General features: G+C 31.4%; 1 protein-coding gene across 1 annotated transcript; it reads right to left on the bottom strand.

Moving 5' to 3' along the window:
- Positions 1 to 31,515: 31,515 nt before the first annotated feature.
- LOC139504326 (uncharacterized) lies at positions 31,516 to 71,558 on the bottom strand. Its single transcript, XM_071294395.1, has 17 exons — positions 71,532 to 71,558; positions 70,905 to 71,003; positions 66,987 to 67,091; positions 62,941 to 63,033; positions 52,462 to 52,537; positions 49,764 to 50,012; positions 46,793 to 47,104; positions 44,558 to 44,920; positions 43,766 to 43,875; positions 40,435 to 41,652; positions 38,340 to 38,379; positions 37,073 to 37,353; positions 35,806 to 35,833; positions 34,610 to 34,912; positions 33,729 to 34,004; positions 32,599 to 32,940; positions 31,516 to 31,639 (listed from the first exon to the last, which is right to left on the bottom strand). Exons 1-16 carry the CDS (start codon positions 71,556 to 71,558, stop codon positions 32,606 to 32,608), a joined length of 3,915 nt encoding a protein of 1,304 aa, XP_071150496.1. The 3' UTR covers positions 31,516 to 31,639; positions 32,599 to 32,605.
- Between the last annotated feature and the right edge of the window lie 531 nt (positions 71,559 to 72,089).

Genomic DNA, 72,089 nt, shown 5'->3' with positions numbered 1-72,089 from the left:
AATATAATCATCGGTCATGCCTGACATATTTCATAAAAACGGCGCGTGCCGATGAAAACTCAAATAACTTCTTAAATATTAAATTGATTTTATCGAAACAGAAACTAGAAGATGAAGAATTAAATTATCTATCGAATGCATACCTTCACCACCCACTAAAACATATGTTTCATGTCGTGAGTGCACTTTGTATGTCCTGAGTGCACTCAGGAGGTCCTGAGCGGTGTTTAGACGTACTGTCTTTTTACCGTTCACTTGGTTTTATAAGAAATAAAGAATCTAAATTAAATAATACAATTAATTTTATTTAGTTTTTCGGATTTAATTACCTTAAATTAAAGGATGCGAACAGATATATTAATGTAACTTTTTCAAAGTTCAAGTTGATCAATTATTGATTTAAGTGAATAAATGAAATTTATTTTCTCGAGGAATAAATCAAATGAGGAACATATATATTGTTAGATATACTGTTCCCAGATTGAATAGTATACACATCCTAGTTCTTATATTATAGTAATAATTATTCATCGGCGAAAAGGATAGTATATTTCTTGTGTTGGAAGAATCGTAAAAGTGTTTTATTTTCTAAATTCTATTTATTTACACGGACATCGTAGAGTTTAAAATTCTTTTTTTTTTACCATATTGGACTTCATATTGTGTATTGAATTGAAACACGAACGCGGACCTCGATGAGAACACCTGGATTGAAAGTTTGCAAATATTTCGACCAATGAAATTCATTTTGATATGTAACGCGAACTTCTACGAAAGCACCTAGATGAAATATTGGATATTGAATTGAAACATGAACGCGGACCTCGATGAGAACACCTGGATTGAAAGTTTGCGAACGTTTCGACCAATGAAATTCATTTTGATATGTAACGCGAACTTCTACGAAAGCACCTAGATGAAATACTTTATGTATACCACAATCAGTTTTTATTAAGACATTACCGCTCAGATATAGTTAATGAAAATTATATCGGAGCAACAATGCATAATTGTTTCTTTTCCATTCTTGTTTATTTTAATAATGTTTATGTTGATTTTAATTTGGTAGGTAGACTTTTATTAAATGCCCTAAACGTAAATATACGGGTTTTTTTTAAATGCATTAGACGTAAGATAATGTCGACTTAGAGCAAGTCAAGGTCGTAAAACTTAAATCAACCAACCCATCGTTATTGCAGACTAAAATTTATCTCATATAAACAGAATATATGTTCATTTATAGCAAGACTTTTTGTACGTCACGGTGCATGACAGCATAATAATCCCTTTACAGAATCGGAACCACAATTCACAATTTTCGTATTGTGCTGTTTTTCCACAATAAACGCCCGTTTCGCGTCAGTGACCGATATTACAATTTGAAACATAGTTTTAAAAGTTTATTGAGCTGTTCCTTCATTTACAAAGTTGTGCAAGACTTAACTGTTTATTAAATTCAACAAATGTCAACATTATCTTCATTAATTTTATTATTTAACACAACACTGCTTTTCTTACAAGCTATTTCATATATCAATATACAGCTAGGGGATATTTGTTGTTGACCGAAAATATAAGATACATCGATTTGAACTTTGTGAAAAATAAATAATTTTTGTAAGTAACTTTAATTTCCGTGTCTATATTTAATTTACGAGTACACTATAGTAAGACAGAAAAAGAGAAACGGAAATATACAGGAATAACTAAAGTTTCGTAAGTCATTGCAATGGACCATACATTACTGACATGTCATAAGTTTTAATAGCACTTAGCAAGTTTTGAAACGAATATGTGAGATAAAGATCTACTGCATTTGGGCAAATTAAAAATATGTTAAACATCTAACTATTTTATTTTTAACAGATTCACAAGTTTTAAATTTTTTAAACCGTGCATCAATATTTTATTTTTTTATTTAAATTCCTTATATGTTACGTGTATTGATCATTCATTTGTTTAAATTGTGCAGTATATGACTTTAATAAGAATACACGCATTTATATATATAAGTCGATAAAGTTTGAAACAAATAAACGAAAGATACATCGATGTTGTTTTGCTTGAGTGATTTACCTGTTAAAAGCTCGGGTCTCAACACGGTTTAACACGAATTAATACCAGTTTGAAATAGTTTAACGGGTATGTGGCCTATTTGTTTGACGTAACTTACCGCCAACTTGAATTAAATTGAACGACTGCAAGCGAATCTATTTGACTGGCATTAAAATGATTTGATATGCATTGAAATAAATTAAAAATGATTTTTAATTTTTGTCAATCTTTATCAAATGACGATTAATCTCATTTAAACAGCGTTAATGCGTTTTTGTCCGCTCAAGTTAAATTCGGGTTACTAGTGTATATACAGAAATGCAACCTATATTGAGTGAAAAAAATGACATCTAGAATATACCACATCCGGTAAAATGTAATTGACTCAAATATAAAGATATATAAATATTTCATGAAGATTAAGACATGATGAGCCTTTACTATGATGACTCAGCATGAATTTACAGTTTACAATATGCATAGTTTACCAACAGCCCTGTGAATCTTTTTGCAAAAAATCTAACGATTAAAATTGAACGTAGGTTATACTGTAATGTTTGACTTACGAGTGTGTTTAAACCTAAAATATTTTGTAAAAAGAACAGCTGTATACAACGTTTATTCATAATATATGCTCATTTGCAATTAAAATTGTTTAGCAGTACTTATTTTACCCTATCGCAGTTATGAAGACTCATAGATTCTTAATGAATATTTTTTTTTTGTCCTGTAAAAAATCCAAGTATAACCTAGTATATCTGAATGTGGTTTTTGTGACCGGGGCATAACTATACAAGCCAGAGATACAAACAAATCCCAATAAAGCTAACAGTGGTGTGTTATCATTACCACCAAAAATTGACTAGATGTGCCACACTCAGAGAACCAGTAAAATTATTTTGCAATTTTGAGGCCCCAGGAGCAAAAAACAAAAGAAACTTCCCTCACCCATGGGTAATAAAACAGATAAGTTAGCATTAAAGGATATTCGTTTATTATTATAGCGGTATTCTGTATAAAAAACAATAATTGTGCTTTGAATGTATACAAAACACAGATTCCAGCAGTCAACACAGTACAACCTTTAGTTCATTCATATATCGGACTAGTAACTACATTCATACATTTTTTTCTGCAATTATGGCTTTGCTTAAAGACTTTCAGTCATAGATTACCTAAATTATATTAGATATATAGTAAGAGATAATATTATTGTTACAAGAATTTGTCACTGATTATTTGAGGCAGACATTGCGAACTTTTAAGGAAAACTAGGTTTACAGTAAGATCTGAACTGGAGACATAGACAGGATTTAATAATTAAATAATGTAGAATGTTGTTAGGATATTCAAACCATTAGACTTCGCAAATATAGTATTCTGAAATGCATTTCAATTTGTTATCAGAATAGTTTACTACATTTACATGTTTTATGCATTTAATGTCAGAAAACATGCATTGTCCAAAGTCAGGAGCCTGTGACTCAGAGGCTGTCGTTTGTTGATGTGTTACATATTTATTTTTCGTTCATATTTTGTACATAAATTTGCCCGTTATCTCGTTTCAATTGTTTTACATGAATTATTTTGGGGCCTTTTGTATCTGACTATGCCGTATGGACTTTGCTCATTATTGAAGGCAATACGGTGACCTATAGTTGCTAATCTTCGTGTCATTTGGTCTGTTGTGCAGAGTTGTCTCATTGGCAATCATACCATATCTTCTCTTTTTATATATACATAGGATAATCTAACATTAATTTGAGTCTTTAACAAATTGAAACAAATTTTTAAAAATATACTGTAAAACAAAAGGTAAAGCAAATGTTGGGATTTCATTTAGGCTATGATTCTGATAAATGACTATTGTTGTCAAAAAGCGTTTTACGCGGAATCTGATTGGCTAGATCGAAAAAGCAACGTCAAGGTTCAGCTTGCACATCATGTCATAATTCGTGATCACCAGCTGAACGGACACCTCGTCATGAATGTCTCATCACGTTTAAACATGTTTTAAAAATGAATATTTCCTTTATTGTAAGGTTAATTTGTTTAAATTATTATATTATTTTTCTGCCTAAGACCGTTTATTTCAATTCATTGAAGAATGAAAAGACATCTAGATAAAACTGTATATTTTCTTTAAAAAGGGGACTAAATATTGATAACTTTGTTCTTGCTAATTCAAAACGACAGGGACAAAGGGAGTGTTGATAGAAAATGAAAATCGTATGTTTAATTTAACTGTTGTTAATAAATCCACAATGCCAGTTGGACATGTACACCTTACAGTCCTTCCATACACTGAATATACTAGCCCTATTGCTTATAGTATCTGAGATATGGACTTGACCACCAAAACTTAACCTTGTTCACTGATCCATGAAATGAGGTCGAGGTCAAGTGAAAATGTCTTATCAGTGTGTATAAAAGAAAAGTGAGCCGAAAAATTAAAAAAAAGTAGTGTTTAGTTTTAGATGCATGATTTGTACAATGCTGTATTATTAGTTGCATGGTGTTTTAGTGACTTAATACGATTTATATGGCGTCAGTAAATTCCATATGGGGTGAGAGCGTATTAGGTCACTAGCACAGTATTATACGCCTTTATCTTACCGACTATCTTAACGTCTGGTTTTTAAACTAGTGGCCTTTAAAAGTGATCAAGTTTTCAACACCGTTAGTATTAGTAACTTACTTCCATTGGTATAAACAAAAACAAATTTCATCAATGACTATGTGTTATCTTTAAATGTGTTTTATGAACTTTTATTCAGTCCGAACGTCGTAACTACAATCCCCTTCCCGTCACCAGATTCGTTATCACATAAGCATCACGACGGGTGCACCATGTGGAGTAGGATCTGCTTATCCTTCCGGAGCACCTGCGATCACCCCTTGTTTTTGGTGGGGTTCGTGTTGCTTATTCTTTAGTTTTCTATGTTGTGTCATGTGTGCTGTTGTTTGTCTGTTTGTCCATTTCAATGTTAGCCATGGCGTTGTCAGTTTGTTTTCGATTTACGAGTTTGACTGTCCCTCTGGTATCTTTTGTCCCACTTTTATCGTCTGTTGAAACCTTTTAGATCCCCCTTCATCGTGTTGTTTGTATCAAGGAACATTACACAACTAATGCCCGTGTATTGAAATAAGCCCCGCCTACTAACTTACTACGAATCCATACTTACATATATGACATATGGAAAATACACGGCCTCCACGTGGTTGCTGTTACATGTAACTAAACTCTGTCTTAGAAATGTATAGTAGGTACGATATTAGTTCTTATTAGTTTTTAAGTAGTTATCATAAGATGTAACCACCCACAGATCTATATGCGTGTATTTTGTTTTATTGTGAAGGATGTATAAAGAACCTGCCACGTCCGGTTCGTGTTTGTGCTTTACAGAATTATTTGTCTAAACTTGATATGTATATTATTAGTTACATGATAGTAGACATGTTACGAAAAGGTATATTCTCGACGCTGAGGTTGACAAATTAGACTTTAAATTTGGGGACGGTGTCAAAACACTGATTATAGATTTAAACATGTAAAATTTAAATCCTGTGCGTCTTGGTTAATTCAAATCACATCATTTAGAACATCATCATTTAACATCCTATATGACAATTGCTTTTGTGATATCATTACTGGCTCTCATAAGACATGAAAGGTGTACGCGTGCAGGAGTGCAGGGTGGGCTAGAAAAAGGAGGGCTGAGAGTCGATTCTTTATTGATAATATATATAATACATAGTAAGCCAGTTAGATATTAGTTTTATTGTTGTATTACAGTTCCTGAAAAAGTTCAATCTGTCGCTCCACTAATCCCACACAAAGCTCTAAAGTCTGGTTGTTTTTTCTCTCGGGTGTCTCCGTAATCTTCCAATGACTCTGAAAGTTTTAAGGGCCTTATATGTTCGACATATACCCGACACTCTAATATACTCAAATTCCTTTTTTTAACATTTTCTTCTTTCTGCCCGTGGTTTAGCTCTTAGCTGATGGTGTCTGCAATGGGTAACGACGGGCGATCGACATAGATAAATTTTATCCGCTAAGATGATAAATTCTAGGGGAAATCTAACTCCAATTAAGAGCAATAGATTATACTGTTGGACATCATTTTGGTGTCCTAGGAAACCACTTCGAATGAATCTTATATGATTTATGTTGTCATCAATCACCTGTGTATGAATGCAATGTCTGTGTCTGTGTCCGGAGTCACATTGCTCTTGAGGCTCAGTCTGTGGTCTGTAAATGGCATGAGAGGTTTCGTCGATAGCAGCTAACGCTATGGGTAATGTATGCTACCCACCGCGTAGTTGGCGCCAATTTTCTACGGTTGGCCAAAAAATATTGAGGGCATATATTTCCCAAAGAATTGGAATCAAGGCATTTATTTATAAAAAGAGAAAACGCGCATAACGCACAACTCTTGATCTTACTAAAGAAAATCAATTGCTGCATTACAAGTTTATTAGAAAAACTATCCCGAAAGTCCTTAAAGACTTGGGAATGACTCTGGACTCTTCTGATAGTAAAAGCAGTTAAATGAAAGCGTGGTTTCATATTTTCCCCCGTAGTTTACAAAAATAATAAGATGTGGTATCAGTGACAATGAAACATCTATCCATCTATCTATTAGCAATCATAAGGTCTTTGACAATGAGAAAAACCTATACCGTATACTAGTTGTCGACTATAAAAGATCCCGAAAAAGTGAATTAATTTAAAACAAAACCATTTACGAGGAACACATATGACAGACAGTAGCCAACGACAACCACTGAACTACAGGCCCTTGACTTAGGACAGGCAACTAAAAAATGTACTGCGGGCTTAAACATGTTTGTTATATATTTTCTGCCTTTTTATCGCCCTATTCTGTCCGGACTTTTTTTTATTAATTTATCCTGCTTTTGTTTTACATAAATTGTCATCTTGCCTTTTTTTTTTTTGGCTCATTCTGCTCTTTTTTTTAACTCAAAACTCGTGTCCTGCCGTTTTCAAATTTAGTTCAATTTCAAAAAAACGTTTCAGGAATTACTAAAATACAAAATATCTGCATAACGTTGTGTTTAAATGCAAAGTAATTATGCAATGTTTTTGAAACTCTTCATGGGTTGTTCAATCGATCAGTAGTGACTCATATTTTACACAAACCTCTTATCGTTCTGAACATATATGAAATATTTGTCACTGGACGTTAATCAACCAACAATCAATCAATCACAAGCACCTTATAACGAAAATACAAATTGAGCTGAAACTGTTTAAATTACGACAAAGTTGGTAGGAACTAAAGGAAGAAAATACATGCCTTCGAAGCTATATGACCGTGAGTAAGTTTTCTTAAACTATAATGCAACATATTTCAAGTTGAAATTGTATAAAAATCGTGTTTTAGGTGTTTTAAAACAGACCCCGTTAGATTAAAATTTAGGTGGCAAACAACTGGGTAAAAATACATACACTTCCTTGTTTGCTTTTCATAACTATAATTATAAACATGACCGTTTCATATATATTCACTAGTAGGTATAAAACAGATTATAATACCTAAGATCATTTGCATGGTCTATTAAGGGCTCGCCGAAGAATTCACATACGTATGTACCCCGTGTCTCCGTTGCCCCGCACATCTACTGCATTTACATGACTGTTCCCCTTTATTTTTTTGCATTAGAGTTTCTTAAAAATATTATGGAATTGATTAATATCTATTTCTTATATGTCTTATGGTACAAATGTTATTTGATAGTCGTTCCATACGGAATTGCCTCCAAAAGGATCAATGCAGTTTTTAAATAAAATTCAATGTAAACACAGGTAATCTCTTTTGTGTTTTGACACAGTCCCCACATTTAAAGTGTAATTTGTCAACCTCAGCGTCGTGAATATACCTTTCGTAACATGTCTAGTAACACATTTCTCTTACCGACTGTCATAAAGGAGAAACCATTTAACTTCAAGAGGGTGTTCTTGTCTTTTTTCTGAGTCAGAATTTTATTTTCGCGAACGTTTTTATTCAGTTTATTTCGACGATATCAATCAAATTATTTTCTTCAATATTTGAAACGTGTATAAGGTATTGGGAAAATGTGGATTTAGAATATCTTTTTTGTCGTCTGCTTGATCGGAATAAAACATTATATCAGAGAAGAGATTCAAATATTGTTTAAAGAAACAACAATACCTCTTTCCGTCTCCCTCTATCTCTATTGAAGTCAAATGGTCGTTCTCCAACTGCTAGAAAAGTTGTCCGTGAAATTTGAATTCGATTCTATGTAATGAGCATTTAAAGGTCATATAGTTTACAACTGTGAAAAAAATCTTTTTTACAGGTAATTTAACAAAGTGTATAGATGTGAACAAATTGAATATGAAACCAATGTGTACATAACGTTAAAGTAATTGTAAACATGTTTACTGTACATGGCGTTTGGTGTGAACACGGCCTAAATCCAGTAACACGTAATGGTACATACAATAAGGGTTACAATTAATAACTTCACATAACCAAAAAAAAAGCAAGAAAGAGTTTCATTATGAAATATTAACCTTCAGATAAGCTTAAGACTCCTATCCTCTACAGCGTAAAGTAACGATTATACCAAAGTAAGAAAAAAATACTCCGGCTTACAGTTTTGAATTAATTAATGTGACAAATACTATAGTTTCTCACGACCGAAATATCATAATCAAGGTAAATTGTAAAATGAATGAGATAACAAAGTTCAAACTTGTTTGTTTAAGATAAAGTCGTGCCTGCATACTTCGTTGATAGATTAAAGAAATGTGTATTTAAGCAATAAAACCTAACGTTTATACAATGTATTACCATTTAAGATTTATTAAATTGTTTACTTACTTAAAATCAATGAAATAAAAGTCAGGCCATTGATTTTTTTTAAAATATATCACATTTAATTATAACGAGGATCTTTATATCTGACTATATGAAACAGTAGTTATCATCTTTATATTATAAATCACACAGTGTACAATAGTCCATGATTATATGAGAACTTTTCGGTTCAATACAATTCATATCGGGTTAGACGCGATGAATTCCGTATTAGGACAATTGCACATTTATGTATTATTATTCAATTTTTAGAACACTATCAACCACATATATTTAAATAGTTATCTAAAACTGAAATAACTGAGAGAAAACATATAAGAACTATAAAGCAACTGAACTATAAGTTCTAAGGGAGGTAATTCCTAGTGACGTAATCAAACATTGTACTGCAATGTATTAGGGCAATATCAGCCAATCAATTTGCGAGAAATGACTCTAAATTCGAATAAAAGTGTTGTTTTCCTAGCCGGGATATGAATGCATGCTACTAAGATATTATGGCATCAAATCACCTTGCACTATTTCTGACGCGCTTGACCACTATAAAAAATAGGTTGTCATAATAGAAAATCAATTTGGTCCCACAAAAAGCTGTTTAAGAATGCAACTGTACTTCAACGGAAGAATTTCTCTATCAGTTTAGAAAAACATTAATTCCGTGTATTGATATGATATAGAAAGTCTAAATATCATCAACTAAATTAAAATGAAAGATCAACGAAATATCAGAAAGCAATAGTTGACAGGCGATACACTGAAGCATTCAGGTTTATTATTCATTTTATTAAAAAATAAAAATAAAAATACTGCAAAGTCATGTACAACTACAATAGTCCGCTATAATAGGTCTCAAAGTATCAGATGTAAAATAGTTCAATCGAGTGAATTAATTCACAAAACAATGAACGAAAAACAAATATGATATACAGTAACAAACGGTAACCAATGAAATACAAGCGCCCGACTTTGGACATACACATACAGAATCTGAATTTATATTAAATGATAATCAAACACAAATATGCATTATTTCTAATGGACCCATTGTTTCTAAAACAATCAGTCGACGATTTTTTGCCAGTAGTCGCAGGACATGATTCGGAAAGCTAAAGGTGATCGTGTGTTAATGAGTGTAAGAGGGGATTTTTATTTATTGTATAATCATTCGATTTAGATATACATTTTGTATATAAACAACATTTGCAATATGTAACGTAGTATCTTCAATACATGAGTAAAATAATTAAAAGTTACAGTTCAGTTCAACAAAAACAAAAAATGTCTCACCTTATATATCAATTTTAGAATACAGGACGACATTAGATACTGTACATCTCGAAAGATCTATCATAAACACCAATACATAATATCTGAATGTTGTTAAACAATATAAGTGACAAACACTTCAGTGTCTTACGATCGAAAACCCACCTCACAAAAATTGAACTTTAGAACGAGATAAGAGATTTGAATGTATGTGTTGATAACTAAGGTGGGGTTTTCAACCTGAATTTTTTCATTGATTTTAAATTTTAAAATAGCTAATTATAATATGTGTGTTAGTCTTCTATCATCGAACATTAAGATTGAACATTTAAAAGAACATAAAAAAACTGAATAACTATAAAAATGTAGATTAAAGGCCACAGTAGAAAACCACTGCTCAAATATTCACAATTCTATTAAAACCGAGGGAAACACATTAAATTTAACTTTAAGAGAAAATCAACTGAACAACAGAAACATCTATCTACACAAAACCAGACGCCAATATCTATAGAAACGAACTGTCCAATAACAACTGCTCTATACTAGGAAAAAATGCAACATATCAGTATCTAGTTCAAATAAAACTTGCTGGTGATTCTTTATGTAGAATTTATAAAACATATAACGAGTATATGGAGCATCTCTTTTACAATTGCATCTCTATACAACATCTCATACGGCATATTGATACTTGGTTGCTTTCTGGTGAGATGACTTTCTTGTACTAAAAACTAAAATTTATTTTTGAAACTTATCCAAGATATTTTCTTACGACCCGTACATTTTTTTCTTTATATTAAAAACAATTATGTATAATTATAGGTGCTTCAAGATATAATAGCACCAATTAATAGTACGTCACATCCTATTGCATACGAAAAAGGGTCGAAAAAAGTTTCCTTTGATATTTGAGATTTGTAGGAAATTAATCCTACTTTTCATTGCAGTAAAAAATATTTGTGACATAAACATTTATAGCTTGAGTGCAATCAATGGGGTCGCAATAAACGTTGTGTTAGCCTCGAACCATGGAATTAATATTTCAGTATTACTTCCATGCTCGAACGTAGGAGCTGTTGATAAAGAAATAATTTATGGGTGCTTGAATATATTGGAATTTACCACGGGTTTGGCCCTTTTTATCAAATATCATAACATGACGTTCTTAAAGTGCTTTGAGTAAAACACCGTGGTAAAATATGAATTTATTGACTGTGCTGTTCCCATCGTACTCCCACGTCATATGCTTTTTAACGAATGAGCTTCACGACGTCATTGAACAATGACGTAAATATATAAGCATTTTATGGGAAAATACACGCTTGTGAAACCAGAAACTATCACACAACAAGGAAACGTAAACAAACGATGCTGTAGTGTGTTATTGGCCATATTTTTTTTTATACATTTAAGACATATAAGTAAATTATCATTTAAATTCATCTTAAACTATATCATGGCGTTTGAAGGACTTCATGTTAGAATATCTAATCTAAACTATTTTCAGCTATTCACATTGAGGGACACAGATGTCTATAGTTAAATTTATACAATCTTGTCATTATTTTTGTATCTGTCTTTCAATTAAAAGACCGTAGATTAAACAGTTAATTGTTTTTCTTCAATGGGTCTCAAATGTAACGGGTAATATGTCGTGACGTCACATATCGAACTACGTCATTGTTTGGCATGTAACGTCACAGACGTCGAGCTGTCGTATTGTATGGCACATGAAATGCAACCATGAAAAACGATCGGCAGCAAGAAGGTAAATAATTAAATCAAATACATATAAGTAGCTAGAAGCCAGAATATTACCAAAGATACGCTTCAACTCAGTGTGCTGGTGTTGTAAAAGCTGAATAAATTCATACAATATAAACATACTACATAAACCTTATTTTCAATCTGCATATGCAAGTGATAGTTGCTGCTGCATATTATGTTCTATCTTGTAACATTATCCTGGCTGCAAGCTACTAATATTTGATTTGACTCTTAAATTCAGTGTGCCTGGCGTGTAGCAGTGTAAAATATATATCAACAACATCCTACTTTCGAGGCTTACACAACCTTCATTGCGACACCATGGTTTTGGTATTCCGTCCGTTCCAATACTTAGAACTTATATCAAGGATAAAACGAAATATATGGAAAAAAAACACGTAATCAACTTCAGAAGAACTAAACAATCTAAAGTTAAAATAATATAAAGGTGTACCTGATAATAGACACAACAAATGGAGCATATTCGAGTAGCTAGATCTTGTCTTATACCGATAGATTTGATAGCCAGAACAACCATGAAACAGCCGACCAAATCTTGTCTTATAAAGTATACCGTGATCAAGGATGACATAGAAGAGACATAATACGTAAGCTTGATCAAATCACAAAAGATATTGACATAAATACGTAAAAAACAAAATGGGAGTGTCTAAACACCACCTAGGCCGCCTTGGTGCACTAAGCGCGTGAAACTGCACTAAGCCCATGATTGGATGGTGCTATGAATGAAAAAAACATACCATCGGACGTAGTTTTTCGTGAAGATAACGTATCTGAATTTTTTAGTCATTAAAAATTGTAGTTAAGTCGTAATTTGATTCTTTCTTTTTTTTTTTTTTTTTTTTTTTTTTTTTTTTTTTTTTAATGTTATAATATTTTATTTGAATTTTACATTTGTTAGAGATACAAGAAGTACCGGTACCTTATCCCGGCCTCGTTAACATTAGTATATAGCATTTTATTGATAAGTTAGTACTTGTTAGTGCACAATATGTATATATAGTAATAATGACATGTATGTAACTGAATAGAAATATGATAACATGATGTATAATAAATTCTAATTTATGAAATTAATTTAATTTTTGCTGCAACCAGATTATGGAATTTTTCGTATTTGCCTTCTTTATTTATCAATATTTCATGATATTGAAGAAATTCTTTTTTCAAAATTTCAAACATATTAATTTGTTTTGTTTTTTGTTCGGATATATAGTATCCTTTGTATACAGTAAAAAGAATAATTGTAATTAAATCATTAATACTGTAGTAACTTGTATCGTTTATTTTGTATCCGTACAAAAGTGATTTAATTGATATGATGTGATGTCCTATTTTAAGTTTATCAAGTAAAAGTTTTATTTGATTCCAAAATGATTTCAGAAATTTGCATGTTAAAAAGTAGTGCTCATAATCTTCGATGACATCACAAATATTACATAGCGGAGTTTTAGTTATTTTCCAAGAGAAAAGTAATTGTTTGGTTGGTAAAATGTAGTGCAGAAATTTCCATCTTAACATTTTGAATTTATTATCTTGTATATAGTAAAAGATATGATTTAGCATTTGTTGTCTTTTGTTTGTGTTGTTTTCCAAGATAAATATGTTGTCCCATTTTTGAAATCCTATTGGTTTTTCATAATATCTATTCAAGAGGGAGATGTATATGTCTTTGGAGGAAATGTTTTTAAGTGATACCATTTTCCCTTTTTTATCTTTAAATTTATATTCGGAGTCAATGGTGACTTTTGTTTTTAATGATTCTTCTTTAGTTAGCTCTTGTAACAACTGTTTTGGTATTGCTTTCATTAATTAAGAATATTCTGAAAACCAGTTAGCATGACAGGAAAGTTTATCTAAGATCATGTTTTGATTAAATTTTCCTTTATTATCAATAATGTCATTTAAAAAAAGAATTTTGCTGTTTATCCAGTTTTTGAAGATGAGACATTTACCGTTTAATTTGATATTTTTATTGCCCCATATAAGCTGCTGTCTTATTTGTTTATATGATAGATGATCCAATTCCTTTTCAGATTTTGTATTTATCCATGATTTGATTATTCTTAAGTAAAATTGTGGAATTAGTTCTTTCAGTTTATAGACCAAATTAATATTGGTAAAATTCATTTTAAATATAAGGAATTCTTGTCCAAATTTATCAAAATAAAATCTTGGTAATACTTTCCAATTGGGTGATAGATCTTCGTTGTCGATGAGTTTTTTTACCCAACTAATATTTATCGCTTCTAGATATTTATCTATGTTTATCATTTTAAGCCCGCCAGCATGGTAATTTTTACTTATTATATCCCTTTTAACCTTTTCAGATTTATTATTCCATGTAAAACTGTATATTAATTTTTTAAATTTTGCTAGGTATTCGTTATCAATTTCGGTTACAGATGCAACATAAGTAATATTCGGTAAGATTAATGATTTAACAAGAGTTATCTTACCTAACATACATTGTAGTTAAATTTCTTTTATTCCAATCTTTAATTATTTTTTTCAGATTTTTCGTATTGTCGTTGCAAGTTTAATTTTTACACTCATTTTTATTAAGTCCAAAGTATATTCCCAAAACTTTTATAGATTTTTGTGTAAAATTAATGTTTTCAACTTTATCTTTGCAGGACTTTAAATTGCCGAGCCATATTCCTTCTGTTTTATTTCGGTTAAGCTTGAGGCCTGAAAGTGATCCAAAAATTTCTATAATATTCAGAGTTAATGACACTTCTTGTTTTGAATTTAAAAATAAAGTGGTGTCGTCTGCAAGCTGGCTTAATTTTAATGTATGGGTTTTATTATCTAGTGTTTAATTTGAAAACCTTTAAAATTTTTATTTTGTCTTAATCTACTAGCTAAAATTTCAACAGCAATTACGAAAATTATAGAACTCGCGGGACACCCTTGACGGATTCCGCGCTCAATGTTGAAGGGTCTTGAAATCCAACCATTATTTAATATGCAACCCTTTATATCTGTGTATAACGTATTTATCCACCTCAAAAGAGATTCCTGGAAGCCAAATTTCTTTAAAGAACAATACATAAATTCCCATTCTAGCGAGTCAAATGCCTTTGTGAAGTCTAAAAATAGGATAGCTCCATCTACATTGAATTTTTCCGAATAATCTATAATATCTTGGATTTGTCTAATATTAAATCCTATATATCTGTTTTTTACATAACCGTTTTGATCACTATGAATGATTTTATGCAATATTGGTTTCAGTCTTTGTGCAAGAGAGTATGCTATAATTTTGGTATCTACATTTAGTAAGGTAATTGGTCTATAATTATCTAAATTTAATGGGTCGTTTTTCTTGTATATAACATGTATAAGGGTAATTAATCCAAGTTTCTGAGAATTTGTTAATTCTTTTTTTTCATAGCAATTATTAAAAACATCTACAGCAAAGTTTTGTAAGTTTGACCAGAAAGCTCTATAAAATTCAGTTGAGAGACCATCGATACCTGGTGTTTTATTAAGTTTCATTTTAAAAACAGATTGTGTACATTCCTCTATTGTCAGGTTGCCGTCAATTTCATTGCCTTCTTTTGTACTTAATTTGTAATTTATTTTAGTTTTTTCAATATAATTTTCAATTTCTGTTAGATCAGGGTTAGTTGACTTATATAAATTGACATAATAATTTCTCCCCGTATCTAATATTTTGCCTTGATCTTCTGTTATTTCTCCTTTACTGTCCCTTATAGCAGTAATGTTTTTCCTTGTTTGTCTTGATTTTTCTGATCCCAAGAAATATTTTGTATTTTTTTCGCCCTCTTTTATCCATTTAACCCGTGATCTTATTTGTGCCCCTTTTATTTTATCTGAATATAGAGTTTGTAGCGTTTCTTCTGTTTTATTTATTGAATCTATTATATTTGGCAAATTATTTTTTCCATCCAGGTTGTTATCATGAATTTCATTCAAAAGTTTAAGTTCTTGTTCTAGTTTTGTAATTTCATCTCTTTTATGTTTAGCTTTTAATTTACAATGTTCTATAGTTTTCTCTCTTACTTCTATTTCAAAAAGATCCCACACGATTGCTAGACTTTTTTTATTTCTTAATTTTTTATATTTATCTATCAAAGTATTTATTTTTATTTTGTATGATTCGTCGTTAAGAATATTGTTGTTTAATTTGAAGTATCCCTTTCCTTTGTTCCCTTACTAATGATTAGTTTTAAGTGAAATCGCTAAGTGATCTGTATATTGAATTGTTGCAGGTCGTATATCAGTGCTGAGTACTCTTGGTCTCACATCTTCACTTACTAGAAAATAATCAATTCTACTAGCTACTTCATTATTTTTCCTTTTCCAGGTATATTGCGTTTTATTTGGATTTATAGCTCTCCATATATCTATAACTTTTAGTTTTTTTATCAGAGTTTTTAGCCCATTTGTCTTATTTTTTATTTTTTGTTGATCTTTTTTTTTTACTTTTTCTATCTTTTATATTAAGCGTTTCATTCATATCACCGCCTATGATAATTATACCAAGACTATATTTTTCAATGACACTTAAAGCTTTTTTAAAGAATATATTTCTATCTTTACATGTGTTTGGGGCATAAAGGTTTACAAAGGTAAATATATTTTTATCGATTTCTATGTTGATTAAAACAATTCTTCCGTCTTGATCTACATATATTTATCTATGATTTCATACTTAATTTTTTGGTTGATATAAATCGAAACACCTCTTGATTGCGTGCTTCCAAAACTATGATATAAATCGCCCGTAAATTCTTTATCTATTGAATTGTTCGAAAAATGTGTTTTTTGTAAAAAATATTATGTTGCATTTTTGTTGTTTTATCCATTCTTTTAGTCTAATTCTTTTTTCATATTTTCCTAACCCCTGACAATTTAAAGAATATATATGCAATGGATTAGTTGACATCTTGATTTTGTTTTTAAAAAAGTATTTGATACATGTATTTTAAGTATAAAAAGCAGAATATACATACAAATATATACAGAATTTAGAGATAAAAATACAATCATATGTGCATCTCTAATGACAGTTTTAGCTTTGACTGTGTGAGTTGCTAGACTAAATATATTTGATTTTTTCTGTCATCAAAAGTTTTTGTCCAACGGCACGTGCCAGTAATTAACCAGGTAATAAAATCACTGATCCATTAAGAAATAAAGAAACATAACAATTACACGGCTTATATATAATTACACCTTTTTGTTTGTCGTGTAATATATTTTGTTTATGAGTGCATTTTGTTTTTGTAGGATTTAAAACAAAACTTTGTATTTCTTCCTTTTTTTGTGTGTATTTTTTGATAGGTTATTTTGACTTTTAAATAAGTAGTGTGCACTTATGTCTATCCAAATAAGAAGTACCGAATGGAGGAAATCGTGTGACATCACATCTGTCCAGTTTGTAAGCTGTCTTTTATTATACGACAGAACGAGACGGTGGTGTCAAACAATGATGTTTTAACTAAACATAAATATACAGAAATTACCTAGAGCATTTTATGACAATTTTTCTTTAAAAGATTCAGATTCAGATTCATTAAAGTCTCTCCACTTGTAACATGTGTAATATAATCATTATAATATAAACATTGAATAAAACAGCAATTTTATGAATTAAAATGCAAGTGCCATCCTTTAAAAAATTATGAGAGCCTATAGAAATTAAACTAAATTATTACTATATATAATTATCATGTCTCTAAAAAATTTCCGTTCTGTAAAACCATATAACTACTTAACCTAAAATATTTCAGTTCTGTAAAAACATAACTACTAATCGAGCATATAAAAAAACTATTTCTTCTACTATTTTACTTTGATTTAAACTTTTTGGCTAAATCTGAAAAATAAAGTTGACTAAACGGTATGCGTTTTCTCATCGTTTAAGGTTGTATTACGCGACCTTTATTTGCTTTTATCTTCTGTCTCTGGACAGTGGTGGATAGTTGTCTCATTGGCAATCATACCATAACTATCTATTTATATGAAATATAAATTTAATAATAATTACCTCTTGCAGAATTTCAAGCGGTCTGTCATACTTGTTGAAAATGGGTTGCATTCAGGGGCGGATCCAGCCATATTAAAAAGGGGATTCCCAACCCAGAGTTAAGGGGGGGTCCAACCATATGCTCCCATTCAAATGCATTGATCGTCAAAAAAAGAGGGGTTCCAATCCCCGGACATCCCCCCCTCCCAATGGATCCGCCACTGGCATTGAACCCCAAGAACGCCACATTTTAACTCTTATATTTGAAATAAGTCTGTATTATAATTTGTAGCTATTTGTGCAAATATTGAAACAGTAAATATGGAAGAAGAAAAAAAGAAAGAAATAGACTACAATATCGTCCGCTTTGAGTAAAAGCCAATTTTTATTGTTTTTACTATTATTTCCGCAAATCTTTTATTTCGAAAAGCGCAAACAAACACTTTTTCAAATTATTTTTTTCTAACAAAGCATCAAAGAAAAGATCAACAGCCCTTTGATCATTACTAATTAGGAACAAAGAAAATAATTTACTAGTTAAAAGATAATCCCTCAGAATTGATTGGATCAATTAACAAGGTAATCAGACATTACACAAGTAGAGCGCGTGTCGCGTTAAAAATCTTAATGACTTTTAAATCTCATCGAACCATCTTTTAACATATTTTTTTAAAATAATGATTTATCTTGATTAATGATCTTGGTGCATATTTAACCTTTGCTTCATATCCTTAGTGCAGTATTTATAAATTCGTCAAGCTTCATTGGATTCAATCCGGCAACGATATGACAACTGGACACATTACACAAAATCGGCGCGTGCAATATAAAATGTTAATCACTCTTTTATTTCTGAATATATTTACTCCAAAATTTAAATATATGCTCTTTATTCAAATCTGAATCGTACTGAATGACCTTGGTGCTTATGTGACTGGTCCATCATGAGCTTAGTGCACTTCCTGCAGCTTAGTGCACCAAGGCGGCCTAGGTGGTGTTTAGACGTACCGTAACAAAATATGATAGAATAAAGTGATATAATAGATATAACAATTTGAAAATACACAATGAGCTCTATATAGTCAAAAAAAAGTATACAAGGGATACACATATCAGAGTAAGGTTGATGTAGCGTTATAGTGGAGGACTTGATAACCAATACAACAAATGCAATTTATCCAAATTAGCTTGATGTATACTTAGAAAGGATGATTTTTAAAAAGTTTCAAGTTGAACATATTATAATGAGCTAGATCTAACATGATTTGATAGTTTATAAAAACAATATAAACACCCAGTTTTTGGTTGGGTTGTGTTATTTAGTCTTTATATTTCTATGTTATGTCTTGTGAACTATTTGTCTGTTTATCTTTTTCTTTGTTAGCTACGCATTGCGTTGTCAGTCGATTTTCGAGCTATGAGTTTGGCTCTGGTATCTTTCGCTCCTCTTTTGGTTAAATCTAGTCTATAAAATACTAATTAATAGAAGTCGGGCATTTAATAAAATACTTTCTCTAATTCTATGGAAATTTATACATTTCCGAACCCATTGTATAAAGCAATTTAATCAACGTGTGGTTGCTGGTAAATTAAATCTCAAAAGATCATTAGATGATTTTAAGGGTCATAACCTTTTTAGCTAACTGGATGAATCAAAATATGCTAACAGATGTTAAATAAATTGACAACTTTGTGCAATGTGAAAGGCACTCGAAGGCTCGGACTTTAGAATTGATAATTTAACTATCTCGATTGGATAAATCCGATAATCCATTGGTATCAATGTTAGAATCTATATGTATCCGTGTCTAATACATAGACGTACCGGAACGTTTTACATTTTTAAAAAGTACATGTATATGGTTTTTATCTAAGTTAGATATCTTTCGGTCATTAATACATTAATAACACTTTTTATGACATGCTAGTTTTTAATTTATATACAATCGTTTATATCTAAACAATTACTATTTAAACCATCATCATTTTTCAGGTGTGAATTAAAAAAAATAATGCAGATGTAGTTAATGATTTTTTTGAAAAAGTATTACATTCAAATTTACAAAATATATTGTTCACGTTAAGATGTATGACCCAGTAGTTCCTGTGTAGTTCAAAATGTCCAAGGTGAAATATGATCTGCCATTTCGTTTATACACCAAAATAAAACTTCATTCAAAAAAGTAGTATTCATGTTTCATTGCTTTTTATAAAAAATTGTGATTTTTTGGCATATGAAGTAAATATTTTTGCAGAAAATCTACATACTTCTCATAGATTCTCGTTATAAAATTATAAACATAGATTACTTTATTGTCTGTTTAGGATGTACTTGCATTAAATTTTGACAAAAAGTCATGAACAACCTTTACATTCCTAATATCCTCTTGCTGAGTCACTTATGTCGCACGCGCACTCTAGAAGTTGTACTTGAATTTGTCCATATTTATTTTTGTCTTTACCGATATCTTTATTGATAGACTTTTTGTTAAAGAATTCATCGCTAGCAGTACATGAAATAATTCTTTATCTAAAACGAATCGCTTTATTAAGTGTCAAAGGACAAGGGAAAGGCTGTGGATTTTCAATGAAATGTTTATGTTTAGCATTGGAACGACAAAAGGTACACAATTCTTAACTGTATTTGTTTTATGATTCAACTGTATGCCTGGTTAGTTACTTTGATCATTCAAATATCGATATAGTATATAGATTGACACGAAAATGACGTGATTAAATGTGTGAAAATGTTAGCTTCTGATGTCGTTCATAATTGTATTATAGTTACTGTAAATATGTATCTTAGATGCATTACTTTAAGGGCAATAAATTAAGTAAGGATTTTGACATACAAGGAGCCTTGACATGTTCCTCTCCTAATGATACAGCACGTAGAACTTAATCGAATAAGCTAGATGTAATCTTTGGAAAACAGTAGTCAATTATGAAAACAACAAATACAGCATATCCAAGTAAGTTAGAACAAGTCATATGCAGAAGGATTTGATAACGAAACAATACATGGATCATATTCAATTGCGCTAAATCTATTATGACGAGGCCGAATTTATATCAAATACAAAATTATTCAACAAGCTAGGTCGAGTCTTATCAATGGCGATTTGACGATGCATACAACCAATACAATATAATCGAGCACAATGATTTTATCATATGAGGGACACAACAACTGAAACATATTCGATTTAGCTGAATAAAGTCTAACACTGTTGTGGTTTTTTTTTTTATAGGTACACCAATGAAACATATCCGAGTAGCAAGATCGAGTCTCATAAGATTAAAAAAAATATCAAACATATCCAAGTCACCTAGATCTGCATATAGTCATATAACAATTACATGTATATCAAGGTTATAGTTTTAGTTACCGATAAAAACGGTATTATACCATTTTTTTTAGTTTTGGTAATACGTGTATCAGTCAGTGGTACCTTTTGGTAGGCATTATTCGTGTGTTTCTCTGTCCTATATGTTCTCCCATTTATTTGCGTTATAGTTCTGTCATGTAATGTTGTCATTGTATTGTTATAATTAATATTGCCATAAAAGCAGAAGGTTTGGCTTGCCATTAAACCATGTTCAACTTACCATTATTTTCTTGAAATGTCCTGTACCAAGTCAGAAAATGGACATTGTTTCATTATAGTTCGGTTCTGTGTGTGTTAAATTTTAGTGTTGTGTTTCTGTTGTTTCGTAGTTCTCCTCTTACATTTAATGTGTTTCCCTCAGTTTTAGTTTGTAACCCAGATTTGTTTTTTTTTCTCAATCGATTTATGAATTTCGATAAGCGGTATACTACACTTCGAGATTAAAACTCGCAAGTCGAAGTAAAACTGACAAGTATATGGCAGATGCTGAAATAAGATTAACAAGACCAAACCAAGCTGCAAAGCAAACTAAACATTTTATGAAGAGCAAAATACGGTAGTGGTTTTCGCATGTTTAGGGATCAACCTTGTTTTACAATAGTTACTTTGGTCATATTCAGAGGAAAGAATATTGTAGATTTTTCAGAAAGCTGCCAGTTCATTTGAACTACATTTTTATTGGTGATATACTTTTAGCGTGGCTCGATATTTATGGATTCCGCAATTGTTTTAATATATGTGCGATGGTAATTTGTGTACTGTTGTCGTTCTTTTAGTTCGTGTAATTTGTCTAAAGATTGTTTATATGCAGTTTATATCTTTTATAGTGGTTCAAATTATAACAGACAGTTGACTGCTTTATACTATCTTTTAAAATATATTTACCTTGTAAGTCTGTTTTATTACCTCCAAAATTGTTGTCAAAATAATGGAGTTATATGCGCCTTTCATACAAGTGAGAGGTTGTTCATGTTTAATAAGTTGTCTTAACAAAGAAAGTGACTGGACCAAATCTGACATATGACGGTTATTTTCAAATCATTTGATGTTTATTAGCTTTTAATCTTGCCACTGTATGAAGAAATTTCCGTTTTAAACTTTCATTGGAGTTTGTCATAATTGTTATTTGACATTTGTTGTTGTAGAATTGCAACAAATGTTCTTGTAAATAGTTTAAATCCAAATGTTGTACTCGTCTGTAATTTTCGATAGCATTTTAGAATAACTTTTGAAAATTTTTTACTTATACAATGCCAATAAATGCATTCAAACTTGAAAGTACAACACTGACTGAAAAGAGATTGAGCAATACATTACAAAATTATAAATTTCAGAGCCTTATTTATATAGTGGATTAAAAAAACTATGTGCAAAAACATATTCTCAATCTATCTCGACATAAAAATGAAAAAATATATTTTCTGATTTTATTCGACATATTTACTATATCACTTAATCTCAAATGATAAAAAGCAAATCATTTTAATCTTAAACAAACATGTCTAATGCACTGTTTAAAATAGTCCACTTTAATTAAAAGAAACTTATACATGTATAATACACTTACATTACAGAATATCTCAGAAATTAATCTCTGACTTAAACAAATATTTTCATCTGTAAATAGGTCTATGCATAATTAAGATACTCTCATCAAGAGACCGAAAGCACAAAATTAAACAACAATAGGTCACCATGTAGCCTTTACAATGAGCAAATTTAATTAGGCATAATCAGCTGTAAAATGTACTGAAATTACCAAATTGAATGTTTAAGAATATAAACGAGAAAACTAACGGCCGGCTATATATACAAAACGATGAACTAAAATGAAATACGATATACAGTACCAAACGACAATCACAGAATTACAGGATATGGAGTAGGCACATACAGAATGTATTGGAGTTAAACTAGTTGGCTGATGCCAAAACCTCGCCATAACCCGGGACAGTACAACAAAAGAGCAAACTGAAAAGGGCTTAAGAGATCAAATCGATACGTTGCAAAACGATCTCTAACAAAACTGTGGCAGGGTATGTATACATCCTCACAACTAGAAAGGGACTAAGTTGTGATCAGGGAGTACTCGCAGTTACTGACAGCTACTATGTCATCAATGCCGTCACTAACTAATTTCTATAAATGTTAACAGCAATAGTATTACCCTTTTTTCTTATCCTACCCTCAAAATTCAATCAGATTGTATCCAGTATAAACTACTGAACTGAAATGTAATATGCATAAAGCTCTGTAAAATAAATGCATTGAAATAAGACATTGCCAGAAATGATATCTAAAAAATAATCTATTTTTTGTTTTCATTTAATAAATTTGATCTATCAATAAACAAGGCGTTATTTTTTTAGTAGAATACAGCCCCAGTATAACAAAAAAAAAACAGTTAAAAAAAGAAAATCCATCATCAAAAACATACTCTGCAACACATCCCCAATGTGACTACCTCCAAACAGAATTATCCAAACAGAATTAGAATAACAAGATCACTTCAAGAACCACTTGAATTGTAAAACTGTACCATTGCCTTGACCTAAACAAAAATTGAAACAAAAATTATTAAACTCTATGCCTGGAATCTGCAGCGGAAACCCTTTTATCTCAAAATCAGGTTCGTTTGGAGGACGTGATTTTCAACAGACTGTCGACATTCTAGTGGGAACCCATTGTTTCCCTCTTCTTGTCTACTTGTTTCTTTATTATTATGAGGCTGACTTCATACAGGAACTTCTTTTGAAACAAATATCAAAAGTTAGCCATATACTTTAACTTTACTTTCCGCTTTATAGATTATGTTCTCTCACTAAATAATTTTAAATTTGGTGACTATGTTATAGGAATCTATCCAATCGAACTAGAAATAAAAGATACTACAGTTAAGTCTGCATCATATCTCGACTTACATTTAGAAATTGACAATGAGTGTCGGATGAGAAAAAAATTATACGACAAATATTGTAGCAGCGTCTGCATACGGAGTATAGATCTGCCAATTGAAACGATATTCCCGGGCTTGTATTTCCTATCATAATGTCCTTGGGAGAGGTTTGTCATATGCTTACATGTAAAACTGGCTTTTTTAATTATCATACAACTTTGACCTGTTGACAAAAATATGCAAATTTCAAGAAATTGTAACCAAACAACGTATAGAAATAAATTATTGGATATCTTACAGTTTTACAAATGCTAATTTTGATTTCTCTTTACTATAAGAGTCATAAGAGTGATAAACATAATGCTGGTCTGAATTTTGAAGAACTAATTCCATTAGGTGTTCTGTACCACTGAAGCCACAGTTAATATTTTAAGATTACATAGTAGTAGTGTAGTCACTAGTGTTACAAGTGAACAATTTACATTTTTTTTTGTAGTTTATCATATTAAATGACGTACTTATAATTTAGATATCATTGTATCATTCGATTGTCTATTTATTAATAATTAATACTTTTAACTCTAATTTCATATCCCTTGTATTTGCCTAAAATTACAAATATATTTGAGCAGAACTATTTTAAATTTACTAGGTTACTTATCATTCTATTTGAGAAATAATTTCCACTTTAACTTAAACCCCCTCCTCCCCCCCAACGTGTATAATGCCCTCAAACATGTCCACATCGACGTCAATGAACTGCAAAACATATCTTGTTGTAAAACATTGCCAATGCATGTTATCTGTATAAACGCCCAAACGTGTCCATTTTTTTAATAAACACCCAAATGTGTCCTATCCCCCAAATGTGTCCATATGTTTTTTTTTCTTTTACTGGTAATGTCATTCGTGTCAATATAATAAGCATGTACTAGTTTATTTGGTTATTTCTTTTTCAGTAACGTATACTCATTTTGCTATTTCATTAAAAAGTAGAAAATAACTTTAGTGTTTTTCTTTACTAATCCGGCAGAATAACCTGGGTTAAAGTGGGGGCGTTCGTTAAGATATGTTGAATGTAAATGTAAGCAGCCATGCTCAGTTAAATTGTAGATATAAAATCAGATACCTCGTGTAGGGAGAATGCCCAATTCACTGGGCAATTCTAACTTATCGTTTAATTCTCCCTTTAGATTAAAATCCTATAACTAGTGTTGATCCCGAATAACCGTAAAATTTGAGGTCCAATCCTCAATTCCCGGTATGATAATAGAACCTATCTACGGTATGAAAAAGAAGATGTGGTATGATTACCAATGAAACAACTCTCCATTAAAACCACATGACACAGAAATTAACAACTATAGGTTACAGTACGGCTTTCAACAATGAGTAAAGTACATACCGCATAAATAGCAATAAAAGGCCCCGAAAGGATAAATGTATTTTTGCTAACATTATATCGTTCAAATAATGCATGAAATATTTGACACTGGACGTTTTGTCTCTTATTCATGTGTCTTTAGTGATGCTTGTAAGGTAAGATTTATTTTTAAAAAAAACTGATAACAATTTTATAATTTGAAGAGCTTTTTAAATAACAGACTGAGAATTGAAAAATGTCAATTTTGCTGACATCGCCGTGCAATATTCGGATTGATATAAAAACTTCATCGGAGTTTATTATTACAGAATACACAGTAAACGATAAATTCAACTGAACAAGACTTATTTGTATTTTCGCTCAAAATGAGTATGAAATACTTGCAACTGGCCAATATGCAAATACAGTGTAGAGTTAATTTTATCTTGCATATTGAACTTATGATTATGATAATAATTAACAACCGGCATTGAACAAACTAATGCTAATAAATGACTACAATATCAACTGTGTCCCCCATCATAGAATAGCCGTTAAACGTTATTGATTTCATTTAGGACATACACTTATTAGCGGTAAAAGACGTGCGATTTTCTTTCTTGTGATAGTGGACACGTTTTGGCGAATAACAATTATCGGACACGTTTGGGGGTTATGAAATTGGACACGTTTGGGCAATATTGAATAGTAAGGACACGTTTGGGGAGAATAGACACGTTTGGGGAAATCGGACACGTTTGGGAGTGTTGCATATACATACACAGTCATTATGACACAACTAGTAGGAACACTTGTAATTCATATACGATAAAAAAAAAAACACCTTTAGACTATGTATATATAAAGTTTATTATAACACAAATGGTAGAGAAAAAAAATAAACAAGGTAATTCATATATGATAAAAACAATATTTATTTACAAAATTCACTATTATAACACAACTTGTAGAAAACAGTTCTTTACAATGGTAGTCATTTATAATTCTTATAAGAAGCAGGTGCACTCGTATAAAGAAATAAAAAAAGACACCGAAATGAGCCTGCATAGTTCATATATGGTATATAATTTAGTATATCAATCAATGTACCGGTAAAATTAAAAGAAAGGAAGAACAGAAAATAAAAGAGAGGCGAAAGGTACCAGAGGCACAGTCTAACTCATAGATCGAAAATGAACTTAACATTGACTACTGAACCATGCAAATGAGACCAATGTAAAATAAACCATGACAGACTAACAAGTACATCTTTCAATCAATTTGTGCATTAAATGTAGTTGACATATTGCTTACAGAAACTAAAAAACCATGACACCTTAACAGTGATCAATGAATCATGAAAACGAGGTCACGGTAAGATGTTACAAGCCAGACAGGAATATACACCTGATACTTTTACATGTTATAATCATTTTATACACCTAATATAGTTGACGTTTGCCTATATTTAAGACCAGAACACAAAAACTTAACCACTGAACAATGAAAATAAGGTCAAGGTCAGATGACACCTGCCGGTAGAACATGTACACACTATTATTCCACACACAAATTATAGTATGCATATCACTAATAGTACATTTTTGTACATGATGGACTTGACCACGAAAACTGAAACCATAAAATGAGGTCGAGGTTAAAGGGAAACTGTCTGACAGGCATGATGAAATACGATTATTACCATAACAAAAAATCTGAACTTTTTTTCAAGTTTTCACGTAGACCATGTAATGAGGTCAAGGGCAATTTACATTTGTCAGACGGAAACTTCATAACATAAGCAATATAAATACAAAGGATGATGTATCCATATTTTTTAATTTCTTAGATATGAAGCATTTAAATACTGTAAATTCAGAAATTAATGCGAGGTTTTTTATTATTGCGAAAAATGCGACAGAGTTGTAAACGCAATAGTTTAAACTTGCATTTTGAAATTTGATATGAGTTTTCAAAAATTCAAATCGCATTTAAGTTTAAAATGACAAAACTGCAATAATAAATGCACGAAATAATTTCTGAATTCACCTTAGTTAGTAATCACTATCCCTATGTCGCGCTTTCGGCAACAGAATCGTGGGCGTGAATAAACGTGTCTTCGGTGGTTATAGCCATCATATATTAGAACTAAAGATTGCCCTTAATAGTCCGGTTGTCCATCACTAAGTATTAATAAATGTCTCAGGTGGTTGCCGTCATCATTTATAAGAATTAATGAATGCCTCTGGTGGTCAAAATCTTAATATGAAGGAAAAACATATTTCCTCTAATTTACCCTTTTCAATTATAATTTAGATATGCCTCTGGTGATTGCGTTCTTCGTCTGTTTATACAAAAAATTGTCTCTGATGTTCGTGTTCTGCAACTGGTCAGAACCAAATGATTATCATATCTATAGAAACTTCACATAACATCATTCCTGCCAAGATTGTTGAAATTGTTAAAGACGTTCTAGGATATAATAGGAAATGCCTGCCCCCAATGTTGTCATGTTTTCGATCCAATACTTATCATGCACATTTACAAAGAGTCTTTAAATGATAAATTTCCAGCTATTTTTTGCATGTAGATGACAAAAATAAATAAGTTGTCTAACTATAAAAAGATAACCGAAGCTATATGAAAACATAAGCTGTTATTTTTGTATGAGAAAAATAGGATGCAGTCAAATTAAATAAAATTTCATTAGATGGTGTCTTCTTCCGCCACACTATATGCACCTTTGTGTATTTCTAACTTTTGTTTTGATTGAGGGTCTTCTTACTTTACCAGGCATAGATTACCTTAGCCGTATTTGGAACAACTTTTTTTAAATTTGGATCCTCAATGCTTTTCAAATTTGTACTTGTTTGGCTTTATAAATATTTTGATATGAGCGTCACTGATAAGTCTTAGGTAGACGCGCGTCTGGCGTACTAAATTATATTCCTGGTAGCACCTTTGATAACTGTTTATACTACTGGGCCGATGCCACTGCTGGTGGACGTTTTGTCCCCGAAAGTATCACCAGCTCAGTAGTCATTAGTTCGGTGTTGACATGAATATCAATAATGTGGTCATTTATATAAATTTCCTGTTTACAAAACTTTGAATTTTACGAAAAACTAAGGATGTTCTTATCCCAGCCAGCATAGATTAACGAATCCGTATTTGGCACAAATTTTTGGAATTTTGGATCATCAATGAATGCTCTTCAGCTTTGTACTTGTTTGGCTTTATAAATATTTTTATATGAGCGTCACTGATGAGTCTTATGAAGACGAAACGTGCGTCTGGCGTACTAAATTATAATTCCTGGTACCTTGAGAACTAAATGCAACAGACATATACCGATTATGACAGCATTAAACGTGTAAGCGATATAATGGAAAATGTCGACATCTCTAACATAAACAAAAACATATTACTGTAAAATACAAGGGCATATAAAACAGATCACAAAGACAGGTTATATTGCATCCACACACCACAGGATACACACTCTGCAATCAATATAAAATTTCAGTCAAATGAACTTGTTGTTCCTTATAAATGACCATCTAACAGGGCAGGCAACACGCCCTACAATAAATAAAATATGTATGTCAAACGAATTTGTTGTCCCTACATTATACATTCGCATCTTCCCAGTGCAGTCATTAAACCCTGATATCAAAATAAAAAATAAGACAATTGAATTTGTTGGTTCTTTAAGTATTACCATGCACCCACAAAGCGCAGGTAATAAACTCTGTTATCAATATAAAAAATAAATCAAATTTTTTTTGTGTTTCTTTAGGAATCATAAATAAACATCCACACAGGGCAGGTAACACGTCCTGCAATAACTATAGAATTTAAGTCAAACAAATTTGTTGTTCATTTAGGTAGCACACATGTGCTTCTACACAGCGCAGGTAACAAACCCTAATATCAAGATAAAACTTTAGTCGTATGAATGTGTTGTTTCTTCAGGTATCATACATATTCATCTACACACCGCAGTTAACAAACCCTGAAATCAAGATAAAAATTTAGTTGTATGAATGTGTTGTTTATTCAGGTATCATACATATTCATCTTCACACCGCAGGTAACAAACCCTAATATCAAGATAAAAATTTAGTCGTATGAATGTGTTGTTTCTTCAGGTATCATACATATTCATCTACACACCGCAGTTAACAAACCCTGAAATCAAGATACAAATTTAGTCGAATGAATGTGTTGTTTCTTTATGTATCTTACATATTCATCCACACAGCGCAGGTAACACATTAAACCCTGAAATCAAGATTAAAATTACGTTAAATGAATGGGTTATTTCTTTAGTTATCTTACATATACATCCACACAGCGCAGGTAACAAACCCTGAAATCAAGATAAAAATAAAGTTAAATGAATGTGTTGTTTCTTTAGGTATCTTACATATACATCCACACTGCGCAGGTAACAGGCCCTTACATCAAGATAAAAATTAAGTTAAATGAATGTGTTGTTTTTTTAGGTATCTTAAATATACATCCACACAGCGCAGGTAACAGACCCTTACATCAAGATAAAAATTAATTTAAATGAATGTGTTGTTTCTTTAGGTATCTTACATATACATCCACACAGCGCAGGTAACAGACCCTTACATCAAGATAAAAATTAAGTTCATATACATCCACACAGCGCAGGTAACAGACCCTTACATCAAGATAAAAATTAAGTTAAATGAATGTTTTGTTTCTTTAGGTATCTTAAATATACATCCACACAGCGCAGGTAACAGACCCTTACATCAAGATAAAAATTAATTTAAATGAATGTGTTGTTTCTTTCGATATCTTACGTATACATCCAAACAGCGCAGGTAACAGACCCTTACATCAAGATAAAAATTAATTTAAATGAATAAGTTGTTTCTTTAGGTATCTTACACATACATCCACACAGCGCAGGTAACAGACCCTTACATCAAGATAAAAATTAAGTTGAATGAATGTGTTGTTTCTTTAGGTATCTTACATATACATCCACACAACGCAGGTAACAGACCCTTACATCAAGATAAAAATTAAGTTAAATGAATGTGTTGTTTCTTTAGGTATCTTACATATACATCCACACAGCGCAGGTAACACATTTAACCCTGAAATCAAGATTAAAATTAGGTTAAATGAATGTGTTGTTTCTTTATGTATCTTACATATACATACACATAGCGCAGGTAACACATTAAACCCTGAAATCAAGATTAAAATTAGGTCAAATGAATGTGTTGTTTCTTTGGGTATCTTACATATACATCAACACAGCGCAGGAAACACATTAAACCCTGAAAAATTACAAAAACTTGTCTAAATCATTTGTGTCTTTTAGATATGAAACATATGCATCCATTTTACGCAGGCAACACACCATTTAAATCAACAGAATACTAGGCATCCATAATATGTAGGCAACTCACCCTATTATCAATATAAAGTTGTAAATCCAGTTCATGTATTGTCTTTTAAGCTATCATACATACTTCTATGTTTTCATTTAAATCAACAGAATACTACTTAAATATATATCATCATACTGTTATGTTGCATTATATATTCTTAGATAATCTACAACATTTCACAAAATGTTAAAACCAGTACCGAATAGTTTACAAACTTAGATTAATATCAAATTATCTATGAAAAAAAAGGTAACATATAAAGTAATTATGATAAATACAATTTAAATCAGTTGATAATAATTTGTTACCCTAATATCTGTACAAAAGATTAACATAAAATATAGATAAATATTAAAAAGCAAAAAACACACAATCTTAGAAAAAAATAAATATATAGATTTACATAAACTCAAGTAAGTATGATGTGGTTGTTTCTTTTCATCTTCTGCCAAATATATTCTTCCCTGTCATGTTGTTGTTAAGCATGATATGTTGTTGATATTGAAACGAGGTCACACGTTTGATACTAGCAAGATGTCTTGAATTCCATCTCAGGAATTGTATGCTGTCTCTGAAATACATAGACAATATTTTATCACATAAATTTTAAAAAAAAAGCATGAAAATCCCTTATTATATATTTCATTACGAGGGCCGATTTTATATCACTATGAGATATTTAGTTTCAATATAATGAATCTGTTTCAAGTTTTATATTTTGATTAAATACTGATCGTTGAGATCAAATTCTGTCTCATTCTTATGAAAATAAAATTAATTTCATTTCTTGTAAACATTCTCTTCACTCTAAATAAAATACCAGCATAATATCGAATGTACTTTTGCAGCATCGCACTTCAAAACCTGACATTTGTTTAAGTTTCGCTTCAAAATGTTATAAAAATTAAAACATGAATTAGATTTAAATATGAAAAATTTAAATGTTTTTTAAATTATTGAAGAAATCACACATTTGATTTTATAAACTTTAAAGTAATATAAATCGTTTTGACTTTGAACGTTTCCAGTGACCTAATAAAAAGTAGATTGCACTATCGTAATATTGCTTCATGATGATGGATTAGCCAATCAAATCAACGCATTTCTCATATCACATATCAGTTATTCGTATCACACTTGGTACAGTGTGATACATGGTTTTTTTTTATGTTAATAATAACCATAAAAAATGTAATTGTTTGTATAAGGAATAGGACGATATAAAGACATTCGTGTGCATCAAGCTTTTTTGTGTCAAGTGTATGGTGGACTGGTGTTTGTCTTTTTGAAGTTTTTTTTAGTGTAGCTGTTGTCTTTTTTATTTTCTTAAACAGCTCTTTGACAACTAAAATTTTTAGAAGAATTAAAAATATATATCTTCACCAAAAAGTAATATACAGCACAAAATATCAAATCAATAGTAATTTCTGTTTTTCAAATCATTTGATACACAGGTTATTTATAATATCTTAGTATACACAGAAAGATCTTCAGATTTTAAGATACAGGATCTATGTACGTATAACCTACTTCCAGTTTATTTGTAGCAACTATGAATGGTTGATATATTTCTGCTTGTAACCACTGTGCTTTCTATTTCATCTGCCAGTTCAGTAGTGACAGAGTCTTCTCGTAATGTTTTTAGAAATTCAATAAATCCATTTTCTCTCCCATGCAATAGAATGTCCATTAGTTTTCTGTTCTTTTGTATTTGTGCTGGACAGGCATTTATCATTTGACTATCAGCTATTGTCAATATATCACATGATATTAAATGATCTACTATTTTTTCATGATTTATACAGTGAACGATATTTGAATAGTTCTTCTGTAGACGAACTCTATAAACAGGAACAGTCCAGTCGGACAATCCTACAATTTATTGATTAGAAGTTTTTATTATCACTTTAAATACATGTGTTATAAGAATACACATCGAGAGTTTCACGGGATATCATAGATCATGACCGCAGAAGTCGTAAATTATTTTGGAAAATCCGAGTAGAAACTTTTGAGGGAAATCTCAGCATTAAAATAAGACAAACAATTATCGAAAATGTAAAAACAAATAAATTCAATTGTTTTACATTGTCTTATTGGGGCCTGTTAAAGCTGACTATGCGGTATGGGCTTTGCTCATTGTTGAAGGCCGTACGGTGACCTATAGTTGTTAATGTCTGTGTCATGTTGGTCTTTTGTGGATAGTTGTCTCATTGGCAACCATCCTTCATCTTCTTTTTTACACTTTATGTTTTTTTTTAATCATTTAAGTAAATGATGGTTTATACAAAACACGGGTCATCCAGGTTAACATTGTAATTATATCAACGAAAAAACGAAAATCCAAACAAAGAATACAAACCCCTAATATTAACAACGGTGTCACAAGAATTGTAGGGTCAGCCTATATGAGACTATCCTTTCCACATTCATTTTATGGGTTTTTGCATTGTTTATTTTAATATGTTATGATAAAAAAAAACTGTTGCTTTTTTTTCTTTTTGCGCCATGGATTATCTGTAGTCTACCATCACCTTATTAATTGATTGTACCTTCGGTACTTTCACTTTTACAAACAAATATAAGATCTTTTTTAACTGGAAATGTATCAAGAAGATCAATGCAATACAAAGACTGCTACATGTATTTGTGTATTATACCTTCATTTTGAGGTTCTAATGCTTCACTTGAGCCCTCTTCCTGTGAATTATATTTCAATTCATCTGCTAAATCTGTGTATCCACTTTTCCGGAGTGCATCAACGAACACGGTATAAGTGGACTCTCCCCTTTTATTTACTATTTCAAGCAATGCTTTATTCTGATCATCTTGTCTAACGTGCTGCTCAATGCTGCGTCTGTCGTCGGATGATATAACTAAATGTGACATCATATAATCTAAAGTCTGACTGATATCTATGTCCTGTGTGATTCTCTCTGTATTTAGGAAATATAGATTATATTTGATTAGATTGTTATTAGTATCAGAATTAAAATGATTTCAGATTTTGTATTTTTTTCAACTTGGTCGGATATCATTATTCAGATAACCACTGAAACATGAGTCCAATCACAACAAAATTAAAAAACAACACGTGCTGTTTTCACTTTAAAGCAGAAGCGTTTACAGAAAGTGCATGTGAATTATTGCCGTTCAAAAAATTTACATGCTATGCTGCACCTAACTGTAGGTTTATATAAAACCAAATTTTCCTTATTGAGTTGGAACGTTTGTTTTATCATGATTTTCAAATGTGTCATTAATAATGATAATAATAATAATAACTCTTAATTTAAAGAGGATTATACAGTTATCTATAACACTTATTTGTGAATTTTGTTTAAAATAATGGCGGTAACGAAATACTAGAGACTAATTATATGGTTGTGACCAGTATCTCACATGACAGTAGATTTTAAGTGGTACACTATTTGAAAGGAATGTAAGTTTACGCGAACAGATAGCTGACTCTTAAATGTAATAATAGTTCATGTAAAAAAGTGATATCAGACTAATGGATTATTATTTAGACTGTCCATACCTGCCGCTTGTTCCTTTAATCCTACTCCATATGTTATGTATGGTAAAACACTACTTAATTCAAGGCGATGGAGAGCTTTGAATAAAACTTCATATGTAGCTTCTGGAAGTTTCCTCCAATGGTTCAGGACCGCCTCTGTTTGGCTACGAAGATTTGTAACATGGTTTCTTTCAATCTGTTGCATCTCAACCACTTTAAGTCCAAGTTCTATTCCAAGCTGATAAGTTTGATTACCTATATGATCTGGCAGTTGTTGTAAACTTGAACCTAATGGTCTAAGATGCAACATGTCTCTTGGTTTGTCTAAAATATGTTCATCCAAAAAAATATTCATCTTTTTTATTTCAAAATAAAATAGAATATATCGCCCGTTTAAACAGTACTGCATTTCCGTGACTTTGAAATGGTCTGCATAATACATTGAAATAGTCTATAAACAATTGACCTTACTTTAACATTGATGTTGATAGTTCATCTTTTCCCTATGATATCCACGTGAATTATTAACACTTTTGATTTAATAGTAATAAATCAACAGTCTTTCACTTTATCTAGTATTCCTTTCAGCATAAAAAGTGAACAAACACATACATTGCCACAATAGTAGTTGAAGGGCAGTAACTCAAGTTCCAAGATGATAAGTTTTGAAATGCTTATCAGAACCTTTCAAAAATGTAGGTCCTCAATACCTTGTCATTTGTCTGGTTTTTTTTTTATATTTTTGAATTTAATTCAAGCTTCAATGAACGGTCTTTAGTAAAGAAAAGGCGTGTATACTTATTCCTGGTATCTTTGATGAGTTTTACCTTTCTACATTGGCTAGAGGTGTGGGAGAGGGTTTAGATCTCATAGACGTGTTTAGCCCCGCCGCATTTTTGCGCTTGTCCCAATTCAGGAGCCTCTGGCCTTTGTTAGTCTTGTATTATTTTTAATTTTAGTTTCTTGTGTACAATTTGGAGTTTATTATGGCGTTCATTATCACTGAACTAGGATATATATATTTGTTAAGGGGCCAGCTGAAGGATGCCACTAGGTGCGGGAATTTCTCGCTGCATTGAATACCTGTTGGTAACCTTCTGCTGTTGTCTGTTCTATGGTCGGGTTGTTGTCTCTTTCACACATTCCAAATTTCAATTCTCAATTTTATTGTTCTGAATTATTTCTAAACGATTTAAAGATTAGAAATGTTCACTTACCCAACTCTTTTTGAACTTCTCTTGAAATCTTAAATAAGAAACTTCAATTTAACAAATATTCTTGAAAGAACTTTCACAAACATAGGTAAGATATTATCTCTTTATATACTGTATGTATATTTTTTTACAGAGAAATGTATACTGTTTACATGAATTATCAAAGCGTTTTTCAAATACAAGTACAATCATATGGCTGTTTCACTTTTTCTATTATAACCATGGCGTTGTCAGATTATTTTCAATCTATGAGTTTGACTGTCTTTGTGGTATCTTTCGCCCCTCTTGTGCTGTCTAGAATAATTTCCTATGCAATGTATGGTTCAACCTTCCAATTTTTATCTTAAAATGTCATGTACCAAGTCAGAAAAAATACCATTGTTATATAATAGTTCGTTTTTGTTTGTGTTACATTTTGATGTTGTGTTTCTGTTGTGTCGTAGTTTTCTTATATTTAATGTGTTTCCCATAGCTTTAGTTTGTTACCCAGATGTGTTTTATTTTTTCTCAATCGATTTATGAGATTCAAACAGCAGTATACTACTGTTGCCTTTATTTTTCCTTATCATGGTTGAGTTTATAATGAAACTTTGGAGGAAGGTTTCATAATAGGAATCTCATGAACGGTACATTATCAATAACATGTATAATCTATGAAAAAAGAGCAAGATCATATAAACCCAGTCGGACAAACTTACACCAATAACAGTTTATATATACACCAAAAATATTTAACATGTGACTCATACACTGATTTCAACAAATTAACTAAACACAAAAAAGAAACATGTTGACCAATGAATCATGCGATCTGTTTTATGTCATGAAAATAATGTACGAGGAGCATGAACTCTTTACAATCAAACAATAACACAATATTGTTCACTTTTAAAAATTATAAAGAAAAAAGGAACTTACTATGCAAACCTCATATTGACAAACGAATCATGACATTGAGGATAAAAACACAACCTAAGTTAACGTTGTAATGGACAATTTAGACTACAAGACAATACAGCCAAACTATATTTGATATATTGCTTCAGTATCTGATTTTAAACTTAATTAAAGTCAAGTTTTATTTTCGACATGAAGGTCTTACCACAAAAATGTATAGCTTACATAGTTATCCCCTCGTTAACGATAAGGGATACTTTCATGGGATTGATATTTCTCACAATCATTTAATATATCAAGAAAGGGAGAAAAAGGATATTGATCATATAACATAAAATATCGGTAAGCAATACAAGAGGTTGCACATGTTTACCTGACATAATTTGTGGATGTCGATATCTTCTTCTTTCAAACTGTTCTGAAGCTGCTTAAATGTAGCATTTTGTGAACTCTTTTTCCAGTCATAAAAAGCATTCATTTTGACATCAAAGACCCATCTGTTGCTTGATTCCTTAATATTATCCCAAGAACTAACTGGATTTTTTTCTTTTAGGTGGATATACATTTTTCTTGTTTCTTCAATTGTCATTTCAGCTGCTAAGCGTCCCAAGTGTCTATCATTGGGATTGCTACTTAGCCATGCCATATCTAGACCTATAATATATTGTAACCTACATAACTGTAAATTACAACTTTGCATTTCTCATTTATCTTATTTTTTTTAAATATCTGCTTAATTTATACCAGTACATAAACATAATTTTCATGCTTGAACTAGTCTAACTGAACACATGAAAGGTAATTAGCAGACGTGTTTATGAAAGAGATGTTAAAAAAACATGAGAGACCCAGCAACCAAACGACACAAATAACCATACGACATACAGTGATTAATATATAGCTTCAACAATAGACAGAAATGTAAGACATGTGTAATGCCCCTTAGATTCCCCTCGACAAATATAGTTGTTTATCAATTTAAAAAAAAATAATCTTAAACTATCTGCCAACGCCACTAGGCTCCCAAAATAGCAATGAATATATCATACAAAGATAAAATTGTTAAACTCAAGTTCAAATTTAGAACCTAAACACTGAATTTGAACTTTGCTTGGTAATCATGATTCTGACTTCCATCCAACAAGGTTTGTACTTCTACCTACTGCATACAATCAAGAGACATGCATTTGATTCGACCTGGAAAGGAACTAAACCCTTGATTACCCACGTTTTCGGTGAAGTACTTATTCATTCTAAATATAAACGGTAGGTCTGACAATATAAAACAATTAAGATTTAATCAACATTTAAACTTTCATCTTACGTAGTCAAAAACACACTAAGTGATTCATATCCTTTGGCATGTGCTAATGGTTTACTGTTTATTTTTTTAATATCCAGCATCTGATTTGCTTTTAATTTTGTCAGTAGTTACTGTTTTATTGTTTTGTATACAAACTATCCGATTTTCCTGTTTTATTCATATTTGTTAACATTTGTTTTGGTTGCCTCATTGTTTTTCTCAATCCTTTTTCGTATAAAAAGAAACACGAAGACATTTAGAATAATTTGTTATAAAGTTTTATACTAGAAATACTAGCATATCAAACTAATGATGGTAATACTAAGAAATATCTTACCCGGACAATCTTCCGGGCATATGTCAGCCTTCATAGGTAACTGTAAGATAAGTTAATATATCTTTTAACAAATAAATTAGGATATCTCTACACTTAATATGATGAAGGTGTGCAGCACATATTGATGATTTAGGCTTGGAGAACAAAGTTTATTGTTACATCAGAAATGGCCATTTAACTACTAACCAGTAACTGCGATATTTCTGTTATCATCATTTTGCGTCAAATGTCAGTTGTCTGCATAGAGCCCACACTAGTGATTGAAGTCCTTTCTTACTAATTTAATTTGTTTTATGGGCGAAAAAAAATGGGGGTGCACTTAAAACAAATGAACCTAATATGTTTTTATAGTATAAATCAGACCGCTTGCTTTCACCGTTTATCGTCAAGGCCTTTTCACATAGCTTGTTTTACGGCATGGATGTAAGTTATCTACTTCTTTTTTGTGCTGTATAGTAAGCTTATAACATGTACCTTATACTTTTTCATTTTTAGCCATGGCGTTGTCAGTTAATTTTCGATTGATAAGTTTGACTGTCCCATTGGTATCTTTCGTCCCTCATTTATAGCATGCTTACATTGGTAGACGATAGTGTAAATGTATTTTGATCAATCAAATTAAAAAGAAATACAAATACTAATGTACACGAGGAGAATACATTATTCATGTAACGTCATCAATATAACTTTCAATATCAAACAAATCCGAAACAGTCATTTTGATATAAACAGCTCTTATTCATCAATGGGTAAGAAACGAAGGCTGTTACTCCTCATACTAGGTTCTAATTTGGAAATACAGCCCATCGACTTTGTCGGTTTCGAAACACACTCGGCTTTCAAATATTCAGCATTGAACTTTCCTTATTAAGATTAAGGTAGCACAATACAAAGATTTTTCATCCCCAATCAGACACATTTAAACTGATGTAATTCCACTGATCTTTCTTTAAATTTTATAAATGAGGTACCAAAAGAAAGAAGAATGATTAATCTTTCAAATTGTAATAATTTCTTTATGACATAACTATTACATAATTAATTGTTATGTAATAAGTTGCCATATTGTGATGTCCATACTTGAATGAACTTAGCTTGTTTGTTGTTCATAGCATCCTAAAATATTTTATAGATTCTTGCACAACACAGTTTGACCTCCAAAACTGTGTCTCAGATTTTACCTATTGCATTTCATTCTCCCATAAATCTTTAATGAAGTTTGCAACATCAATTCATAAGAGACCACCAAATTCAATTGGGTATAAAATGTGTTCTACTGATGTTTTTGGAAATCTGAGACACAGTTTTGGAGGTCAAGCTGTTTTGTACAAGAATCTATAAAATATTTTGGGATGCTATGAAGAACAAAGATGCTAAATTCATTCAAGTGTGGACATCACAATAAAGCAACTAATTACATAATAATTAATTATGTAATAATAATGTCATAATGAAGTTAACACAATTTAAAAGATTAATCTTTCTTCTTTCTTTTGGTACCTCATTTATAAAATATAAAGAAGGATGAAATGAATTACATCAGTTTAAAGTTGTCTGATTGGGAGTGAAAAAATCTTTGTATTGTGCTACCTTAAATCAGTTAACCGCTGCGGACACATAAAGTTAAAAAAAGGGATGTTTTTGTATTGGTTCTTTTAAAGATTAAATAATACCTTATTAAGCCTTTAATAGTAAATCAGTCAATTTTCATACTTATCCACTACGATAAAATCAGAATTTTTCAAACAGTTCTAAATTATATTACAGTCAATTAAGATCTGTTCAGTCTACATTAAGATATTTTTTAAAGTAGTTTTTATCTACCTGTACACATCAACAGTATATTGAATTGTTAAAAAAAATCCACTGAACTTTACTTAATTAACTTCGAGATAATTATCTGAAAAGTACTGAGTGATCGGAAGGATAAGTCTGAACATAAAATGATAGACTGAAGACATCTGAACAACGAATTGTTCAAACTTTTCATATGACTATAAATCAAAATGACCTGTCAAGCTAAAACTCGTTTACAAGTGAACTGACTTTTGATCTAACAGCAAAAAGTTGAAAAAAATCTATAAAAGAGAGATACCTTGTCTGCAAACCATTTGGACACAATATTAGTTTTGTGTATTCTATTGTGATCGTGGCATGTCCATTCCTCCTTAGACATGTTCGATCTCAACGTGTGGTCAAAAAAGCAAAGACCTGACCCACACACTATGCCAATTTGAATGGTGAATGGCATATCTCTAGTACAATCAGAATCATCTGAAACTGAGAAATAGAAATTGGAAATGTTTGTAATGGCATGTGTGAGGCATTCCTGAGCTGTTGATGCTATTGTATGTACAATGGAAATTTGGCTTTCTTTGTGAGAAAGAGAAACTATGATTCTGTTTCCCTGAATGTCAATTCTCATATCGTGTTCATTATCAATTGTAACATCAGCACTGTCCGTGAAGATCATTAGGCGACTGGATTTAGTGCTGACTCGAAGCTTCCATATTGATATGAAAGTCGCAATGAATCGGTAAAGGATAGCAGGTGGTACAACTTCCTCCTTAAACCTATAAGCCAGATGTATGCTTCTTTTAAAATCTATCTGTTGGCTGTCTTCTCTTTTGGTGCTTATCATGCATGGAACTAAGAAAAATTCAGATTCATTTTCATCGTCTTTTTGTCTACAAATTATGTCCAGATGAACTAACATTTCTACCATATAATATTTATGCTCTGAGATCTCCTTGAAACAGTCTTGTTTCCATATTTCATGCAAATCCTTTTTCAACAATTTTCCACTCTGTTTGAGGTCTCCTAATATTTCAATGAGATGTTCTGGCCAAAACTGTTCGTCAGTAACAATGGAACGTAGCACGTCTACCAAAAATACTGGATCTATGATAACAGTATCTCTCAAGCAAGCTTCATCGAAGTAGATCAGTTTTCCAAGGGCATGGTTAACCTTCAGGAACTTTTGTAGCTGATCTGGGGTTAATGCATGTTTTTCATTCTGCTGGTTAAGGTCATTCAGTTCACCAATGGATAGTACTTTCTTTTTCTCCTCTACTTTTTTGGCTAATTGAAGTTCAAGGGGTACAAACTTTGTTGGCATAGGTTCTCCACAACAAGGATGGTCTAATGCAACTTCCACCAACTGCTTCTTCAATGTGTCTAATTCGTCGTCCTCTTTGTTTCTTGCATCCACAAAAATAAGTGGTTGATATTGAAGATGTTGTTTTCCTCCATGATTTTCGAAGAGTTTTTCGATTGAGCCTTCTAAAATTCGTCTCTGTTCCTCAATATCACCCTAAAATATAAACAGATCAAAACGTTATCTTTACAATCCTCCTTCATAATTTTCTTTACAGGATAATCTAAAATTGTCGTCTCCTTGAATTTAATCTCACTTTACCCTTGGATGTATAAATATAATAAGATATAGCAAACACTTTTGACGATTGCTTAAAATGAAAATGTTAACGACAATAGTTCCAAAAATAATGCTTAATCGTTTAGATGATTCCATAGGAGATAACAACTGACCATTTAAACTGTCACATGGGTATTAACTGATGTTGTTAAGTGGGAAAAAGCCATAAAAATGCATTCCAACTACATTATATGTTTCTAGCAACACTTGAACAGCGGCCATGATTATTGATGGAACAACTCTCAGATGTACTTCGGTTTATACAGAATGTTCAGGTTAGTTTTATGTGTAGTTTGTAACACAGTGATGACTGCTGTACCAATATTTTGACTATTTTATTTATAAAATTTCTGTTTTGTTCACGCATCCTTGTAAATATAACGGTAGTTGATAAGACTGTTGTAAAAGTGAGAGGTTTAGCGCTATAAAACCAGGTTCAATTCACCATTTTCTACATTTGAAAATGCCTGTACCAAGTTAGGAATGGGACAGTTGTCGTCCAATCGTTTAATGTATTTTGTCATTTGATTTTGCTTTGTGATTAGAGATTTTCCGATTGAATTTTTCTCGGATTTCAGTATTTTTGTGATTTTAATTTTTTCAGAGATCTTGATTACAACTAAAATGTGTCAACAACTTTAATTTTTTTTATTGAGATTAATTAAGTGTAGAACAATTAGAAAATAATTAAAACTAGAGGTTCTTAAGAGCCTGTGTCGCTCACCTTGGTCTATGTGCTTACATGTATTAAACAAAGGACATAGATGGATTCATGACAAAATAGTGTTTTGATGGCGGTGATGTGTTTGTAGATCTTACTTTACTGAACATTATTGCTACTTACAATTTTCTCTATCTATAATAAACTTGGCTCTTTCGTTACACAGAGGAAAATATTTTGTAAAAATTTACAAAAATTAATGAAAATTAATGAAAATTATTAAAAATTGACTATAAAGGGTAATAACTCTTTGAGGGAGGTCAACGGACCATTTAGGTCATGTTTACTTATTTGTAGATCTTACTTTGCTGAACATTATTGCTGTTGACAGTTAATCTCTATCTATACTAATATTCAAGATAATAACCAAAAACAGCAAAATTTCTTTAAAAATTACCAATTGTGGGGCAGCAACCAAACAACCCATTGTCCAATTCATCTGAAAATTTCAGAGCAGATAAATACTGACTAGATAAACAATTTAACCCCTTTTCAGATTTGCTCTAAATGCTTTGGTTTCAGAGTTATAAGCCAAAATCTACATTTTACCCCTATGTTCTATTTTTAGCCATGGCGGCCATCTTGGTTGGTTGGCCGGGTCACCGGACACATTTTTAAAACTAAACACCCCAATGATGATTGTGACCAAGTATGGTTAAATTTGGCCCAGTAGTTTCAGAGAAGAAGATTTTTGTAAAAGTTAACGACGACGGAAGACGGACGACGGACTTACGACGGACGCAAAGTGATGGGAAAAGCTCACTCGGCCCTTCGGGCCAGGCGAGCTAAAAAGAATTAAGTGGCAGGTACACAACTACAATTCATTCTTCGAGGTTTAATAGATGATCTTTGTTAACAACAATAGGAGCTGATAGCACAAGTCTAGTTCATCATCAATAATTTTTTGTTGAAAATAACTCATTTCTAATGTAAAAAAATGAGGGAAACAAATCTTCGAACAATTTTGTAATAGAAGTGCATCACATGTTTGCAATCTTTCGGTGAAAATTCAATAATTAAGGCTGAAAACTTTCAGAGTATAGTATACTAAAATGTGTACCATCTAGTAAATCAGACGGATGATCAAAATACCACAAAATATTTCATTGTGACAGGTTCATTTTTCAACATACTTCAATCTTGTCTGTTGTTTTGGAGATATAGGGGAAACCCAACGGATGGGTTCTGTACACAACATTCAGTTGCGACTCTGTCTTACATGGCAAAGTAATAGAGCTACATAGTTCTTTAAATTATGTCAGTACTTACTTTTACTTGATCTTTGTGTGTTGCAACAAATTTGATTTTTGGGTATCCTCCATTTTCAGTCAAGGTCTTACAATATGTAAGGACTGAATTAACCCAATGGACGAGATAGGCTGCAACGAACACACATACATGTTAATATGTTTGAAAGTGTAAAATTATCTTTCAATAATTAATGATCAATAAGCATTTATAAGTAAATGAAAATAATTGATTCCCACAAACACTATCTAATCATATCAATCTTTTCAATTGTTACATGTGTTAGCAGCATTGTTGAATTTAATACAAAAACAAATGTGAAGGTCATTTCAGTAGTTAGATTAATTATTCCTTTAGGAAAAATATTTTGTATTCCTGCTGACATAGCTTCAAACAATACTGTGTTATTTGCATGAATCATAAACTGAATTAAGCAACAACAGAATGTAGGGATAATCATTCTTATACATATCAGCATTCATTACGAGGTGATTTTAGAACATCACAAATCGGTCTTCCGCTTTTTGTGTTTAAATTATAAAAAAGAACAAAAAATTCTTCCTTCTTAATACTGGATAAAAGAAATCAGTTTATGTTAGATGTTAGATTAACCAATAATACTAGGTCTTGTATTGCTGATCCTGTTGCTGTATAAATCTTTGCAGAAGAGCCTATTGTTTGTTATATTGAGGCCTTAGATATTCAAAGAGAGCTAAGGCGATCAACAGTTAACCTTTATTGAAATACTATAAACATATCTTATTTGAATGTAAATAGATATATTGTTTTGACTATTTATAAATGGTACCATACCTGCTGTATTCCGTTGGTTTTTACAGCCAGGTAAGTCTATGTAGTCAGGTATTTCTTCGTAAATACCTTTACTACCATTGAATATCAATACAAAAGTGCCTCTGCTAGATATGAAGAGTTGGTGTGTCAAGTGATATATCTTTTGACCGCCAAAGTCCCATAAATCTATGGGGACAATTACCATTTCGTAATTGCCTTTATTACATTCAGATCGGATTAGTTGAATAATTTCCTCCTCTGAAATGTCCTTGGCAGTCAATTTATCTTTAGTGTCTCCCTCTCTCCCAGCACTATCATCTCTAGTAGCTCCATGCATCAGAGCACTTTCATCATTTGAAGATTTTAGATTTGCAACATTTTGACCTGAAAACAACATATAAGTTGATTTGTGTATGTAAGAATTGATAATTGAAACACAATAGTCGTGTATTTTGTTAAAATAAAACGTGTGTTCCCTTAATCACATATATTATGCGTATAATTGATAAAACAACGAATATTCAAAAAGAATAATTGTCAAATGTTAGACAGGGGAATACAATATAGTCATTCCTTGGACTTATCCATTCTACATGTTCTAGGCAGTAAAAAAAATTGTCATGCATTTTGTTGTGAGGGGTGTAATTAGATGCAACCACGTCCGGAGAGGATATGTGTCGCAAAAAATAAATGGTGACATCTATGTTCTGGCAAAACGGTAAGTCAAATAAACATGATAAATGGTCAGCAGTTCGCTATTTGTTATGACTCAGAATAAATGTTGTATAAAAACTTCAACTAAACAAATTTGAAAATTGCCTTTTTTTTTCTATAATAGTAAAACATACATTTTGTAAAACATAAAGATACATAGTTAGATAAAGCATATTAATGCATCTTTACAGTTAAATTTCTGATGAAATCAACATAAATTTATTTAGATTTATTCGGACTCCAAATAAACTTTATGAATTATTGTTTTGCTTAATTTGAACAATGGTTAATTAAGACTCCGATTCGGGCCGATTTGAAAACCGGTTCTTAACTTTAAAATTCGTTAACTTCATTTGTTTTTCTATATCAAAACAAGTCTTATTTCGGATACTCTAGACCTCAATGAGGATTAACTTAAAAAAGGGTCCACAATAAAAAAAAATATGAATAGCATATTAAAGATACAAAAGAATTCAAGTTTTTGAATTAAACCCCTACTAATATCAATAAAGAAAAAAGCAATTTATGCAAAGTACAAAAAAGAATCGTTTAGTCCCATTTAGTAAAAAAAATGATTAGGGCCTTAACCCCAAAAAACATTCGCAGCTTTCCATTTTCAGTACGGAGCATTGTGGTTTTAATTTCCAGAGACCCATAGACCTATACTCAATATGTTGTCAGGAACCATGGGAATCAAAGTCTTTCTGGTCACTACTTCCTACACAGTTTGCCCATTATCTCAGCAATAATACCTAACCTTCCTTTGTTTGTTGACACCTTTAGCTATAATTTCATAGAGAGCCATAGACTTATACACAAGCTATTGTCCAGAAACATTTAAATCGTAGTTTTTGGTCCTTTTTATAAATTGTAACAGTTTGGGCCATAACCACCAAAATCAATCCCGTATAATTTCACAGATATCCAAGGATTTGTACTCAAGTTCTAAAACACAAAAAACTACTTTCTGTTGGAGTCCTCATTCATAAACAGTGGTAAAATTTCATAAAAATGCATAGACTTATACACAAATAATTGTCCGGGAACATTTAAATCCTACTTTTTGGTCCTTTTTAACAGTTTGGGCCATAAAAACCAAAATCAATCCAAACAGTCATTTTTAAGTATAAGACCTTGTCGTATAATTTCACAAATATCCTAACATTTATACCTAAATCGTGAAACATAAAAAAAAAACTACTTTTTGTTGGACTCCTCATTCCTAAATGGTGGTACAATTTCAGAGAGATCCATAGTCTTATACACAAATAATTGTCCGGCGACATATACATCCTATTTTTTTTGTCCTTTTTAAACAGTTTGGACCGTAACCATCAAAATCAATCTCAACTTCCTGTTTGAAGAATGGAACCTTGTGGTCAAATGTCACAACTTTTCACTGTTTAATGACGTTCTTCGTTAATATAAATTGTGAAATGTACAAGGTTTGGCACAACACTCATTTTGACACTGACAAGAAAGACCAGACGTCCACTCAATATGGCATGATTTATATTCACACATAATACTAACATCAAATACCTTTTAATACTTTCTGTTTTCGACTTGAGAGACCGAAGAAAGCTTTCAACCTTGATTTCAGTTTGAGTACAGCAGGAGTATTGACATTAGACTTAACATCACTTCGATCTGGCATTTCCTCTTTACGTTTTGCAGCCCCTGAACTGGACGTAACTTGACCTGAACTAGATGATATAGAACCTTTGTTTTGGATTTCCTCCCTGTGTTTAGCATCAATAGAATCTGCCATATCCTCGTTAAATTTTTCAATACCTGGTATTGCCATTTCTTTACTCCTTAGCAAACTTTGCACGGTTGCATTCAATATAGTCCCTGAAATATGTTATCTGATTAATCATACAAAAGTTTGTTTCCAAGACATTTTTTATCACTGCAAAACTGCAAAACATAAATTCACATCTACTAAGGAAAAACTCTTAGATTGCTACGTATGGTTAAGCAAGAAATAGCATGGTGATATATAATCACATTGCAAAAGTAGTCGATAACAACTGATTACTGATTACGATTACCCCTGCCCTCATGACAGGCAGCCAACAAAATGTAAAACATTTCAAACAAGTAACCTAAGGGTCTTTTTAAAAGGTTGAACTAGAAATTGAACTGTGATTGTTGTTTGCTTAACATTCAGTAACATATTTTATGAATTTTCGGGACTAGAACAAGTTAACAATAAATAAAATAGGCAGAACCAGTAAAGGAGCCCGTCCAGGATAAAGGTCGGTGAAATGTGTGCTGCCACTGGAAAACCATGGTATAATGGATTGGCATCTGATTAAACCTCACCATTTTGAATGGTTGTATATTTTATACATCCCATACAACCAAACAGATGACTCTCTTTCGGCAGAGTTTTGCCGTTCGGAAAAAGACCTATGATGACAATATTTATATTCACCAATGGGGATAATGGTATAGAAGGCAAATCTTAAAAATGTATGTGAAGTAATTTCTGCATTTTAACTCAGGAGTAACTGAAACATTTGTTTGCATCTTAAAACCCACCAAAGTACCAGCTAACGCTAACATATAACCTATAGACGCACAAGTATAGTAATTGAATAGTAAAAGAATGTTAAAATATTGAATTAGCCGACTGCTGCCTAATGACAATGAAATTTATAGTCTTGAAAAGGAAACAAACTTGACGTTACAAATTGTCGGTATGATAAATTGTCGTCACAAGGCTTATCGGCCAATAATATGCAAGTTTTCCATTTAAATGTGTCCATTTACAATTTCCAATTAGTTATGTAAAATAATACACAGGCAGACTGTAAAAGGTTGTATTGTCCATTTGACTTCTATATATTTGCAGAAAAAAATTCTTAAAAAATCATTTTTATGAATTAATAATTTTTTCCTTGATGTATATTATTATATGGTATATACGAACTCTGACTATTAATTTCATAATTTTTGGTCAATAATTAAAAAGGTTTCCCATTAGGTCTCTATGTTAATTTTATTTTTTGAAGTGTTGATTACCTGATGGAGTAAGTATAAGTAGTGTAACGGCCTTCTAAACAAAACAAAAACAACATACATGTGCTTTTAATGTTTGTTTATTTGTATCATGTGACTATACCAATTTGAATATTAAAGGACACCAATGAAAATGATCATCACTTTGTGGTTTTGATTATTGATTTTATATCATTATATAAGTTAACTTACTATACACAAGCCTTTCATGCTTTTAGCATGGTGAGTTGTATAACAATACAAAGAGGCTCTGTATAGTTAAAAAACAGATTTCAGTTAATAAACATTCAGTTATTTATTAATGTGCAAAATGCAATTCTTGGAAGCAAACAATTTAGGAAAATAAAAAAAAAACGTTTTTATTATTTGGTAAATTCTGTCATTACTAAATGTCCACTAACATAACATATGAAGGTAAACATAATTAACAATATTCATTTTCATATCCTTTCCCTATAAAGTAATATTTTACTAGTTTATACTATATCTTATATTTTTTTTTTAAAGAAAATGGAAATTGCAGTTTCTTGTCATAGATAGAACAACTATTACAATCACATGGCATGAAATCTAAGTTTAGTTGATGGTCAGTAGAGGTCATCTTAATATTTAAATATGCAAAGTCACATGGTACAAATAAACAAACATTAAAAGCACATGTATGTTGTTTTTGTTTTGTTTAGAAGGCCGTTACACTACTTATACTTACTCCATCAGGTAATCAACACTTCAAAAAATAAAATTAACATAGAGACCTAATGGGAACCTTTTTTAAATATTGACCAAAAATTATGAAATTAATAGTCAGAGTTCGTATATACCATATATTAACATACATCAACAAGATCAAGAAAAAAATTATTAATTCATAAAAATGAATTTCAAGAATTTTTTTCTGCAAATATATAGAAGTCAAATGGACAATATGAAGAACAGACAAGATTTTTTTCAGAAAATAAAACATAATAATTTCACTGTCAGGCAATTTTTGAAAAATTGTGTTATCTGAGTTGTGCAGAATTTTTGACTTATTCATATTTGCCTTCAAGGTATAGATTTCTATATATGTACTTCCTTAAATAGTGTCGAGTAAGGCATATGAAACTATGTGCATAAACAGACAATTGTATATGCCTATCAGTAATTTTCGAAAGTTTTGCAATGTTTTATTATGGTACCCCAAAGCTAGTCATATTCAGTATGTTTACGAAGAATCAAACATAATAATGGTGGGCTTCCCACAGATTTATCACCAAAGGTCAAAGGAGTAAGCAGAGGCCAATATAATAGACGGAAATCAACGAAAAAACAATTGATTAAGTTTAAAACTGAAAGTGTAACTCGAGATATATATTAACCTCACAATATATAATTCGAACTTTGACCTAAAATATGGGTTCAATCTCTTACTCAAATTTAAACACATTACCCTGAGATGCATTTCCTAAGTCAATTTCTCTTGTATATATTCTTAAAGTTTACATACCCTTTTCCAAGAAAATCCAACAACGTTCCTTTATATTCATTCCAGCTCTGCCGAGATAAATCCATATACCATCTGTTGACTCTCGATGTTCTGGAGCCTCATCTCCCACTAGAATTTTGGCTAAACATGTCTTGCCGACACCAAATGGACCGGTAAGAAAAACACGGTTCCAGTAACATTTGTATGATCCGCTGCTTAACAGACCTTGAAATTCCATATCCGAAAAAATCTTTATTTCTGCATAAGGTCCTGCATGTAAAAAACCGAAATTAATATAAGTTATGAAATTCATATATCCTTTTTATTGTTATTTTGCTGAAAAATATACAAGCAATATCAACAGGAAGTAACACGTAATCCAATACATATTCTTTAACTTTTATTCATTTAAGTACAAGAGTGCACATATTGAAATGTCTCGCCTGCATTACTGGCCATTGCTTTTGTGTTGAGTCTTAAAGATAAAGGTTTTATTGAATGTATCACATAAACCTATCATCTGTGATTATGAGTTCAAGGTCAAATAAATCCTTGCAGACGGACATATACACATTACAATATTTTGAAGACCTAATATAGTAGATCAATTGCTTGTCGTGATTAAAAAAAAACAAGACCAAAAAACAAACACTTAACATTGAACAATGACCATAAAATTGGGTCAAGTTCAGATTGTACCTACAATACAAGCATGTATACTTTACAGTAATCCAATGCAACATAAATAGCTGGCCTTATACTTGAAGTATTTGACTTGACTCGGACTTCATTGGCTTGAGGTATAGGGGAGAGTTCAGTTCTAAAAAAAAATATGTTTAATACGGCCTGTCTAAAGTCAGTAGATTCTGGCTGTTGTGAGTCTTGTTGTATGATTTTTAATTTTATCTGTTCAATGATATATTTTGGAGTTTAGAATGATGTCCAATATAACTGAACTAGTACGCATTTTTGTTAAGGGGCCAGCTGAAGCACACATCAGGGTACGGGGTTTTCTCGCTGTGTTGACGACCCATTGGTGGCCTTTGGCTGCTTTTTTGCCTTTTGGTTGAGTTGTTCTTTCTTTGACACAAAAAAAATATGCAAAAACTTAAAGGGAAATTAGCTGACTTATTCATTTACACCGATTTTACTCAAATTCTCATATCCTATTTATTAAATACTAAACCTTATATCCAAATTACATTTGTACAATGAGTCATAAAAAAACACTAATAATACTAATAACTCGATAAGGAACATATCCGATATCATTTGTGAAACGGTTATTCCATAACAGTCAACCAACTCGTGATGGCATTCGTAAAATTTACGAAATTTATTGAAACTGAGCTTTTCTATGCGAATTGATTTGTGTTTATTCATTCTACATTGGCTAGAGTTGCAGGGTTAGATCTCAATAAACATGTTTTTTTTTTTCGCTGCATTTTTAACCTGTCCCGAGTCAAAACCCTTTGGCCTTTGTTAGTCTTTTTTTTTTTTTTTTAGTTAATTTATATGTTTTAGTGTTTAGTGTGAGGTCCATTATCACTGAACTAGTACACGTTTTTTAAGGTTCTATATGAGGTTCATCCCGGTGCGGGATTTTTGCGATGCGTTGAAGACTTATTGGTGGCCTTCAGCTGTTATCTGTTCGAGTTGTTGTCTTTTTGACACATTCCTCATTTCCATTCTCAATCATAAGAAAATATAATCATCGTTTTCCAGTATAAAAATATCTTTTGTGGATCGAATTAGACAAGGAAAATGGTTCACTAATGTTTAACTTCCAATGCTGAATTCTTTTTTTCTTAATTCATGAATATAACTTATACGTTAAACTAGTTCTAGCTAATTAATTACAATATTTTAATTTTTATATGAATAGATTCATGAACTGTATATACATGCAAATAAAAATTGCCTTGATTGATTTAAATAACACAATTAGCCTTAAATAAGATTTCAAATAACATATTTATATTAGATATGTAGAGCATATCTCATAATTATATAACGTTTTGAAAGAAAAATACATATCAATATAGAATTTCACGTATATTTCTATTTTACATTTTACAAAAACAATTTAGCCGTGAAAATCATTATGAATAAGAAGATTAGATTTCTTTTGTTAAACACAATTACTGTGGGCTTGAAGTAAAATTTATTTACATGATTAAAGTTGATAATTCTAAGATTATAGTTGGAATTACCAAGATAAAGGTTGATAGTTCCAAGATAAAAGTTAAAGTTTTCAATTTAAAAGTTGATAATGTCATGATTTAAGCTGATAATTCCAAGATTTAAGTTGATAATTCCAAGATTAAAGTTGTTAATATCAAAATTAAAGCTACTAATTCCAAGATTAAAGTTGCTAATTCCAAGATTGATGTTGCTAATTCCTAGATTAAAGTTAATGATTCCAAGATTAAAGTTGATAGTTCCACGATTAAAGTCGACAATTTGAAAAAAAAATATATAAAAAAGGATGACCCTTTTATGCTTCCGTAACATAAACATATTTTGATACAAGTCTATTATTGAAACCTAAACCTCTTTTGATACTTATATAAGTATCTTATATGATGCTATCTTTTTTATATATATACCATAAGTATCATTTGATCATATACAAATCTAAATGGGTTTAAATCAGTGGGCTGATGTCTCATTCATTGTTGTATGCCACACATACTACTGAGTCAAATTGAAATCTTACCTTTGACAACATGTGTTTTATCTATTTGCTTTAGGGTTCCTGTGATCATTTCGGGGTCTTCCTTTGCCATGATAGTCTACAACACAGCAGATGACATATTCTGGTGATGAATTGTGTATTATATATTTATTTTCAATATAAAAAAGAAAATTTGGTATGATTGCCAATGAGACAACGGTCCACAAGAGACCAAAATGACACAGACATTAACAACTATAGGTCCCCGTACGGCCTTCAACAATGAGCAAAGCCCTTACCGCATAGTCAGCTATAAAAGGTACATGTTTTTATAAATCTTCAAGCTAATTTCTTATATTATCCCTTTATTTCTTAGGACACTTGACATTTTATAACTTTGCTGATCCAGAACAATAATGCCCGCTTTGTCCTGGCTTTACTGATTCTTATTTCTCTCGTTTTGTTTTTGTCATCAGTAAACTATTTTATTGTATAACTTATATCATGTTAATGTTATAAGTATATACTACTTATTCTAGTAATGAATATCATGTTATACATTTTTACTGGAGATAATACATGCTCAACTGTTTTCTATACATGTATAGTGTAATATTTCATTTGACAAGCACTTAGTCGAAACTGTTGCTGCTGGACTTTTATTTCCAAATAAATATAATCAACCCAGTGTTTCGGTAGTGGCATGGTTTATAACAAACAATATTTTGTTTTAAATTTTCCATCAATAAATTCTGAAATGTTAAAGAAACTATAGCTTCAACTTCTTTAGGCAAGTTGACCTTATATGGATTTTTACCATTTAGTTTTAAATTTCGACATTTGATAATTATCAAGTATTAATCAACAAAATTCATTTTGATGCATACATCAGCACATCGTGGTATCACTCAGATTTTTAAACTCCTGCTGTTTGTTTTTTTTTTTAAATAGACAATGTGTACTTCCCACACAATGGGGTAAGTTCATACTTATTTCACATCAAGCAGAGACAAATATATAGAATCATATTCAAAACAGTGTAGCTGTGGCCATTGATTGACAACCTTAAATTATCCCATTGACTGGGGCAGATTAGGTGAACGTGTGTCTGTAACAACCGCTGCTCACTATGTACTTGTTAAAGGCAGTTAAACTGTGGGGTCACTAAAGGTTCTCAACACCTAAATAAAGAAATTAGAAAAACTAATCAGGAATAACATGATGTTTTGATTTATATCAATAATATAAATCAAAACATCAAGTTATTCCTGATTGATTTTTCATCTATTTTAATATTAAAGGCGTTAAGAACCTTTGGTGACCCCACAGTTTAAATTCTATAATAAGTAAGTAGTGAGCAGTTGTCGTCACAGACACACGTTCACCTAATCTGCCCCAGTCAATGGGATAATTTAAGGTTGTCAATCAATGGCCACAGCTACACTGTTTTGAATATGATTCTACTTGAATTCATTAAGTTATCAAGTCAACAAAGTTCAACTTTTATGATTGCACATTTGTATTTTTGTCATGAAAGATAAATTTTTCGTTATACAGGAATTACTGTTCATTTTAATTTAAAGTTCTATAAACATGATTAGGTCATTTCAAGACAGAATTTGAAACATGGTTGTAAATAAGGGTCACAAAAGTATAACAAAATATAATTAAAAAGGCTCATTAATAACGAAAATACATTTTTTTGAAGAAAAACAATTCTAGTGAAGTTCACAAATTTGGTCAAAAGTATGGAACTGATAAGTATTCTGCAACTTGTACACATATTTGTCTATTGTTAAGGTCTGAAAAGCCTTCAATAATGAGCAAAGCCCATATCATATTCAAATATAATAAATTACACATTTATTACTCTACAGTAGAAAACTTAAACTTTGTTTAAGATAATACTATTAGTAAATAGTTATCAAAGGTACCGGGAATATAATTTAATACGCCAGACGTGCATTTCGTCTACATGAGACTCATCAGTGACGCTTAGATTAAAATAGTTTTACAGTCAAACAAATACAAAGTTGAAAAGCATTGAGGACAAAAAAATTCAAAAAGTTGTGCCAAGACAGTAATCTATGTCTGGTATAAGACAACCCTTAGTTTTCCGACAAATTCAAAGTTTTGTAAACAGGTAATTTATAAAATGACCATATAATTGATGTTTGTGTCACATTACGCCTGTACCAAGTCATGAATATGACAGTTGTTATCCATTGTTTGATGTGTTTGAGTTATGATTTTTCAATTTGATTAGGGACTTTCCATTTTGAATTTTTCCTCGAAGTTCAGTATTTTGTGATTTTCCTTTTCATATATGTGCACATAAACTTAATATAATAATCTGGTGATGTACTCTGCATTGTAAAACAGATACAGAATATGGCTTTGCATATGGCTTAGAGATATAGGCGAGTATTTCAAAAAGACGCTTAGTTAACGACTTAAATGCACCCACCTAACACACGGCTGTATTATATATCATTGGAAAGCTAATAATCTGTACTTTCTGATCTGCCCGGTCGTAAATATATCGTACGGTGCATTTTCTAATAAATCAAGGTCAAAGGTCATGAATAAACATTCCAATTTTTGCGATTACTAAACAAAGAGTCATTTTCAAATTCTTGTACTATAAAGTTTTCCAAAAGATCAAAACAACTTTATATAACATGATACATTATTTCCAAATCAAACAAAAAATAGAGGTTAGATGCGATATATTTCCCGAAAATTGAAATTTATCACAAATCCTAAAAAAATGTAAAATTGTTCCAAAAGCAAAATATATTTTAAGGAATCGATATTTGTATGTTAAGAAAATAGATAAATGTTTTAGGTCAAGGAATATTTGTTTTAAAATTTTAAGATGCAATTATTAATTATTGTTCATAGAACAGCTTCTATTGAAGTGTGTGCAGTTGCCCAAAAATCTGCCACCTGCAAATAGCGATCATTTTGTTATTCCATTATAAGATAGCACATCAATAATTGTCAATATCAGGGGGGAGAATGATTTTCCATAATAAAAAAGAGGTATCTAAAGTTCGAAAAGAATATATACGAGCTAATTGAGGTAAAAATATGTATGTACGAAGTCAAACGTATTTACTATTTGTAATCATGTTTTTTTCTTAATGAACAGATGGAAAGATGGAATGAATACCTTGTCAATGTCCTGAATAGACCAGAACCAGACCAACCAGTAATAGTAGAGCCAGCTGGGGTAGATTTGAATATTAAAATAGATAACATCAAGAAATATGAAGTGAAAAAGGCCATCAAATCACTAAAAAATGGAAAATCTGCAGGCATAGATGAAATACCACCTGAAGTTTTTAAATCTGGAGTCAATGACATAATCGAATACATGTACAAACTCCTGAATAAGATCTGGCAGGAAGAAAAGATACCAACAGAATGGTTAAAGGGTTTGTTAGTGAAGCTGCCAAAGAAAGGTGATTAAGGGCTATGTGAGAATTGGAGAGGCATAACACTTCTATCAGTAGCTAGTAAAATACTGTGCAGAATTATACTCAGCCGAATTAAAGATGCAATTGATCAGGTACTGAGAGACGAACAAGCAGGTTTCAGATCAAACAGAAGCTGCACTGACCAAATATCAACACTACGTACCATCATTGAACAATCGGTAGAATGGCAATCATCCCTCTACATCAACTTTGTCGATTTTGAAAGGGCATTCGATAGTGTCAACAGAGAAGGGCTGTGGCAACTGCTAAGGCATTATGGCATACCAACAAAAGTTGTGAACATGATCAAGGCGTTGTATGAGGATTACACAGTACAGGTGATACATGAATCATCATTCACCAATCCTTTCCATGTAAATACTAGTGTGAAACAAGGCTGCCTACTCTCCCCTACACTATTCTTGATAGCTATAGACTGGGTAACAAAGCAAGCACTAGACACTGCACCAAGAGGTATACAGTGGAACTTCGCACAAAGGCTAGAAGACCTAGATTTTGCAGATGATCTGGCTCTGTTATCTCACCGTTTGAAAGACATGAGAGACAAAACCACCGAACTCCATGAAACAGGACCAACAGGTCTTACTTATTTAGGAAGCATCATGGATAGAACTGGTGGGACAGATGCAGACATCAGGATAAGAATAAGTAAAGCTCGACAAGCCTTTGCTATGCTGAAGCCAGTTTGGAAATCAACAGCATTCACAGAAAACACCAAAATTCGTATTTTTAACACAAATGTCAAATCAGTCCTTTTTTATGGTGCAGAGACCTGGAGACTTACAGCAGGGGTACAACATCAAATCCAGGTTTTTATCAACAAAGCCTGCTCCAAATTTGTAAATTTTGGTGGCCAGAAACCATTAGTAACAAATGGCTATGGGAAAGAACCAACCAGGAACCAGCAACTAAACAGCTAAAGAGGAAAACTTGGCAATGGATTAGGCATACTTTGAGGAAACCTGTAGGTACCATCACTAGACAGGCATTAGAATGGAATCCCCAAGGACATCGGCGACCGGGAAGACCATTTCACAGCTGGAGAAGATCAAGGCACAAAGAGCTGGATGAAATTGGATATACCTGGACCGAAGCAAAAAGGATAGCCCAAAATAGAGTAAGATGGAAACCGACTGTAGCAGCCCTATGTTCCACAAGGAACGAAGATGATTAAGTCAAGTAAGTCAATCATGTTTAAAAGCAAACATGACTTTGCGACTAAATCGTAGGCACATTAAATGTGTTTAGCAGTTTAATCTCTTGAATTTTTTTAATAAAAGATGCTTTGAGTATTTTCAACATAATCTTTAAAATACAAATGCAGGTCATTGTGTATGTAAAACACTATAAACAGTTGTGATATAACAAAATGAAAAGGTTGAATACCCTTCATGACCTCATAAGACCATTCGCTGTTTTAGGCAGTGATCGTTTTCATGCTTTGCTGTGTTTTGTGGACTGTTGTTCGTCTCTTGGACTTTATTTGTTTGTTCATGGTTTTAATTAGTTTAATTAATAGATATAGGAAGATGTGGTGTGAGTGCCAATGAGACAACTCTCCATACAAATAACAATTTAAAAAGTAAACCATTATAGGTTAGAGATGTTGATTGTCCCATTGGTATTATTTTACTTTAAAGACATCAACTTGCAGTAATGAAATCGACAAAAAAATCGTCATCATGATACATTTAACTACAATGATCTAAAATTGCTCAACCTTTTACTACTTGAATAGTGACGATATATATATGAAAGGGACATCAAACTCATAATTGAAAACGAACTGACAAAGCCTGGCAAAAAAAACGAACAAGACAAGCAACAGTATACAAAACACAACATATAAAACTACAGATTGTGTGACACAAATCCCCAAAAAATATTTGTGGTGAACTCAGGGGCTCCCAAAGTGTATGCAGATCATGTTCCACATGTGACACCTGTCTTGTGGCTTATGTAATTCCTAACTCGGTACCAAGTCTTATTCGGTAGGTGGCAATCAAGGCAGAGAAGACGGTAATTTGGTAACTCGTAGTGGCGTCCATAAAATTTTCAAAGGGATGATTTCAACTTTGCATTTGAACTCTGGTTTAAAACCATGTTCAAACCACCATTTTTCTTCAAATGTCCTGTACCAAGTCATGCATATGGCAGTTGGTATCGAATAATCTGGTTTTTTTGCATGTTGGCGTTTGTTTTGAGCAGTTTAGTGTTTCTGTTATATCGTTATGTTCCTCTTATAGTTGGTGCGTTTTCCTCGATTTTGGTTTTCGATCCGGATTTGTTTCAGTTACTAGTAAATCGATTGATGACTATTGAATAGCGGTATACTATAGTTGCCTTTATTTAATATCTTTATTGTGAGCAGTTTCGCACTATCACGAAAATCGTAAAAATAAAGGCAAGCTCTGGAATATTGTCAACTTGGAGATATATACTTCACAAGAAAATTCCGCGAAATCGAGTTACAATTAGGCAAGTGTTTAAATAAAGAGTTTTATTTAATTTTGCGGGCAGTTAGTCAACTGAGCATGCAAAGACAAATTAATGAAATACAAAATCCTACATTTATACGTCATATCATCAATATTTCCGACTTGTCATTGTTTCAGAGGAGTTGCGGTTCAATGAAATCGGCCTCCTCGTTTAGTAGTATAATTATGTAGGCGTTTCTATAATGTTGCTACATAGAAATGAAAAGTTTATAATTTGGTAGTAAGGAGTGTTTTATGGGTTGATTTATGCTCATCTCTTTTGTCGTAAAACTTGTTCTCATCGTCGATTTCAAGATACGTGATAGAGTAATCAGTATCTGTTGAGTCTTTTTATCAATTTCAATGGAAAATAGGAGTCCAACATTGTCACAAATTTGACACTATTCAGTGAGATGACATCATCTATATAGTGGAAAGTGAAGTTTAAAGATAATGAAAGCTTCTTTTTGGTCGTCATCAAAAGCTCTTGCATGAAGTCATCCTCGTATGAAAAATTAACTAGTCATTCAAGCTATTCAGGAAGTCTAGTTGTAACTAGAATCGTTGCGTATTTATATATTTTTCATCTTCAAATTATTCTTATTTGATGAATTAATGCATTCAAACAATGAACAATGCAATTTAAGCGATCAAGAAGTCAAGTTTTATAATGTGTTTACTGTTTTTTAATTCCTTGAAATTTCATTTTTCATCAATTTATTTTTTTACTTATTTTTGTCTAAATTTTCAATTTATTTTTTATGGTTCACATTAAATAAATAAAAAGTCTTTTCGCTACAGATAATTATAATGAAGCAACCAATTAAACAATAAGAAAAGTCAAAAGATGTTTATTTTAGTCTAGTCGTTGCAATGCAGATGACAATCTCTTAGTTTCGCCCCCTTTATTTCAAGCAAAAAGTATGATTCGCGCACATATTTTTTTTACTTTAATTTTTTCAGATTATTAAGAATTTGTTGATTTAATCGTTTATTGACCACATACAACGTTTAAATAGGAAGAAATGCTTAAAATCTGTTTTTTTCGCATATGGCGGTATTTTGAGCAACTGTAGGTCTGGAGTTGTTATGATGATTTGCTGTTTGATTAGAAGTAAGCATAATTTTAAGGACATTTATGATGTCAAAAACTTCGTTGATAGTCATTTCGGGGTTTTGATCAGTTTCAAGTGATAAGCAGTTGCATCAGAAAGAACAATTTGGGGTTTCACACATTTTGTTAACTTTTACTCAAATATCAGGAAACATGTGATGTCTATCAAAAACACGCTTTAAATATTTAAAAAAGCATTTGATTAATGACTGTTAATCTCTCTGCTACAAGTTTAAATTGTTTGCATATGTGAATTTAGTATATAAAAAACATATTACGCAATCAAGCTGAAATCTTAGAAAATATGCACTTATTCGTCCTTGGCCTTTGATCTTGATTTGACGGAAATTACACCGTACGATGTTTTTACGACCGGGCAAAAAAGATAGTACAGATGTTTAGCTTTCAAATTATGTATAATTTAGCCGTGTGTTAGGTAGGTGCATTAAAAATTAAATTTTATGGTTAAAGTCACTCGCCTAATATGTTACGCCTTTCGATATAAAACTCAATCCGATGGACATTGCTTATAATTTCAAAGTGTCTGGCCAAACTAGTGGTTATGTCCTTGAAATATGACTGAAAAAATGAATTGATAGAAAATATTGTCTATTGTAAGTTGATTGTTTCAGATTATTTAAATCATAAAACTAAGCATTGCAAATCGTTAATTGATTGAAAGCCATGGGCCATAACCTAAGGGAACAGTCTATGGAAGAAGCGATTCGATAAAAACTTTTCTTATATCAACGAGCGATATTGTCTTATACCAACGAGTTGCATTGTGGGAAATTTCAGACGAATGTTAGCATTTGTACGAGGAAAGGCAGATTTCGCGGTATAAAGAAATGACTCTTTTCTTAAAACAGGGTGACATTTAACACGACATACGTCTGGTGTATAATTTCTATGAATTATTGTATGTTATAACAAGCAAGGTGTATTTAAACGAGAAAATTGAATTGTTGAATAAATGCAACATAAATGCACGATTATTCATTTGTAGATGTACACATTCTAAAAATATCATGTAGCAAATTCAATGAAATTCAATTGAGATGAGTTAAATTGTTTGCTAAGCCAAAATCACCTATAAGTCAAAGATACTGCTATATTTTATTATATCAATGCGATATTTGTCTTATATCATAGCGATGATTTTTTAATATCAAAAATTTAAGAATGCGATACTTTTCTAATATAACTGCTATAGTTTTCTAATATAAAATGAATACGATGACAAGTCACAATGCATGTCAAGAAAACTGCAAACATAATTCACAAACTTAGATCATGACCGGTTTAATGTTTTATGATCAATATCACTAACACTTCGTAACTGTAACAAAATTAACGCTTACATGAACTTATCATTACGAAAATGTTGCAAGTGTTAACAACCTGTTCATTTTATTGTTTTCAATCACATGGTTTAACCGACTAATTCTATTTGAAGTGATGATGCAATGGCGGAATTTAAATGCGATTGCAAATAGTCTACCGACCTATTAGATTCTAATATACTGGTCACACTGCTATAGCATATCCAACTTGGTAATATCGAAATAGACAAAAAATATCATTACTTAAAAGAAACATTCATTTAAACAATCCAATTCGATACAGCTCCAAATTACAATGAATATTCAAATGGTAAAATAAATAATCCAAACAAATTAAAATGTACAAATGCTGATGTCCCGAACTTTGAAGATACCAACTGAGTAGCCTCAGACTATAAATTGAACAACTTCAGATACAACGAAAATAAAAAATCTTGTCAAACAGAAAATGCATTTATTATTAACATAGCCAAACAAAATATTGAGAAGGAAAACAGTTCTTTTTGGATATCAAAGACTTTTCCCGTTGGTTAATCGATATCTCTGTAAACATAATCAGCTCGCCACGTGGATGCTCTTTTACATCGCGATGTCCGTGAGGGCATTCCAATGTATTGTTGCCACAGAGATTTGACTTTTGTTTGTGACTAAGGGAACATGACATCGACATAATCGCAAAACTGATAGTCAGAATCTTTACAGAAAATAGTATTGATCTGTAACAAGCAGTTTATATCACATTAACGTAAGGAGATATTTTATAATTGAAAATTACTTAATAAATAAAAGTCACTGAACCATTGAATAGGGCATCAACATAGTCGTTAAACTGGTATGTACTGATAGCAATGCAACTTCACACATTATTGAAACTATCATTGATCTATAACCAGTAATCATACCTATCTAACATATGCAGAAAACTTATCATTAATATTGCTTATTGACCGAAAGTCACTGAACCATGGCATTGAGGGCAGTGCTGCACAATTTTCACCAAGCTATTGTGTTCATGTCTACCTGTGCGAATTTCAAACGCGCAATTTTACACCAGTACTCAAAACCCTCCTTCCTTGATGGGTGCATTTTACATAGTCAAATAAAATCGTATAATATGATCAAAATGAGGATGTTAATTTGATGTATGCCTTTTTCTGCTTCCTCGTTACATTTGTTGTTTTTATAGTGATTAAGATGATAACACAATGTTGACTGCTGTACCCCTATTTTTGACTTTTTTAACTATTGTGTCTGTTGTTTTGTTCACGCATCGTTGACAATATAATGGAATTTGATGCGACTGTCATACAAGTGAGAGGTTTACCTAGCTATAAAACCAGGTTCAATCCACCATTTTCTACATTTGAAAATGCCTGTACCAAGTCAGAAATATGACAGTTCTTGACCATTCGTTTTTGATGCGTTTTGTTATTTGATTTTGCCATGTGATTATGGACTTTACGAATTGATTTTCCTCAGAGTTCAGTATGTTTGTGATTTTACTTTTTTTCAATAACATAAACAATTACTACGTAAGTCAAACTCACTGGACCATGGCCTGGAGGAATAGCCTCAAAATTATCGTCAAACTGATATTATAAGTGATATGGTTCTCTACTGACTCCCTACGGATCCATAGAGGGTTATTAAAAACAAAGAGGGTACTGCCGAAGGCCGAATCAATTATTGAGTTTACTCACCATCTACGGTCCGTATGGGGTCAATGGTGAACCGTATAACGAATCTATCGCACTTTTCCTGAAGCGTTTTGTAGAAAAAGAAATAATGAAATACAATAAAATCAAAAGATTACGTGACCGATAACAGTAGACATGTCTTCATGAACCCACTAGGAAATTTACTAGCCCCTACGGATCCATAGTGGGTCACCATGCGACTGCGTTCAACCAAACACAACGATATAATTAACCCGCGGTGCGATACGTATTGGTAGTAATGAATACTGATGTTAATTATATCAATAACCTGTCACATGGATATTGCCTTTGGTTCACAAAATTTAAAAAAAACTGTCAATGAAAATGTACACTTTCTAACTTTTATTTATCCAACATAACATGTACCTTGAGGTAGTCCATTATTTCTGTCTTCCCCTTTTTTATCTCAGGAGAATCATTGCTGTTTTCTTTTGCAGCCAGCATATATGGAGTGTTTCCCTAAAATACACAAATTTAAACTTGTACTTATAAAACATGTAAAATAAAGTTTGGTCTTCCTTTATATTTCATGCTATGCAGACAGCTCTATACATTTGTTTGTTTTTTATAATTCATCTCAGTATCTCAACAGAGTGTCTTTTAAAATATATATATTTCTGTTCATTTAGATAACCTAGGGTAAGAGACAAACAAGAACTAATGATTTGTAGACATCGATGTTGCTTGATCATGTGCATGTTTATAATTGGTTTAACTGTTACCGTAACATGTTATAGCATTATTAACTGCTATATCCTTACAATTAGTACTCTAAAAGTAACAATTTATATATAAGGGTGGCGTCTTAAAAAACGTGTTTAAAATTGTTAAATTGGAGATAGTCATATGTGTGACAATACTACCATAGTGTTAAATTGTTTAACTGCTAGTGTTAGTGATTAAATTGTTATAAGATGGTTCATTGTAGTTGTTTTTTATTAACCTTTGAGAATGTTTGATTGGTCCTATTGGTGACTCTATAACTGTTGTGATTAGTTGTTCGTGATTATAGTGCAATGAAGAGAGAGAGTTTGTTGTTGGACGGACAAATTGACTGTCACGTGTTTGATAGGTAATAATATAACTGTAATGTTTAGTTGTTTCATTGCCAGTGATTATAATGCAATGAAGGGAGTTTGTTGTTGGTAGGACATGTTGACTGTCACATGTTTTATTGGTGATAATATATAATTATAGTGTGTAGTTGTTTAATTACCAGTGATCATATTGAAATGAAGGAGTTTGAAATTACGGAGTTTGTTGTTGGTAGGACATGTTGACTGTCACATGTTTTATTGGTTATAATATAGAATTATAGAGTGTAGTTGTTTAATTGCCACTGATTATAGTGCAATGAAGGGAGTTTGTTGTTGGTAGGACATGTTGACTATCACATGTTTTATTGGTTATAATATAGAATTATAGTGTGTAGTTGTTTAATTGCCACTGATTATAGTGCAATGAAGGGAGTTTGTTGTTGGTAGGACATGTTGACTGTCACATGTTTTATTGGTTATAATATAGAATTATAGTGTGTAGTTGTTTAATTGCCAGTGATTATAATGCAATGAAGGAGTTTGTTGTTGGTAGGACATGTTGACTGTCACATGTTTTAGTGGTTATACTATATAATTATAGTGTGTAGTTGTTTAATTGCTAGTGATTATATTGCAACGAAGAGAGTTTGTTGTTGGTAGAACATGTTGACTGTCTCGTGTTTGAGTGTTGAGTTGTGATTATGGTGGAATGAGATCGTCTATTGTTCCTTTTTTGTATCTGATAACTGTCATATTGAGTGTCTTTAAGCAGTACCTGATCACTGTCACGTGTTTGACTTGTTACTTGCACCGATATAAACTGAATGCATGTGTGTATATTATGTGTCTTGTTTCGGTACTGGTTAAATACTGGCTTTTGTGTATCTATCTTTTGGTAGTCACTGATTACTTTTATTTTTGTGATTGATTAATTGCATCGGTGTAGACTGGATGTTGGTTTTTGTGTGTATTAAGTGTCTTTTGGTAGTACATGATTGATGTCATATGTTTGATTTGTGGCTGATATCGATAGGGGCTGCATTCAGATTTTTGCGTTGTACCTGATTTATTGTCATGCATTTGAAAACTTGCTTTGTGTCAGTGATGATTTATTGTTAGTATTTGGGATGTTAGTGAAGGGATTGTGTATTGGTGGCTGTCATTGTGATTAGTCTATGTCTATCATTCTTGTAGTATGATTCTAGTCGTTAACATTAATAATAATAAGAAATACCCTTTGGTAGGACTTGTTGACTGTCACGTGTGTGACAATATAACTGTTGTGTTGAGTTGTGATTATGGTATTAACAGACTCACTAGAGTTCACTATTCCTTATTTGTACTTGATTACTGTCATTTGTGTTATTGGTATGTGCTGAAAGATGGTATTCGTGTATTACATGTCTTTAAGCAGTACCTGATTAATGTTATGTGTTTGATTGGTGTATCAATTGTCTTTGATCGTTCATAATTACTATCATGTGTTTAATTAGTAAGTTGCTTCGGTTAGGGCTAAATGCTGGTATTTGTGTATCTATCTTAATAGTAACTGAATATTCTCATTTGTTTGATTGGTTATTTGCATCGGTATTGGCGGAATTTTTGTTTGTGTGTATTAAGTTTCTTTTGATCGTTCCAAATTATTGTCATGTTTTTGACTAGTGAGTTGTTTCGGTGGAGGCTGGATGGTTCTTTTTGTGAATTAAGTAATTTTTGGAAGTACCTGATTATTTTCAAGCATTTGGGAAATTTCTTTGTATCCGTAAGGATTTATTGTTAGTGTTTTGGATGTTAGTGAATCCTTTGGTGATTATGATTAGATGCTAATGTCATAATTAATGGCTGTTATGCTGCTGAATGGAGATTTTGTATCTCTACTGCATGCTGGGTTGTGTTTTGTGACTTCGTGATTGGTTGGCAGTAAGTTGTACGTTATACATATGATAAATGTTTGAGTTTGTTTGACTAAAAGTTCTCAATCTCTTTAATGTAAATTGTTCGAGGCATATGAATAGGGTATGATGTTTGATGTTTGTTTCTTAATTGTTTGGTATGATGTTTGTTGTTGGTAGTGCTTGGTATCTGTTCAGTGATTGATTGGTGATTTGTATTCGTTCCGGATGATTATTGGGTCTGTTTCTATTATGTATCTTTTTGAAGTACCCGATTTTATCCTTTCTTTGATTGGTGATTTGTATCGGTTGAGACTGCGTGTTCATTTTTGTGTATCATATATCTTTTTGGTAGAACCCGATATTTGGCATGTGTGTTTAATGTCTTGTACCGGATAGGACTTAACGTTGGTTATTGTGTATTATATGTTTTTGGTATTTTCTGATGAGTTTCATGTGTTTTATGCATGCCTTGTATCGATAGAGGCTAGTTATAGTTTGTAATTTATATACTTTCTTTTGGTAGTCCCTGATAGTTGTCATGTGATTGATTAGCGACTTGTACCTGTACGGGATGAATGTCGGTTTTTGTATTATGTTTCTTTTGAAATCTCCGGATTACAGTCATTTGTTTTATTGGTGATTTGTAGAAGCTGAACGTTGGTTTTATTGTGTTTACGTGTCTTTTAGTATTACCTGGTTACTGTTATATGTTTGATTGTTGACTTGTAATGTTGATAATTGTGTATTAAGTGTCTTTTGATAGCTACTGATCAATGTCATGTTTTTGATTGGTGACTTGAATAAATAGGGACAGTATGGTTTTTTTTTTTGTATTTTAAGGGTCTCTTGGTAGAATCTGATAACAGTCATGTATTTGTGATTGGTGACTTGTATCAGTAGGGACTGAATTTTTGTTTCTGTGTATTACGTGTCTTTTGTTTTACGTGATTACTGCCATTGGTGTGATTGGTATGTGCTGAAAGATGATTTTTGCGTATTAAGTTTCTTAAAGCAGTACCTGATTACTGTCAAGTGTTTGATTGGTTACTTGCATCGATATGAGCTGAATGCTTGGTTGTGTGTATTAGTTTGATCGTCCCTGATTACTGTCATGCATATGAGAGCTTGTTTTGTATCCTTGATGTTTTGTTGTCAGTATTTATGAAGAGATTGGGTATTGCTGGCTGTTGTCATTATTAGTTGATGTGTATATAAGCTGATTATGATTATGTTTTAGTGAAAGATGGCTAATAAACAATATTTTCATATAGATATTAAGGTGTGAATGTTTTTTTTTGTCAAACGCTGTCATCCATGTAGTTTGATTCTAGTTGTTAACATTAATAATCATAAGAAATATTTCAACAAAATTCAGTGTACCATTAATAAGAAACATCAATAAAACCATTTTTTTTTAAAACATTTTGGAAAATATTAACTGTTAAACTTAACACGTAATAAATGTAATGTCACATGTTACCTCAGATGAGGTTTCCATTAGACTGATTCCTCCTTCTTCTATTAACCATTTGGTGACAGGTAGGTGTCCAGTCTGAGCAGCCACATGTAATGATGTTCTTCCGTCCTATAATATTAAAATTGAGTCTATTAATCTAATGTTGTAATAAAGACAATATTGCGTAATCAATTTCAACAAAATAAACAAAATGTTACAATGACTACGAATTCAGAAATACATAAAAAAATAAACAAATTAAGAACTATCTTTTAAAATTTCAGCACCAAGATCAAAACGTTCATATTAAAAAAAATATATGAAGAAAAGTATAAAATATCAATATCAATAGATGAAGTAATACAAGACAAGTAAAATGAAATTCAACTTTATACAAAGTACACATCTGTATATCAACAACATACAAAACATGTTACAATGTCCTTCCCATCTGTAATATCAATCAAATACAATATATGTTACAATGTCTTTCACATCTGTTATATCAGCAAAATAAGAAGCATGTTACAATATGGTTTAGATCTGTAATATCAAAATAATACAATCTATGTTACAATGTCCTTCAAATCTGTAATATTAAGCAAATACTATATATGTTAAAATGTCTTTCACATCTGTAATATCAACAAAATACAATACATGTCACAATGTCTTTCACATCTGTAATATCAACAAAATACAATAGATGTTACGATGTGGTTCCTTTTTTTAATATCAATAAAATACAATACGTGTTACTTTATCTTACCTCCTATACATTTCTAGGAATATGATTGGTCAAAAGCGTCCGCGTGGAAACCGTGTATATTTTATATAAGATTAGTAAGGAGGCGAGAGTTATTTCATACATGGTTAATGGTGGTGTTACCTCCCTTTATAAAAACAAAGCGGTACTGAGAAAAAAATCTTAAAGGTTTCAACAGGCGACGAAATTGATGATTAAGATTGAAATGAATTCATGAAACACAGTTCAACCTAACAAGTTGTTATTGTTGGCATCAGGTTTTGAAAGATCAATGGAAGTAGTTTCTTTTGCTAACAGTATTGAAGACGCTCATTTTGATAGGTGACTAGTCTAAATTTCACACCTTAAGATAGTCGGTAAGATAGTATTGTTACATAGTGTGCTAGTGACCTAATACGGTATATATTGGGTCAGTAAATTCCATATGGGGTGAGAGCGAAGCTCGAATCCCAATATGAATTCACTGACCCAGTATATACGGTATAACGTCACTAGCACACTATGTAACTAATAGAGTTTCTCACATTTGAAATATTAAAAAAAAAATATGTAACAATGTCTCTCACATTTTTAATATCAGCAAAAGACTATACATAAAACAATGTCCTTCATATCTTTAATATCAAAAGAATACAAACATGTTACGATATTCTTCACATTAATTGTAATATTAAAAAAACAATATATAATACAATATTCTTCAAATCTGTAATATCAACCAAATACAATGTATGTGGTAATGTCATGCACATCTGTAATATAAACAAAATACTATACATCTTACAATTTCTTTCAAATCTGTAATATCAACAAAATACAATATATGTTACAAAGTCTTTCACATCTGTAATATTAAAAAATACTATGTATGTGATTATGTCCTTCACATCTGTAATATAAACAAAATGCAATACATGTTACAATGTACTTCACATCTGTAATATTTACAAAATACAACATATGTTACAATGTCTTTCACACCTGTAATATCAACAAAATACAATAGATGTTGCAATGTGGTTCCTATTTTTAATATCAATAAAATACAATACATGTTACTCTATCTTACCTCCTATATATTTCTAGGAATATGATTGGTTAAGAGCGTCAACGTGGAGACCGTGTTTATTTCATATTAGGTTAGTAAGGAGGCAGGGGATTATTTCATACACGGTTAGTAGTGGTGAAACGTCCCTTTGTATTCCAAATTAGGTTAGAAGGGAGGCGGGGCTTATTTCATACACGGTTAGTAGTGGTGTTACCTCCCTTTATTAAAACAAAGCGGTACTGAGAAAAAATCTTAAAGGTTTCAATAGACGACGAAATTGATGATTAAGATTGAAATGAATTCATAAAACACATTTCAACCTAACAAGTTGTTATTGTTGGCATCTGTTTTTGAAAGATCAATGGAAGTAGTTTCTTTTGCTAACAGTATTGAAGACGCTCATTTTGGTAGGTGACTAGTCTAAATTTCACACCTTAAGATAGTCTGTAAGATAGTATCGTTACATAGTGAGCTAGTGACCTAATACGGTATATATTGGGTCAGTAAATTCCATATGGGGTGAGAGCGAAGCTCGAATCCCAATATAAATTCACTGACCCCATATATACCGTATAACGTCACTAGCACACTATGTAACTAACTAATAATGTTTCCCACATTTGAAATATTAAAAAAGCAATATATGTAACAATGTCTCTCACATTTGTAATATCAGCAAAAGACTATACATAAAACAATGTCCTTCATATCTTTAATATCAAAAGAATACAAACATGTTACGATATTCTTCACATTAATTGTAATATTAAAAAAACAATATATAATACAATATTCTTCAAATCTGTAATATCAACCAAATACAATGTATGTGATAATGTCCTTCACATCTGTAATATAAACAAAATGCAATATATGTTACAATGTACTTCGCATCTGTAATATTAACAAAATACACTATATGTTACAATGTCCTTCACATCTGTAATATCAACTAAATACAACATATGTTACAAAGTTCTTCACATTCTAGTATTAAAAAAATACAATACATGTTACAATGTTCTACACATCTGTAATATTTAAAAAATACAATGCATGTTACAATGTTCTACACATCTGTAATATTAAAAAAAATACAATACATGTTACAATGTTCTACACATCTGTAATATTAAAAAAATACAATACATGTTACAATGTTCTACACATCTGTAATATTAAAAAAATACAATACATGTTACAATGTTCTACACATCTGTAATATTTAAAAAATACAATGCATGTTACAATGTACGTCGCATCTGTCATATCAACAAATAAAAAAAAAGTAACAATGTCCTTCACATCTGTAATATCAACAACATACAATATATATTACAATGTCCTTCACTTTTGTAATATCAACAAAATACAATATATGTTACAATGTCCTTCACATCTGTAATAATTACAATATACAATACATATTGCAATTTTCTTCCAATCTGTAATATGAACAAAACATTAAACAGGTTGCAGTTTACGTCACATCTGTATAACATCCAAAAGCAAAACATGCTACAATATCCTTCACATCTGTCTAACAAAAAAAGACAAAACATGTTACAATGCCATGATCATCTATCTGTAATATCAACAAAATAGTATTCCTGTTACAATGTTCTACACATCTGTAATATAAGTAAATTACAATACTTATTACAATATCCTTCAAATCTGTAATAACAACAAATACAATATATGTTACAATTCCCTTCTCAATTGTATAACAACAAAATACTATTCATGTTACATTGTCTTCTAACATATTAAATTTCTGTTGTGAACTGGACATTATTGTGTAAGTAACATATTCAAAAATACAGAACATAAACAACAATCAACTCAATGTTTTGCTGTTAGATATCAACACTTCTATAAGTAATGTCATATAAAAAAAAAATTAAACATAAACTATCTATAGCACTGGATTCATAGAGATTTGTAGTGTTTATATACGCTGACTTTAACTTGTTATCAGATGTTTATCAAGGAAACAATTTATTAGATTCAGTGCGAGTAAAATAACCTTCCATTCTTTTCAATTTAACAAACTGTGTTGCATATTAAACCTGTTTTCTTAATTCATTTAATATAAAAAGAATATAGAGGAGATATTATTTGATACCTTTGTTCTGGCATTTATATTACATCCAAGGCTGGCCAGGTAGCATACAATTTCCAGATGTCCTCCTGCGGCAGCATAAATTAATGGTGTGGCTCCTATCTGTAATATCAACATATAATAAACATCAAAACTTGTATGAAAAGCTGGACAATGTTGTGTTATAAATATAAATACACTATAAACGAATGAAATATATCACATAAATCAGTGTTTTAAACTGAAGAAAAATGACCAGTAACACTTGTATTTATAGTCTACATCAACAAGAAATAAACAACATGTCTTAATTAATCACCACAATCAAAGGTGAGGAAATTATTATATCACAATTATTGGTGGGTGAATTGAAGGCGTCATTTTCACTGCTGTAAGAATGACGGATGTTACTATTATTGGTGTATCAAGTAATAGAATCATCATCAGTAGTGTGCATTAGGGATTTCACCATTATTGGTGAATGAATTAAAATTTCATCAGCAGTGGTAATTTAAGGGAGTAGACCTGGTATATGGGAGACATGTATTGAAAGTCATTAGTGCGTTTTAACAGAGCAGTAAATAAAACAGTGATTAAGCATGTATGTTGTTTCAATTTGGCTGTGAGAATAATGCAAACAGATCCAGTAACCTGTAAATGTTTAACACCAACTAGCATTACACTAAAGAACATCTTTTTTTAATGAAGTGGACGAAAAGGTAGAAAATAACCATTCATACATGAAATGTTTAATAAAAAAAACAATGAACTGAGTTGTGGCATCATTTAGAAAACAAATCTTTGAAGTTTTAGGGAATTTGATGTGAACACATGGATTGAATAATGAAGTTATATGGCTTTATTTTGTGCTAAGTCATCGAAAGAGTTACAGAATTGGACTTACTGTTTGTGTTTGGTTTTTTTACAAATTTGAAAGGCACTTTTCTGGAACACTAGAACACACCCGTGATATCGTGGGTCCGTTACTGAATCAAAGTATATAACTATGCGTAAGCCTTGTTTTAGTATTCGTATTGTCATCTGATTAAGTCATTAAGATGCACAGTTTTCTCTATTTTCAAAATTTTTTTGTTTGAACCTGGAACTTATCAATTATTGGTAATATTAATTTGGAAAACAAAATTGCCTGGAATGAAGTATTTCTAATCAACAGCATTGTCCTATATTAGTTATAAATAAAGTTACCGT

Source organism: Mytilus edulis, chromosome 14 (genome assembly GCF_963676685.1).
Source record: "Mytilus edulis chromosome 14, xbMytEdul2.2, whole genome shotgun sequence".
Taxonomy (NCBI): Eukaryota; Metazoa; Mollusca; class Bivalvia; order Mytilida; family Mytilidae; genus Mytilus; species Mytilus edulis.
Note: the sequence above shows the minus strand (reverse complement) of the source record. Positions and strands in the feature narration are given on the sequence as shown.

Bases quoted from the DNA above. Each gene is read 5' to 3' on its own strand.
- LOC139504326 (XM_071294395.1), bottom strand. From the start codon at position 71,558: ATGCTAGTTGGTGTTAAACATTTACAG. The intron at 52,538-62,940 runs GTACATGTTATG...GCTGTGTTGTAG, and splicing joins AAATAATGGACTACCTCAAG to ACTATCATGGCAAAGGAAGA. The intron at 37,354-38,339 runs GTAAGATATTTC...AATATATTATAG, and splicing joins ATGCCCGGAAGATTGTCCGG to GTCTAGATATGGCATGGCTA.